At 38.5% G+C, this 72,089-nt stretch overlaps 3 protein-coding genes across 8 annotated transcripts; 2 read left to right on the top strand and 1 right to left on the bottom strand.

The window, feature by feature from the left end:
• The first annotated feature begins 44,661 nt into the window (after positions 1–44,661).
• LOC133729026 (zinc finger A20 and AN1 domain-containing stress-associated protein 8) lies at positions 44,662–46,753 on the top strand. 2 transcript variants are annotated; one of them, XM_062156501.1, is made up of 4 exons: positions 44,662–44,744; positions 44,911–44,989; positions 45,676–45,709; positions 45,806–46,753. In XM_062156501.1, exon 4 carries the CDS (start codon positions 45,819–45,821, stop codon positions 46,398–46,400), a length of 582 nt encoding a protein of 193 aa, XP_062012485.1. In that variant the 5' UTR covers positions 44,662–44,744; positions 44,911–44,989; positions 45,676–45,709; positions 45,806–45,818; the 3' UTR covers positions 46,401–46,753. The 2 variants fall into 2 exon arrangements, with proteins under 2 accessions (XP_062012485.1, XP_062012486.1); XM_062156502.1 differs by lacking the exon at positions 45,676–45,709 and having other exon boundaries at positions 44,683–44,744.
• Positions 46,457–55,139, bottom strand: LOC133729025 (AP2-like ethylene-responsive transcription factor PLT2). Of its 5 annotated transcripts, XM_062156496.1 has the most exons (10): positions 55,003–55,139; positions 54,702–54,906; positions 54,101–54,485; positions 53,858–53,940; positions 53,701–53,709; positions 53,474–53,562; positions 53,294–53,367; positions 53,149–53,199; positions 52,981–53,057; positions 51,562–52,625 (listed from the first exon to the last, which is right to left on the bottom strand). In XM_062156496.1, the coding sequence occupies exons 2-10, from the start codon at positions 54,847–54,849 to the stop codon at positions 51,871–51,873; spliced, it is 1,671 nt and encodes a 556-aa protein (XP_062012480.1). In that variant the 5' UTR covers positions 54,850–54,906; positions 55,003–55,139; the 3' UTR covers positions 51,562–51,870. The 5 variants fall into 5 exon arrangements, with proteins under 5 accessions (XP_062012483.1, XP_062012482.1, XP_062012481.1 ...); XM_062156499.1 differs by lacking the exons at positions 51,562–52,625; positions 52,981–53,057; positions 53,149–53,199; ... (5 more) ...; positions 54,702–54,906; positions 55,003–55,139 and adding exons at positions 46,457–48,134; positions 48,874–48,937; positions 49,796–49,939; XM_062156498.1 differs by lacking the exons at positions 51,562–52,625; positions 52,981–53,057; positions 53,149–53,199; ... (5 more) ...; positions 54,702–54,906; positions 55,003–55,139 and adding exons at positions 46,457–48,140; positions 48,874–48,937; positions 49,796–49,938.
• An 8,749-nt stretch (positions 55,140–63,888) lies between these two features.
• Positions 63,889–64,680, top strand: LOC133730213 (autophagy-related protein 18c-like). The gene is made up of 3 exons (XM_062157845.1): positions 63,889–64,262; positions 64,495–64,542; positions 64,629–64,680. Exons 1-3 carry the CDS (start codon positions 63,889–63,891, stop codon positions 64,678–64,680), a joined length of 474 nt encoding a protein of 157 aa, XP_062013829.1.
• The last annotated feature ends 7,409 nt before the right edge of the window (positions 64,681–72,089 follow it).

Below are 72,089 nucleotides of genomic sequence, written 5' to 3'. Positions count from 1 at the left end.
AGAAAACCAAATACCAAACCCACCAGTAATTAATCATGATGGAAAAAGTAAAATAAGCAAAACAAAATTGCTGAGACACACCAGACATGATTTACCAGGAAAGAAGCAACACGCCATACCATCCATACCAAAATAAACCCTGCAGCTCCAATAACTGAACCACCTTTTATTACAAATGATTTCGTATGTTCAAATTTCTTATCCTAGTATAAATTCACTTATTAAGCTTCGGAGACTAAAACTCAATCTATAACATGAATCTGTAACTAAAATATATATGCAATGCTGTATTTGCATTCTTAGGCCACGGATTTTGATCAAGGTCAGACAATATGGGCATGTAGCTAGCTTAACAGAAAGGAGTACCATGGATGTGGACCATATATTTATTTACCTGGGACGGTGATGTTCGCATTGTTTGAGTAAGAGGATGTCCACCGAATCTTTCAGAGCAACATTTACCGGCTACTTGCTGATTGTTCAGATACAGATTGCACAAACAGCTTCCAAGGCCCATTTACCAATGAACATCTATTCAACAATTGCTTCAGCCAAAGACAAGAAAACCCATGCTAAGGAAATTACATATCAAAACTAGATTATATTTGACAATTAGAAAGTACATATTTCATAATAACCTTTACCTGGTTGCTTGCTTATTGTTAAGATGGAGATTGCACAAATAGCTTCCAAGTTCTTTTCTAGCTATTGGCATCCATTCAACAAAAAGTTTCAGCCTAAGACAACAAAACCCATGCCAAGAAAATCAGATACTAAACCCGAGCTTACCATTATATTTGGATTACTTAAGAAGCTGTTAACATGTACCTAGATTTAGGTAAGAGACACTTCAACGAGTCAAATGGGTACCAAGTTTTTTGCGGTGTGTACGACCGCTTGACAATCCATGCTACCTAGAATTAGTTCAGCAAAATGTCAAGGAGTTACTGAACATTTAGTTGATCAGCAAATAAGCAACCAACAACAGTCAGTGGCGCATTACGGTACAACACCCAATATCCTTGTATCATTAGTAAAAATATAAGAAATGACTAGTAAGAGATAGACATTAATATAACATACAAAAGCTTTAAGATATGATCTGATGAAGAGAGAAAGCATATATAATCATATATCATCAATACCAGTTTTAAACACATATTAACAAAGAACTTAAAGTTCTTTGTGATACTGAACTATCCAGCATACCTATGTAGCACTTAATCATCTTGATGAAGAGAGAAAGCATATATAATCATATATCATCAATACCAGTTTTAAACACATATTAACAAAGAACTTAAAGTTCTTTGTGATACTGAACTATCCAGCATACCTATGTAGCACTTAATCATCTTGATAACTCCAATGCCATTCTTGGTCCTTGAAGCTTCAAAGTGGTTTATAAATGTAGCCTGGATACATTTTGTTCCTACAGAAAATACATAATTAGAGCATTTCTTTGTAAAGTGAATTGAAAGTAATAAATTCCATACTACGTATTCAAAATTTGTATTTGAATAAAAATTTTAAACCTACCTATGGTTTTAAGCCTCCAAGTTTTAGAAGCATAAAGCCTACTGGGGGATCATCATCAGGTCTTGGAGGTCTAAATTTCCAAAATATTGCCTCTGAAATTTCCTTTATGGTGTAATCCACCGCTTGACAATCCTCATCCTGTAATGCAATTAGGAGGGATTGGCAATGGAAGGCCACAACTAACTGATCTCAGAATTTTGGATGATTGAGTGATTGGCAATTTAAAATAGAGGGGTTGATCGAGGAGAAAGTGCGGGACTGCATTGTGATGTGCAGAACTTTCTGTTACTTAAGTACCACAAAAGAATATCAAAGTACGTATCAAACAGACTTGACAGCAACAACGTACTACAAGGAATTAAACAACTTACCACTCAACAGCATCCCGTAGCTCCTATTACTGAACCACCATTTAACTTCAATACACAATGATATAGCATATAGCAACTATACAATTACATAACTGGAAAGCTTTTCTTCTCTCAAGCAAATACATTTGTTTTGGTTGCTTTATCTAAACCAGTAGAATTAATCTTCCGGAAAAGCTTGTCACTTTTGGTAGCAAAAGTAGCAAGGGAAATTGGTACATTTGATTAAAAAATGTTGCTCTTTGGTTTATGCAAGTTTCCTAGATCTCCCCAGCACATTACTGATGCTGGTCCTCTGGCATCACAATAAGTCTATACAACTTTAACAACCTACTTTTAAAATATATGCCCCAGAATCGAACCTTGTGTGTATGAGAGTGTATATAATCATATATATACCTAATCAATTAATTGGTAAATAGAATTGCTCAAGAATTGGTAAACATACCAACTTGCCTCAGACCAAAACCCAATAAGACATGCAGTTTCTCTTTGTAAAATTAAAAAAAAAAAAATTAAAAAAATATATAAATCAAAATAAGAACAAAACACTTCAATTACATTGGGTTGCCCCATACACCTTATCCCCGAAGCATGACATAACCTAATCTTTTATTTATTTATTTTAATTTTTTTTTTCTTGAGCATGGATTACCCTCTGACTTATACATGGCATATGCAGAATCATAAGACTATGATTGAATCATTATCCTCAGCAAACTTATTAAAACTCACACCACAATTGAACCTCAAAACACTATCTTCAACTAAATATCCATAAAATGAAGCCATTCACCGTGGATGATTGTTTGGAGGGGTATTATGATTAGGTATATGAATATATCATCATCACAAAATTGGGAATCATATTAAAATAGCAGAGAAGCTTACCTAAGCTTTGACCAAGTTAAGATCAGAAATTTCGAATGAAAGAAATGGGCTAAAGCCTTGGCAAGTATTTGATGATAAAATTCTGTGGGAATTAAACACACAGTTAGATTTGCTTTAAGGAAAAACTGAGGCATAAGAACGTCATTACAAAATAGGATTACAAATCAAACGCAATAGCAAATCAAAGAAGCAATTAAGAGCAGTTGACTGAAAAGGAAATCCGACAATGATAGGGTAGATGTACACACATGTAGAATGTTCAACATGGTCCACCCAGTATGTGCTTAAGTATTGGAACTACCAGGCCATTATTTGCTTACATTCCAGTGTCAAAAGAAACCCAAATTCAAGTATAGTGAGGAACCCTTTTCTTCTATAATGGATATGCATACTCAAAAATGAAATCCAGTAATCAAGTAGTTCAACACATATATACCATTCTTTACAAGCAACCAAAAGTCACTAGAAGAAAGAAATTTTCCAACTTTCATAAGCAAAACAATGTCTTGACTGAACCCAAAACACCATTTCAATCCAAACCAAAAACAAAAGGAATTGACATGCAGAGAAAAGAGGGAAATTGGTCATCAAGTTTGCAACTTTTATACTTATTTCTACATTCTAAATTTCTAATAAGTGTAAGAGAGTAAGAACGGTACCAGAAACAATAGAGCGCAAATTAACCAAGGCATACGATAAATTAGTGTCATAAAACACTTCCCTGCTGTTGATTTTGTACGATCCAAATGTATAGGATTCCAAAGCCATCTGGGTCCATTTTGCACCAAAAAACCCAAATCAAAATAGATCAAATTCATAAACATGAGAACAAGGAAAAGTTGGACTAGAGACTACCTTTGTGGAGACCTGGAGATAAGGCATAGATTCGATAGGGACTAGACTGGCAGAAAACTTGGCATATGGGAATGAAATTTTAGGGTTTGACGAAGAGAGAGATCGAAGGGCTCAAGCTTGGGTTTTTAATTTGACCAAAATCCGAGCAACTTCTAACCTCAATTAACGATTGGTCGAGGCCTGGAGATTAATCGGCTACAAATCAGATCCAGAGAAAATAGAAACAAAGCTGAAGGCTTCAAATGGAGGAAGAGAGAGAGACTGTTTTTCTAATCTATGAATTGTATTGGGTATCTTCATCCTATCCTAGAGGTGAATTCTTTTTGAGCGAGAGAGAGAGGAAAAGAACGAACCAGCACGGAAGATATAAACTACAAATAACCTTAACTGAAGAAGGCGAAAACCAACATACCAAATCGATTGCTTCGAGAAAGCACTAAATCGAGTTGCTCAGAAATCCCCAAAATGAAGAACCCTAATCAAAACCCCTTTCTCCTCCACCTTCTTCCCAATACAAACTGAGGAGAATCGAACCCAAACCGATGAGTAGAATCGAACCGACATCGATGGGTAGAATCTAACCATCCATACGCAAACTGAGGAGAGGTTGCAGGATGTCGGTGATGGTATTTTGATGAGAGATTACGGTGGTGAGTTGAAAATGGTGACAGTTTACGGTGAGAGGTTGCGGGGCTGGTGAGAGTGTGAGTTTTTAGTTTTGGTAGAAGTTATTTCTCTTTGTGTCAGAAAAGGGTGTGTTATTAATTTGTCCAAGTCAAAACCGAACACTCTTTTTATTTTTTATTAATGCATCACACAACAAACACATCTCAATATGTTGTCTGATCGTCTATAACTTAAATTTCAGCTTAGGTTCTAAGGAGGGAAAATTCCCGCGCAGCCGTGCTATGTACAATGGTTTTGGTGCTACGATAAACAAGTTTCATTCAGACAACAGAAATAAGGTTTTTACGTTGTAGGATCCTCAAACCATGACCTATATTAGTTCTCCAAAATTGTACGTTTTGGGGTAGAAGGAGTAGCATTTGGGGGCACATCCAGATCGAATTGCCAATAATCTCTAATTTAATCATACAACACAAGTCCAAAACTGTTGTATGATAAATTGCAACCTAGTGTCACACAACAGGTATAACCATGATGTTGTATAATGTGGTACATATTTGGACCCAAATTTGTGTCAAGCCAGGCGAGAAATCTGCCACTCTTTTTTTAATCATTCACACAACAAAATATTCTTGCCAGTGTTGTGGAATCACCTTCTCCATGAAAACATCAAAATTTTTATGGCTTTATACAACGTATGGTTCTTAGTCATGTTGTGTGATTGACTTTCCATCATCACACAACAATTTTTTTTTTTTTCGTTGTGTAAAAAGTGTTGTATATTGAGGTTATTGGCCTAGTGATCTATGAGTCCTAACAGTTGACACCTCACTTAATCATCAATTTTTGTTAACTTGTCATTAACTTGATCCATAGAAGGAAAAAAAAAATTAGGGATTTGACCAATCTTGTGCATCAAAATTCTTTTTCTATGCTGCAGCTGCGTTTGCTACTTCTCTGTGCTTCCATGGAAACTTATCTATGGCTAGAGAAAAGAAAAGCTTTTACTCATGTTACATCTGTTTCAAATTCCAATAAGAAAGCTTTAAACCCTCAAATTTAATTTTTCAAAGGTGTGGACAAACTACATGCATGTATCAATAACAAGGTTTATGAAACCCCATCGATCGAATATAGACTACTGAAATCCCTGGTTTGCAGTGACCTACACCTTCCATTGACTACATCAATCTTGTCCATAGTTATACTTTAGAGGAGCTGGATTCTTTTTTGTGACGTGCATTTTGTTCTTGGACATGTCCAGACTTTATTTGCTTTGGATGGCTCTCTTGGTCGGTCGGTTAGCTAAGGTCTTTTGGGTTGACCTTCAAATAAAGTTTCATTGTCTTTCAATAAAGTGTCGATTTATCTAGTTTAACTATGCAATTTTGATGAATGATGATAAGTAAAGTGAGGTTGATTATAGTGGAATCACTGGAATGCCCACTGTTTTAATGTTTGTGATCAAAACAAAAAGTTAGCTGTTGCATTTCGATATTGTTACTAAAACTAAAAGACATAAGGAAGTGAGAGATTCGAATACAAAAATCTAATATGTAAGAACGCTTTAACGACACAAATATTAGCTGGAATGAAGAGAATAGAAATACTCAAAATGTACATCCCTTGACAGTGTCGGATGTTGCTTTTTTAGTCTAATAAACGTTGTTGGCTGATAGGAAGTTGTTTAAGTGATGTGCTCATATTTTCCTATATTTCTATGCCTCTTAATATTGATATTTATGTTTAGTTCTTTTTATTTATGATTCATTTCTGTTATTTTAGTGCTTTTGTAGATTTGTTTCGTAGAAAGAAGAAAATAAGCTAATTAGGATTGAAAGGCAATTCCAATCCCAAGTCCCAGAATCTGCCTGTGCTGAGCATCGAACTTTGCCAAATTACTGGAAAATTACCAAATCGATTCAGACAATGAGCCTTATATCATTGGAAATCTACAGATGTCTATTTTCTGTAGAATTATAGGATCTCAATTTTGATACTTCTGGAGTCAGCTGTGATCATTTGATTAAAGATGGGTCAAATCAGAAAATTTGCTCAGGGTTTTACAATCATTTGGAGAACTCAAGTTTCGTGGCACAAGATTGTCAATCCTAATGCTTCAAAAAAGTTAATTCATATGAGGATTCAATGAGGAACTTATTCCTACTTCTACTGAAGATATTTCAAGGTTTTCCCATTCCAAATGAAGAAGGCAATCTAAATCCAAGCCTTACAAGGAAACTTAAAGCCGAAGATGAATGAGAATCTTCCCTATATAAGGGAGCACGAATTTCACATGAGATTAGAGAACGTCTCAGGAGCATATTAAAGACGCCTAAGGAGCAGAGACGACTCATCCATCTTCCCATTCTTTTCCCTTTCCATTCTTTTTATGCTTTTACTTTGTTTTATTTAGTTATATTTTTCTAAACCTTTTTCTAGAGTCAGGATGATGCCTTTGTGATATACTCATAATTTCATATATTTTTATACCCTTAAATGTAGGATTCTAAACTTAGTTCTTGTCATTTTTGAGTCACTTACTTTGAGTTTGTGTTTTGTAGGTTAAATTGGAGAAAATAAAGATTTGGAGCTTAAAGTCATACGCGAGATTGAAAAGGTGCTTGCTATCTTGAGCTTCCAGAATTGTCTCTGCTGAGCATTAACTTTGAAGATTAAACTGTACCTAGTTCAGGAAGGCAGATTCTGACGAGTTTTGCATATCTTTTCGGAATCTAGCTTGTGAGACCCAAGTCCGCTGTTCTTAGCACTCGAATGGAACAAGATTGAAAGTGTCTGACATATTTGGAGTAATTTCTTTCATTGACTATAATAACCTTGCATTTAGTTGGAGAGAAGAAATCTATTCCAAGTTGTACTAGAAGACTTAAGAAGCCCAAGTCAAGTAGGAACTAAAAAGAGACATACAAGGCAGAAACCTAGCACATCTAGAGACACAAGAAGCATCATATTTCTAAGAGAACAAGGAAAAGAGAAGCTCTCACCATCGCTGGACCGGAGTTCCTCAATTCTTCCATTGTTTGTTTCATGTTTTCTTTGATTCTAGTCATACTTTTCATAGTTATATATTGCTAAACTTCTAAGCTAGGGTTGAGATGAAGCCCCTAGTATTACTGTTCTATTTGTTTAGTTGGTTTGTTATGGAATTTCTAGGTTTCTATGTTAAACTCTTAATCATCGTTTCAATAGAACTTTTATTCAAAATCTTTGCTCGGGATCAATAAGACCTAGATTTTGCTTATGAGTTATTTAGTTGGAGAACATGAGGCTTGATCAAATAGTAGATGTTTTCTAGGGTGCCAAAGATAATCTAATTAAAGAGTTGTAAAGTAAGAATACAAGTGCTTGATCATAGTCGATATTCTTGTTTGCATGATTTCCTAGTCCTTTTGTGCTTAATGGAGTTGAACAATTTTACTTGAACCTGATCATTAAGTGAAGTAAATTATAGTTTGACTACTTGGGTTCCATACGGGATCAATAAGTTCGAATTCATAGGTTACAAGAACTTTGGCACATGTCCGGGATCAATAAAGCTTATGTACGGAAATCTTTAGCATGAAATCTAGGAGAATTCAATTGTTATCAACTAAAAAATAGGATAGAAGTATTAGGTGGTGGATTCAACGCATTAGCATCTTCATAATCTGTTCTTAAACTCTAAGGAATCTCTCTGCTCATTCTTGTCTTTAATTTTAGTTCTTCTTTCTTTAATTTTCTGTTTAAAACTCACCCCCATCATAAAAGTCAGTTTGTTTATTTCACTTAAGTATAGCACATTTGTCATAACAAAATTGTTTCAATCAGTCCTTGAGGGAATGGCCTCGTACTTGCACATCTATTCTACAATTGATTCGTGCACTTGCGAGTACTATATTAAAATTGACAACACTTTGCATGATTGTTTATGTATTTTGATTTTTAGTGATTGAATTAATTATAGTTTCCTTATGATGAATGCTTAATTACTATTTGAATTTATGTTTTATGTTTAAGTTCTTTGATTGATCACCTTAGCGCTTTGCATTTAGTAATTAGAAGACAAATTTCAAGCAAAGATGCAATATAATTTGATTAGCTTATTGTGATTAAGTGTGTTAAATTACATTATACTTGAGAAAAAATAACGGTTTACTTGATTCCCTTGTTTTCTAAAGCGTAATGAGTCCTGCATGTTAAATTTATACCTGAGAATGATAAACTGCATAGTTAGGATCATTCTGCATAGTTAGGATATACGACCTTTACCCGAGAGGGAGAGAATCATATACTTAAGGAAAACTATGGTCTAGAGTACATGAGAAGGACTTAGATACGGGAATTGTCATCAAAAGAAATAAAAGAATCTGTTAATTGCATCGAAACATAAAAAAAATTGTTAGTGGTTGATTCTGATACCCTAGGTTCTATCATCTTTGTTTTTGAACGTAAATTTTGTTTGTTTGTTTCTTTCTTTAATTTTCACATTATTTGTTAATTCAAAAATCCAAAAACATATCTTTTTTAGCTTCATTGTGTTTTTGTGATTTTGTGTTTGGATTGATTAAAATTTAAATTAATTATCAATCATCAGTTGAAACGACCTTGTACTTGCACACTATACTAGTGATAATTAGTGCGCTTGCGAGTTATAATTAAAATTTCACAACATTAAGCACTTGGGGGGTGAGGTGCTCATGTGGTAATGTGGTGGTCGGCCTTATGGGATCAACAACAATTTGTTGGGCAAGGTCGAACCATGTTTTAGCTATAGTATTCTAGGGGGGAGGATCCCTAAATTTTTTTGTCAACTTAATATATACTTATTGATTTAATGTATTTTAGAGCGCTATTGGCCAATATATACTTATTGACTTTGTCTATAATGAATACAATTGGCGATTTTTCTAGAAATATAATAAGACACTTACACCATATATAGATATATATCTTGCTTTTCTAATCCACATTTTTGTGAAAATTCTTATCATATTTTAGTAAGGCACTTCCCCTGTTTCTAAGTATTAGTTGTGTTCCTTTTCCTCTTTTCGGTATAAGTTACTTTCACACCTTTGAATTTGGCATCCTAGGTGAATATTTTTATACACCTAATTAAGGACAATTCTTAGGTTCACCCCTAGGGTGAACGAGCATATTCACCCCATTGTCAATTAACATACTTTTACTTAACAAATTTATAATCCAACGGTTCATATCTTAAATTAGCCTTTAAAAATCATCTCAGTAAAAAATCAACCGAATCACAAATCGTTTAGTTATCCAATTGAATCAAACAAATGGATGGTCGTTCTAACAACACTTACTACTATTATAATGAACCGTCCATGTATTTCATAGAAATGAATAACTAAAAGGTCTTCACCTATGTATTTCATAGGACGCGCGATGTGGTGTTAGCTCAGTGGTTAGAGTACCCACTACCTATGTACGAAGTCATGGGTTCGAGTCACCATGGGGGTAGGAGTAAAATCCTTTGGTCCTCTTTAGAATTAAGAAAAGAAAGAAAGAAAAGAAAAAAAAAAAACTAAAAGGTCTTCACTCTCTATTGCGATTAACGCATAATAACTTTATAATTTTCGAATCCAACCATTCATGTTGTATAACTTAATACAAAGATTAGCTCTGTAAAAAATCAATCAAATTGAAGACCTTTTAGATATTAATTTCTATGAAATAGATGGACACATTAAGCATATTAGTGATATTACTTACTGCAGGGTAGATAAATGGACAAGGTTGAATCCATCAATTTTCATTTTTGATTTCTCATGTCAACTAAATTTCGATATTTCTACTAGGATTATCTGACTTCTTCATTGGTTAAATATAAATATATATGCCTTTCAAAATGAACATGGTCGACGAAAATTGGATAACTAAACGATTTGCGATTCGGTTGATTTTTTACTAAGATGATCTTTAAAGGCTAATTTAAGATATGAACCGTTGAATTATAAATTTATTAAGTAAAAGTATGTTAATCGACAATGGGGTAATGATAGGAGCATAATTATGTGATATTAATAGCGTTAATCTCTATACTTTCTTTGTTAGTTTAGTATATTTTCTAGTTATTTACGTTGTTTATTTGTTTTATAGGTATCTTGGAGTAAAGAAGGAGAAAAGAAGTAAAAGAGGGATTGAAAGGCAAAATCGGGAAATCTGCCTGTGCAGATCAGTTAACTTCGACAGAGCACTGAGACCAGCTCAGAACGATCCAGAGAATGATCTTTATATTGATGGAAAGCTCCAGATGTCTAGTTTCCAGATCTTTTTACGGCTTGTCAATATCATTTTTCTAGAAGAAGTTATGGCTGATTTAGTACAAGAAGGTCAGGCTGCGCGTGAATCTGAGGTTGGACGGGAATTTATGTTTCGAAGCCCAAATCACACCGAAAAGCCCGAGGACGAGTTTGTGCTTCATATATCAGCTCAATATAGACAAATGGCATGATTTGAATGGTTGGAATGAGTCATCAAGTTCAAGAGCCAATAGGAAAACTCCACCTAAGCACGTGAACCCTAATTCTTTTAAGTTTTGGATTTCCTACACAACAAGAAAGATGGAGGCAACCTCTAACCATATAAAAGGAGATGATTCTGCAGCAGCTCTCTCTCTCTCTTCCTCCCCCTTCTTTAGTTTGTTTTATTTCTTCCATGTTTAATTAGTTTTTATTAGTTAGGGGGCTGCTTGAAGCCCCTAGACATGAACTACAAGATGATTTGACTTTTGATTTTATTTTCTTTTAATTCAAGATGAGACTTTAGTTTACTGCTTTTCCATTGATGAATTCTTGCTTGTATGCTTTGAGTGCACGCTTAGTATGCATGTTAGGATTCTACCGCTTTGATTGTTTGATGCCTGTGTCAATAGTTGGACTCCTCAAACCTTCTAGAGAAGCAATTGTTAGTTTTCACTATCAAGTAAACTAAGTCCTAGGTTAAGCAAGGCGCTAAGTTTATTGCGATGCCTAGTGATGTCTCAAACTCTTTTAGACCTTAATGATCTCTGCATGTTTAATCTAATAACCGTACCTTTAGGTTGCATTGCTTGGGAATAGTCTAGGTGTAGAGCACTTCCTGCCTAGCGTACGAAGTAAGAAAGGGTAATAGGTTGTGTTCAAGCGTACCGAGCCAACCTGAGCATCTTCATCTAGATTAATTGAATTAGGATTGAACAAATTGTCTTGTGTGTGATTGTCCGGGGTGGATGCATCTTCCCTAACTATCTTTATCATATTGTTTTCAAACCATCTTAAAATCTGTTTTCGTTACTTTCTGTCCTCTATATTTTTATAATTATTTTATATAGTAAACGATATCCGAATAATACCAAATTTTGTGTGCTAGACGCCCTGTGTGTCTAGTATATCTCTGTAAATTTTCGTAATTTTCTGAGTAGTTTAGATTAGGTTTTTAATTAGGTTTTCGACTGCTGTTCGCTAGGAACAGTGGTCACTTTTGTGACATTGTTTTGAGTAGTTATAACCTTAGTCCTCTGCGGGAAAGACCCTTGTTTACCCTTGCTACAATTGACAATCTTAAGTGTGAATAAGGAAAATCAATAGCTTATAAATTTAGCTATCAGGTAAATATGCTCGTTCACCCTAGGGGTGAACCTAAGAATTGTCCTAATTAAAGTTGTAATTATGGAAAGAAAACCAAATTCTGTGACCCATAAATTACATATATACATCATCATTGGTCCTAAACCCTCTTATCGATCACCTTGTAATGTGATTGAAATTTGTTGCACCCTTCTAGCTTGGCAAAGCGTTGTTCATGCAAACTCACACACGAGGACAACCCCTCCTCATTTCACTACAACTGGAACAAACCAAAACCACAGAAATCTTCAAACCTTGAAACCAAACCCAACAGAATCATTCCAATGATAGCCAAAACCCTACATAGCTATAGCTATATATACCTCTCACCCCCACCCCATTTTCCTCAGGACGCATTTGCATAATAACACACAAGGCACAAAAAATCCAACACCTCTGAACGCGTGTGATCGGTTGACACATTCTCTCTTAAGAGTTTTCCCGTCGATCGATCACATACCCATATCCATCATCATGGACATGAAGAAGATTGCCTTTGTCGTCCTTGTCGTCGCCGTCTGCATGACCGCAGTCATGGCCGCGGAAGTTGAAAAGCCAAAGCCCAAAGCCACGAAAGCTGGTGCCCCTGCCCCGGCTCCCACAGGTTCCGTCGCAGCCGCTCCTACTCCCACCGATGGCACTCCCACCGGGGCTCCTGCACCTGCACATTCCTCTGCCAACACCATAGTTGGGTCCTTGGCTGGAGCTTCACTCGTGTCCTTCTTGGCCCTTTACCTGCAGTAAATGACAACCAAGTAGAGGAACGATGGGGAGGAGATGAATTACATTTATCCGTTTGGGGTTAATCATATGTAGTCCTCCATTTTTTGCATTAATTAAATTTTACCCCATGAATTATGAGGTTCAATTTCATAAACAAGCATCAAATTTTATTATTTATATACCCGAACTTAGCTTTGTTAATTAATCAGTTTCATAACTGTTGTTAAATAATTTGTTACAAAAAACTGTCAGTAGCTGATGTGTTAGTTAACTACTGAGGTGGTAATTAACCGTTGACGTTGCCACTATCACATAGATAAAAAATTAAAGAAAAGATAATTAATTAATTCAAACTAAACAAACTTAAACCCATTAATCTACTATTTTCATTTCCAGCTAGAGCCAATGAATCAAAGCGGAGAAGTATTAATTACTTATGGATCTGCCGATCTGGAAACCAAATGAAGAAAAATATCAGATACCAATGAAGAGGGTGAATAAGGATTCGATTGAGGGATTGCATTTCCAGATTACACATAAACCCAAAAAATAAATCCAAAGTGTATCTAAATTGCAAATCCCATTGTTGAACAATCGAGCCCAATTCCTCCTTCACCTAAACAGCCCAATCTGAGATTTTGTTTTTGTTTTTTGTTTTTTAACCTCTGATTTAAGATTATTTGGTCTTTCAATTACATGCATGTCAACAATTTACAGCTACCCCTCAGCAATTAACTAACACATCAGCCAGTAAAACTTTTTTATAACATATTTTTTAACTACAGGTATGAGAATGATTAACAGAACTAATTTTCATTACACAAATGACAAAATTTGATATTTGGGTATGAAACTAAAATTGCCCCTATAGTTCGGGGGGTAAATTGTAATTAATACTCTATTTTTTATGTTTTTTATCACAAAAAAAGTTAGCTTTCAGTTTGGGTTACGCAAAAGTCTCTTCTCTCTAGTGTGCGAGAGTTAGAGTTTGCCTGAGTAGCCATACGGTGGTCTCAGGGGTGTCCTTCGTGACATGTACGTGGTTCGTATGTCTTGGTGTCCTCCATTCATAATTCAAGGGTGGATTGGGATCGCCTCAGTGCTATCTAGGATGGAGGAGGCGTTGGGTGGTCTAGTACAGAGGTTGGCTATCGCGGAGGCGAATGCGGTGGAGGTTGTGCTTCCTCCAGCGGTGGCGGAGAGGAAGCAGATTCATTTCTATTTGGTTGGAGAATTGTTGATGAAGAAACCATATCGGATGGAGGCGTTGATCAGCCTACTTAGATCACTGTGGATCCCGGCATCGGCCCAGGGAGATCGATCATCACTTATTGCTTGTCCTTTGGAGAACAATAATCGCATTCTCTTCTCGTTTCGACGTTAGTCTGATCTGTGGTGGGTGCTTGGGGGGCTCCCTAGTTTTTTGAAAGGGCTCTGTTTGCAGTGGTGGTGACTGACGGAACGGAGGACCCTTTGAAGGTCTCACTTCGGCACCAGTTCTTCTGGGTAAGGGTTAGGGGTTTGCCACCAATACTCTTGGATGATGAAAGAGGGGAGGAGACGGGTCAGAGTATTGGGAAGGCTGTCGGAATCTATGTCAGAAATGGTAGGAATAGAGGTGGTGGCTTTCTGGGGAGTTTTCTCAGAATTAGGGTCGGTATTGATGTTCAGGAGCCTTTGAAGTCTGGATTGTTGTTTAGGGCAGCAGGGGAGGCTGCGAGCAAACTCTATGATCTAGAGTACGAGCATCTACCGTTCTTCTGTCTCTTTTGTGCAATGCTTAATCACACGGGAAAATGTTGTCCTAAGCGGGAGTCTAGAGAGATCAAAGAGGAGCATTTCTCTGTACTACTGAATGCGGAAAGGAAGGAGGAATGGCTCTGCTTGCAGAAGGCGCAGGAGGAAGAATTCACAGCGTCGGGGTCGGGCAGCTGTCATTTTGGCCTGAGATCTAGGAAGCTGTTAGGTTGGGTGATGCAGGCTCCGAAGTTCCCGGTCGCAGGTCTGATGAGAAGTCGGGAAGAGAAGGAAGCGGGTGACACCGAGGCAGTTCTATCTGACTTAAATGCTATGGAGCTAGATGGAGATGGGGTTACTGATGAATTTCAGGTGGGTTCAGCAGCCAAAAGACTGCATTTGGAGCAGAGGAGTGGTAGACGGGACCTCTCTCCGGTGAAGGATTCGAGTAACATGACAGAGCTTACGGAGGTACCCGTTTTGGTATGTCCATCTGTTAAGGAAGCATTTATGTCTCCAGCGATGATGGAGGACAGAGTTTTGGGGGTGTTATTGAAGGAGGGATCTGCGGGTTCAGTCAGGTCAACCCCGTCACATCAGCTGACAGATGGGGTTCAGAAAGGGAACAATTTTTCAAAAGGAAAATCTGTAGACAAAATTACCGCTGACAATAAGGTGGTTTTGGAGGATTTGAGTTTGAAAAGGAGCGGGGTGGGCTTCGTTGACATGGAGCCTAGCAACAAGGTGGGTAGAGGGCCACGGAGCAGGGATCGGGCCACCCGGGCTCCTAAGAATGGCTGGCCCATTTCGGCATCCCCTATCAAGAAAAAGAAGGGTTTCCCGGTTCGTAATGTCAGGCATGCTGGATGTTCAGTTAAATCACCAAAAAAGATCTTAGAACGTGCTTCTAAACGTTTCTCCGTGATGGGTCCAGTTTCGACCCATCACGAGCCATGAATATCCTATGCTAGAACTGCCAAGGGATTGGGAACCCTTGGACAGTTGATGGGCTCAAAGAGTTGATTGCCCTAAACATTCCCAAACTAGTGTTCTTGAGTGAGACAATGTGTATAGTGAGTGAGTTGATTAAGGTAAGAAGGCAGTTGGGTTGGCAACATTCTTTTACAGTTGCTTGCAAGGTGGTAACAACAAGGAAGGGCAAAAGACGGAGTCGGGCAAGTGGTCTGTGTTTACTATGGACAGATGATATCAATAAGGTGTCTCTCCAAACTTATTCAGATAGCCAAATTGATGTGCTTATGAGGGAGGACTCGGGTTCTCCTCAATGGAGCTTTACAGGTGTTTATGGGCAACCAAAAGATGAGTTCCGGTACCTAACTTGACAGCTATTGTCCAATTTGAAAGACAAGTTCGATGGTCCTTGAGTTTTGGGAGGGGATTTTAACGAGATAGTGGCACAGCATGAGAACGAAGGTGGTCAGCGAAGGAAGGCTAGGCAAATATCAGATTTTAAACAGGCTCTTAGTCACTGTGCGCTCCATGACTTGTACTATACCGGACCTTGCTTTACTTGGAGGGGGGTCCGGCATGGGGTTGATGTGAAGGCTAGGCTGGATAGATTCGTAGCCACTGACTCTTGGCGTCACATGTTCCCTCTGTGTAGGGTTATCCACTTAAACCCAAATGAATCTGACCACCTTCCCATTTTGTTGGAAGTGAGGAAAGTGAGGAGGAAAAAAAGGTTTTGTTTTGAGGAGTTCTGGCTGCATGAGGATGACTGTAGGGAGGTGGTTGAGGCGGGTTAGGAGTATGCTACGGGTAGCAATCCTTTCTCTAAGGTTAATAATAAAATCTCCTCAACACGTGTTGCTCTATTATCCTGGAGTTGTGCTAGGTTTGGGAGTTTGAAAAAAGAAATTGCGGAGGTACGGGCCCAGCTTGGTGTATTCTATGATAAGACCTTTTCTGCGCAACCATCTCCTTGTAGACTGGAGTTAGAATCTCGCCTTCAAGAACTCATACAGAAGGAACAAATCTTCTAGAGGCAGAGATCAAGAGTGCTTTGGTTGTCAGATGGGGACATGAACACAAAGTTCTTTCACCAAAGTGCTAGCAATAGAATGAAGAAGAATACAATTAAGGGTTTGCGTGATGTTAACGGTGTTTGGAGGTCCGAGGAGGATGATATTGAAAACGTGGTGCTTTCATATTTCAAGGACCTGTTTCAATCTTCATGCCCAACTAATAATATTGATCAGGTCACCTCTGTGTTACCTAGATTAGTGTCAGAGGAGGTCAATGAGGCCATTACACAAGAAGTTACGAAGGAGGAAGTGTGGCGTTCCCTCAAACAGATGAACCCTTCTAAAGCGCCTGGTCCCGACGGCTTTGCACCATGTTTTTACCAGCAGTTATGGGCCATTGTAGGAGACGATATGGTTGAGGCAGTCAAAGCTTTCATGGAGTCCAAAGATTACTTGCGGCAGATTAATTGCACACATGTTACGCTCATACCCAAAGTGAAATCTCCTGAACTTGTAAGTTAGCTTCGCGCAATTAGTTTGTGTAATGTTCTATACAAAATTGGGTCGAAAGTGTTAGCAAACAGATTGAAGCCACTACTTGAAAGTTTAATTTCACCTTTTCAAAGTGCTTTCATTCCGGGAGATCAATATCGGACAACTCTCTTATGGCTTTTGAAGTATCTCATTATCTAAAGAGATTAAGGGGTGGGGGCAGTGGGTTTTGTGCTTTAAAGCATGATATGAGCAAAGCATACGATAAAGTTGAGTGGACATTTCTTGCAGCGGTAATGAGGCAGTTTGGTTTCTGCCAGAAGTGGATAGGGTGGATAATTAATGAACTGTGTGGAAACTATCTCTTACTCGTTTCTGTTGAATAGAGAGGCCAGAGGTCTGCTGCAACCGGGTTGGGGTTTAAGGCAAGGGGACTCAATCTCCCCCTACCTTTTCCTCCTCTGCACTGAAGCCCTTTCTAGATTGATCTTGGTCGCTGAGGAACAAAACAGATTGCATGGAGTTACTATTTGTCAGGGGGCACCAACAATTAGTCATCTTTTCTTTGCCGATGACTCTTTCATTTTCTTTAGGGCTGAAGAGGAGGAATGCCTTGAGTTGATCTAGAACAACGCATTTAAAGATTTTGAAGCCATTTTACTAAAAGACAAACCAAATCAAAGAATTAGAAGTAAAAAGTTTGGAAAATGACTTCATAAACTCAAACTAGAAACAAAGTGATCAAATTGTTTGAAATGAATGGAAAGTAGCTAGGGCTTTGAATCTTACAAGGGCCTAGGGTTCAAACTAGAAAAGAAGTGATCAAATTGTTTGAAATAAATGGAAACGATGTAGGGCTTATGTTGGAATAATATTTTGATATCAGTTCTTCATATGTTTGTGTAGATTGTCGATATGAAGAATTGTTAGAACCTTAGCTCAGATTTTAATTATTGCAAGGTTGTCTAGTTTGATGTAAAGGTTGAGCACCAAAGTGCTTAGGTAGTAGTTAAAGTGAGGCAAAGCTCATATAGTAAACAAAGGCAAAAGGGAATTATGTTGAGCTTCGGTAATGTTTGTTTGTATGGGAGCATTGTAAAATGATACTTGAGTATTGTGTTACCAATTGAGATGGAGTTAAAAATTTAAGTGATAGTAAGGATGAGGAAGAGAAATTAAAATGTTGGATGCCATGCATTGAGTAATTTTGGGGGTGTACATGATATGAAAACGAGTTTATATTGATTTTGAAAATTGTCTTGATGTGGTCATGATCAGTCAGTGTTTTTAGGAAAGTGGTGAGATGATCGGTATTTATGATCTATGATTTAGTTCCGACGGAAATAAAATATTAGTTTAATAAATTTGATAGTGGCAGCTTTAGTAATTCTTAACAACATTGGGTTTTATTATTTATTCTATTTAATAGGTTTTTTTATTTTGCATAAACCTAATTAATTGGTTTGGGTGTATATTGAAACACTCTTATGGATGGGTTTATTCTAAAAGAGGTGTGTCAATTTGGGTGTATAATCAAATTCCCCTTAAATTTAGACTCGGGTGATGTTGTTTGAGAGTACAAGGACCAGTCTGATTAAAAAAAAGTTTAAGGACCAGTCTGATTTTAGGCCCAAAGTTCAGGGGGGTAAACTGAATTTAATCCAAAAATCAATAATTGCTACTCTAATTCGGAATACAAATAAGGAATCAAATCTTTCAATTGTTTTCCTATTGAAACTCATCTATTGTTAAGAAAAGAAAAAGAAATTGATCAGATGATGTCTTTGACAAAGCACGATGAATATTGATTGAGTTTCAATCTCTTCTCTACCTCTTTCTCACCTCTTTTCTCATCAAGATGACAGAGCACAACCAAGACTCATCATATTCTCAGTGCATAACTCCAATTCATTACCCTTAATTCTTTTCTTTTTCTTTGTGCTTGCTCTAAATATTGTATAGTTTACGCCCTTTGTTGATGATAAACATCAAGCCTCATGATATCTAGTTGACGTTGTGTAAAATTCTTTCATGTTCATTTAATTGTTAAAATTTTCATTTGTTTTCATAATCACTATATATCATAACTTTTTTTTATTCTAGATACGTGGGTTCTACATGAGCATGATTATTATGCCATACAAGTAACAAGCACACTTCAAGTAGAGAACGGTGCAACGAATACTCCAATTAGAAAACTTCTCTTGAATCTAGGAAATTAGGGTTATATTGGATAATCGGAATATCACTCTTTATTTTTAATTAAAGGAACTTGAACACAACATAGAGATAGCTCTGGAAGTGAATGGTGTTGAAGGAGGATGTTCTTGTGTTCAATTGGATTACAACGTTGAAGAAGAGGAAAGAATTCCTCTGAAGATTGTCTTTCTTTAACCACGTGGTGTGGTGTGTTGGTCGAATGGCCTAGTCTGGAACCCCCAGATCTAGCGTTCGAATCCCAGCTCCATCCCGTGGCCAGCAGATTTGAGGGACCCTTTGGGTTCGTGCGTCTGCGGTGCAGTGGATTAGTCTGGCTTTGCCAAGCTTTCGCCGCAATGTCGGTGCAGGTGTCCTGGCGCTGGGATACCACTGCATGGGTGTGTGAGTTACTAACAACTAACCCGATCAAAAAAAAAAAGATTGTCTTTCTTTATTTTTCTTTCATTAATGAGTTTTAGTTGTGATTAAATTGATTCATTAAGAGAGAAAAAAATGAAAAATTCAAATTTGTGATGCCACGGACCTGCCCCCTAAAATTTAATGCTTTCTCAAATTTGTTTTCGTATCAAAACCAAACATGCAGTACGAGTTTTTGTGAAAATACCCTTAACCAGCCTCTGGTACTGATATCATAAAACATACTGTAAATCAACTCATAACATACTCGATGATTTAAAATCATTCCAAATTCGCATGTGATCAAATATCTAAAAATTATTTAAAAGCATATTGATTCTCACATGACAAAATATGTCATGATTAGAGGGTACTGTCGTCTAGTCATCCCATGCAACCTAGAGGGTACTGCTGACCAAGTGATACATCGGAGGGTACTACCGATCGGAATACAAGGATACAATAGCTAAAGGGTACTGCTGACTTACCATCTCATGTTATCTGGAGGGTATTGCCGACTAGATGACTCATGGGATGGTACTGCCGACCGAATACTATAAGACGATGGATAGAGGGTACTACCGACTAACCATCTCATGCCATCGGTAAGGTACTATCAACTAGACTATTATATGGAGGGTACTGCCAACCAGATAATGCATGCAAGCACTAACATCATCATCTTTCATCATTTACCTTCTCAACACATAATCTGAACTCAAACTCATTATCTTTCATAAGATTTAAAACAAACCATCATCCTTTCGAAAGCAAATCTCAATAGTTAGAAATTCAAATATCTCAATGAATAATATAGGTTTTCAATTTCACCAGCTTCGTAAATCATCATCATGTCATCAAAAACATACTCATCAAATCTCGCTAATACAACTGTACTCAAATACTCGAATATCATACTTCAACTAAACTCGAAAATTTATCACTGTGCTATCAAACGCGTAACTTTATGAAATCAATAAATCAATAATATTTATTCGAAAGCATAATTCATGAAATCTCGATCATTAAACCATAAATTAATACTCGGAGATATAGTTCTGCATGCAAATTTAATTAAAAAAGAAAATGTCCACTCACTGAATTACGGCTATGACTGTTGTCCAATGAATTCCTCTTCAAGCTCGATCTGTACGTCATCTTGAACAACCTTTTGACGCTAATAAAATCAAAGCCGTAGAAATAATAATTTGTTGAAAGCTCAAAATTACGTTGGAACGAGTTCAAACTTCATAGGTCACGTTAACTCAATATATAATTCAAACAACCTATTGAAAAATAGGGTTGATACAACGATCGGATCATTACTAATAATACGTTGAAATCTCGAAGCTTCGAAAATCCCATCATTTTTCAAATGTCTACCAATTGTAACAAAATTCATATATACAGATTCGTAATGCTACACTCTACCTAATTGATCAAAGTAGAAGGCTTGAAGTGGCCAGATGCGCCCCTAGGCGTCGCCGATTCGACCCCAAATTAGGTCACCATACCAATGTATGTTCCTTACAACAAGCCCAACACTCTCTTCTACTACAACATCGATCATAAATAAGTGGATAAGTAGGAATTTACCTTTCAAGTTTTGGAACCTGAAATCTTCAATGGTTCGATTCTCTCAACTCCGATTGATTCGTGCTATAAGGCTTATATTGGGATAACAGTAAGGCGAGAGCTTCAAAACTCAAGTGGTGGCATTGCCGGAGGTGGCCAGAAAATGGTGATCCGATCAGGTTTCTCTGTTCTACACCGCGACTGGTATTCTCATTGATTCTCATTCATCACGGCCGGATAGTTCAAACCACGTCCAAGCTATAGAGGAGAATGTGGTTCGAACGGAACCGGCGTTGTGGCCTCAGGTGCTTGGACGGCGAAGAAATTGCCAAGTTGAGCTTCCGGGTCAGATCCTGAACCGGGTCGTGCTGTGAGAAAAAAGGAATAGAGTTTCGATGACTGAATGGAAAGTTTTGCAAATTGGAAGGGTCTAACTACTATTTATAGTAGGTTTTCCGAAATAGTAACTTTCACTCTTCTGATCGTAACTCTAGTTCTTGCATACCACGTGTCCAACTGAGTTGATTTAACGTGCTCTACAACTTTCTTGAAGGAAGTTTCTCCAAAAACTGAGACGAAGAAAAAGTCAACTTTTAGTGCTTCTAAGAGTATCTAAATGAAGGTAAAAAGTAAAATTAGTTGTCATTAATAGCCCAAATGATTAGTAAACTGGTGAATTAGGTATAGGATGTAACAGCTGCCGACCAGATAATAAATCGTAGGGTACTGCCGACTAACCATCTGATGTCATCTGGAGAGTGTGGAGCAGTTAAATAACACGACCCCAAGTCGAACGACTTAGGGCTCCGAACCTCAAAGGAATGGACCACATCCACACCAAACCTGGAACCAAACCCTGCCCGGTAAATCTGGAAATCATTATAGATAGTCTCCGCGAGACTTGGGCTCAGGCCTGTGGCCAATTCTCAAAGGTATGGACCAAGTCCAATAGCTAAACACATTGTCGGCTGAAGAATGACCTAAACTCAGTCTAAGGCCTAAAAGCCCATGCGAAACACGTCATTCCCATTGGGTCCGTCCAATCCGGACTGAAGACCCGTAAACAGATCTGAGCATGTGGTGACTTACCCGTTAAGTCTGCTCAACCACGTAGGAAGCTTAATTCATTCAGACTTCTATTACAGCTAAATACCAAATGACTTCGGGAAACTCTCTTGGACCTCAAGACAAGCCCATCAGAGCAAAGGCCTCTTTGGGTTTTCTCCGAAACATGGTCAGTATAAATTTATGTCATTCTCCACCATTTAGAGTAAGCAATTTCAAGTTACATACCACAAGTTAACCTAAATACTTATCGTTTTCATACAAACTAAAACACAAACACTTACTTGACTTTCAGAGCCCTTTTGGTTGGTACCACACCGGTCCTAACTCACAAAGGGTTTCAATTGTCTTCTTCTGATTGTGCAGGTGATCAAGTCCACAACCAAGATGAAATCGCTACAACAGTGGGTTTTACTGACCAGATGACGTACTCAGAGAGTACTGCCTGCAGAATTATTAGGAGGTAATGGCTAGAGTGTTCTGCCGACTAACCATCTCATACCATCTGTATTACCGACCAGATGACGCATATGAGGATACTGCAGGCCGGATTACAAGGAGGTGATGGTTAGAGGGTTTTGCCGACTAACCATCTCATGCCATCAGAACTGCCGACCCAGATGACTCATAGGAGAGTACTACCGATTGAAAAATTACCTGAAGGGTATTGTCTACTAAGTCACTCATGCATGCACTGATAATATGATAGACCTCCTTATTAATATTCACTCATAAGCCTGAATTATTAACTCAAACTCATCAAAACTAAAGCTCTGTTGCCTTAACGAAAGGAATGTAATCTTATTTCACATCACGTATTTAATATTTCTCAAAACTCAAATTCTGAATATTCATAGAAAATCATAACTGATCATAACTAAACTCAAATCCGAAGCTTATGTCGGAAATAAAATGACATTCAACCATAATTCGTAAGTCATAATATTAAGGGGAATTTGATTATACACCCAAATTGACACACCTCTTTTAGAATAAACCCATCCATAAGAGTGTTTCAATATACACCCAAACCAATTAATTAGGTTTATGCAAAATAAAAAAACCTATTAAATAGAATAAATAATAAAACCCAATGTTGTTAAGAATTACTAAAGCTGCCACTATCAAATTTCCCATTCACCTATTAAATAGTATTGATAATAAAATCCAGTAATGTTGCCGATGGAAGTCGATCATGAAACGGCTGCCCATAGACGTCGCCCCAGAATTACTTAACCCTTGATTTCAGCAATTGAAAATTCTCCTCTGGGTTGGAGGTTACGTAATCTTCACATTAAAAAGTCTAATCCGTACATTCAAAGCTGGTGTCAATATCTCTACAAACTTGTGATATAAATGGATTGCACAATCAGATGTTGGTGGGTTGCCTGTGTTCAACAGCATATCTGATTGGTACGGTTCATGAGTATTGTGGTTGCTACCTATTCAAAAGGTGTGTGTGCTCCTGACGAAGAGGTATTTGTTTTGTGATGGTTCTAGGTTTTTGATATTGAGTAGGTATGATAGACTATACAAGTTTTTGATTGCAGGTATGATTAATATGCTCCGAGTAACTGTGATGCCCCGGAAATTCGTAATTATTTTCCGAGGAATTTCCGGAATTTATTTTATGTTTATTGGACGGTTTCGTGGCTCGTGGATGGAGCGGATGTGTTTCGAACGAATTTCTATTCAGAAAATGGGACTTTAGGAGTGGCGTAAAGGTTGACTTTTTATTCGTTGGGATTCTCCGGAAACTTCCTTCACAAAAGTTGTAGAGCGCGTCGATACGAGTTCGTGGATATGTGGAACGCGGAAATCGGAGTTAGTATGAGAAAGTTATGGCCATTGGAAGGAATTTCCATTTTGGTATAAATAGAAGTTTCCCGAATGAGAAACTTACTATTTTCATAAGTTTCCTTTTCCGGAAAAAACCATTTCCTTTCTCTCTCTTTTCTCTCGGCTGCTACCTTCAGAATCGAAGATATCCGGCTGACCCGACCCGGACCCGGTCGATCCGACCCGACTTTTCCGGCGAGCTCCGGCCATCTCCGGCGACGAAACTTTCCAGATGGGATCGCCTCCTCCGTCTGGTCGTCCCTGTGGTACTCTCTAACGTCGATTCTTACTGTGTGCGACGGAGAAAGGTGGTGCAGCCTAGTGTTTTCGGACCCGACCGGAAAACACAGTTCCGGCGACGTCAAGGCTTCAAGCTTCCATCTTTGGGTTCGTGGGAGGCTCCTTGATCGATCTATGGTGTTTGTTTCGATCGGTTTACGTGGAAATCGGTTCAACTCAGTTGGGATTACTGTTCACGGCTTGTGAGGTAGTTTTCGATCCCTTAAGCTTGTTTTCTGACTTCGAGCTAGTTATGAGAATCCACAAGCATGCTTAGATGAAGCTTTTTGATGTTGGGAGTTTTGTGAAATAATGAGTTTTGGCCGGTGGCGGTGCTCCACCGTCTGTGGTGGCGTTCTGGCGGTGTTCCGGCCACTTAAGGAACTGTTTGTGGTATTATATATGTTCTACTCGTTGATACGAGCGTTTCGATATATAATATGCAAATTTTGGAGTTCGTATGGAATTGTTATGATTTTTGCAGTTTCATACCGATCGATTTATTCGATCCGTGAGGATTTGAGCGTCCGGTCGACATGTGGTTTGGTCACATCGATCATGGACGTATTCCGGAGACTTTGGGAGGTCTCGGATGTGGTTTTGCCTCAATTGGCACCACTTTGGGGATTTTAGTTCAAAACAGGGGTTTCGGACTTAAATCGTTTGTGAATCGTTACTGATTTGAGGTCATTGGTGATTAGGTGCTTCTAAAGGTGAATTGGACGAGTTGTTGGTGATAGTTTTGGTTCGGTTCTGTATAGAAGACGCAGCGGGAGTTTTGAGGTGAGTAATCTCACAAGGTTCATTTTGGAACGGAACACCTTATCGTTTTGTGAGTTATTGATTTAACTGCAAATTATATGTTTTAGTGGGTTGTGGATTTATGAAAACAATAGGCATGAATGATGCGTTTTATTGTTTTGGGTTGTGGCTTTTGGAAAACAAATGACTTGGAATTGTTGATTCGATTTGTTTTGAAAAGCGTTGAGATTTGTGTATGAAAACAATATGCATGAAATGATGCTTTTTATTGTTTTGTGGCTTTTTGGAAAACAATGATTATGGAAATGTCGATTTCGATTGTTTTGAAAAAGCGTGAGATTTGTGTAATGTTTTTGAGTCCTGTGCGACTGTTTTAATGATTTGCTCCAAGGGACTGTGCGGCCCGAGGAACGAAGGTCTATGACCTTGGGCAGAATATCAGGTAATCACGTCTTTGGCCGGACGAGTGGTTACGTTCAGTTAGAGCTCTAGTCTGTCTGCCATCTAGGTAATTCATGGGGTAACGGGAATTGGTTATTGATAACTCATGACATTACGTGTTTTTAGGGAATAAAGTGTGAGTTGCTTCCTTATTAACGGTTTTTAAGGGGACAAGGTGTAAGTTGTTTTCCTTATTAACGACTTGGTACGAATTGGTACATTTTGGTACGTTTTGGTACGATTGATAGAAATCAAGGTGTGAGTTGCTTTCTATGTTATTTTGATAGAATTCAAGTGTGAGTTGTTTTCTATGGTACGTTATGGTACGATTGATAGAAATCAAGGTGTGAGTTGCTTTCTATGTTATTTTGATAGAAATCAAGGTGTGAGTTGCTTTCTATGTTATTTTGATGGAATTCAAGTGTGAGTTGTTTTGAGAATAATGTTTAAACTGAGATTGTTTGTTTTAATGTAATCTCCTGAACTAAATTTCTATGCAGGGATTACTATGATTTTATCGATTGTTTTAATGTAATCTCCTGAACTAAGTTATATGCAGGGATTATTGCTTTTTGAATCGATTGCTTTAATGTAATCTCCTGAACTAAGTGATATGCAGGGATTACTGCTTTTTGGATTGTTGTTTTGATGTGATCTCCTGAACTAAGTTTCAATGCAGGGATTATTGATTTTACTTAATTTGATTTTTTTAAGTGTGGTTGTGGTTGTGATTTGGTGTGAGTTGTTTCGAGTTACTCATACGGGCTTGCAAAAGCTTACCGGGTTTGTTGTGTGACGACCCGGTGCACCATTCCAACGGTGTAGGGGTTAATCCTGCAGGGTAGGATAATCGGGGCTGAAGCCGAGGTAGCTTGTTGGCAACAGAACAGGTAGGAAGCAAAATTGATTGGCCTTGCCAATGTTATGACTTCAGCTATGTAGTATACTCTGAGGAGCTTTTGCGTTTTATCTTGTTGTGGACAATTTAATTCGTAAGCTTATGTAATATATGACTCTGTGGGCGGGTCAATATTGACATAGTGGGTTCAGGGCATCAATATGTATGTTGTATAAAGGGAAAAAGTTTTCCAGGTATTTGGTATTGATGGCTGAACGTTCACGCATGTATAATTATGGGGTTATATATCGATTTTTAATTGTGTTAAAAATCAGGGGCGTGACAGATTGGTATCAGAGCGTAAGGTGCATATTTGGTGACAATCAATACTTCTCGAGTGATGGCCCGTCTGCAGCGGATCCCCATCCGATGCTCTTCGGTATTGATATAGTCATTGGGTATGCAGTTGGCGTTGGAATGTGAGTCTTCAGGGTAGTGTTGGCTCAGTGAACAAAGTGTAGGAGTTTAAGGTAGCTTCTAGGAGTTATAATCTTTTGAGGAATGAGGACCTTTAGATTTGACTCTTGTTTACGTTGGGGATAGAATTGTATCTTCTGACGTAGTGTGTGGTTGATTTAGTCATAACGTTGACTTATACTTGTAGTTGGAAGTTGTACAAGTATTAATCACAGGTTGTTATGCTCCTTAGGTGATGGATTCACGAGGAGGCCGAGCTAGGGGTCGAGGTAGACCCAGAGGTAGGGGTGGAGCTCGAGGTAGGGGCAGGATTCCTCCACCTGTTGAGGAGATATTCGAGAATGAGGTCGAGGCATCGAATGTTGAGCTGCCTGTTCCACCTGTTGTGGAGGCGGAAAATGTTGTAGATCCCACTCGCATGTGATCAAATATCTAAAAATTATTTAAAAGCATATTGATTCTCACATGACAAAATATGTCATGATTAGAGGGTACTGTCGTCTAGTCATCCCATGCAACCTAGAGGGTACTGCTGACCAAGTGATACATCGGAGGGTACTACCGATCGGAATACAAGGATACAATAGCTAAAGGGTACTGCTGACTTACCATCTCATGTTATCTGGAGGGTATTGCCGACTAGATGACTCATGGGATGGTACTGCCGACCGAATACTATAAGACGATGGATAGAGGGTACTACCGACTAACCATCTCATGCCATCGGTAAGGTACTATCAACTAGACTATTATATGGAGGGTACTGCCAACCAGATAATGCATGCAAGCACTAACATCATCATCTTTCATCATTTACCTTCTCAACACATAATCTGAACTCAAACTCATTATCTTTCATAAGATTTAAAACAAACCATCATCCTTTCGAAAGCAAATCTCAATAGTTAGAAATTCAAATATCTCAATGAATAATATAGGTTTTCAATTTCACCAGCTTCGTAAATCATCATCATGTCATCAAAAACATACTCATCAAATCTCGCTAATACAACTGTACTCAAATACTCGAATATCATACTTCAACTAAACTCGAAAATTTATCACTGTGCTATCAAACGCGTAACTTTATGAAATCAATAAATCAATAATATTTATTCGAAAGCATAATTCATGAAATCTCGATCATTAAACCATAAATTAATACTCGGAGATATAGTTCTGCATGCAAATTTAATTAAAAAAGAAAATGTCCACTCACTGAATTACGGCTATGACTGTTGTCCAATGAATTCCTCTTCAAGCTCGATCTGTACGTCATCTTGAACAACCTTTTGACGCTAATAAAATCAAAGCCGTAGAAATAATAATTTGTTGAAAGCTCAAAATTACGTTGGAACGAGTTCAAACTTCATAGGTCACGTTAACTCAATATATAATTCAAACAACCTATTGAAAAATAGGGTTGATACAACGATCGGATCATTACTAATAATACGTTGAAATCTCGAAGCTTCGAAAATCCCATCATTTTTCAAATGTCTACCAATTGTAACAAAATTCATATATACAGATTCGTAATGCTACACTCTACCTAATTGATCAAAGTAGAAGGCTTGAAGTGGCCAGATGCGCCCCTAGGCGTCGCCGATTCGACCCCAAATTAGGTCACCATACCAATGTATGTTCCTTACAACAAGCCCAACACTCTCTTCTACTACAACATCGATCATAAATAAGTGGATAAGTAGGAATTTACCTTTCAAGTTTTGGAACCTGAAATCTTCAATGGTTCGATTCTCTCAACTCCGATTGATTCGTGCTATAAGGCTTATATTGGGATAACAGTAAGGCGAGAGCTTCAAAACTCAAGTGGTGGCATTGCCGGAGGTGGCCAGAAAATGGTGATCCGATCAGGTTTCTCTGTTCTACACCGCGACTGGTATTCTCATTGATTCTCATTCATCACGGCCGGATAGTTCAAACCACGTCCAAGCTATAGAGGAGAATGTGGTTCGAACGGAACCGGCGTTGTGGCCTCAGGTGCTTGGACGGCGAAGAAATTGCCAAGTTGAGCTTCCGGGTCAGATCCTGAACCGGGTCGTGCTGTGAGAAAAAAGGAATAGAGTTTCGATGACTGAATGGAAAGTTTTGCAAATTGGAAGGGTCTAACTACTATTTATAGTAGGTTTTCCGAAATAGTAACTTTCACTCTTCTGATCGTAACTCTAGTTCTTGCATACCACGTGTCCAACTGAGTTGATTTAACGTGCTCTACAACTTTCTTGAAGGAAGTTTCTCCAAAAACTGAGACGAAGAAAAAGTCAACTTTTAGTGCTTCTAAGAGTATCTAAATGAAGGTAAAAAGTAAAATTAGTTGTCATTAATAGCCCAAATGATTAGTAAACTGGTGAATTAGGTATAGGATGTAACAGCTGCCGACCAGATAATAAATCGTAGGGTACTGCCGACTAACCATCTGATGTCATCTGGAGAGTGTGGAGCAGTTAAATAACACGACCCCAAGTCGAACGACTTAGGGCTCCGAACCTCAAAGGAATGGACCACATCCACACCAAACCTGGAACCAAACCCTGCCCGGTAAATCTGGAAATCATTATAGATAGTCTCCGCGAGACTTGGGCTCAGGCCTGTGGCCAATTCTCAAAGGTATGGACCAAGTCCAATAGCTAAACACATTGTCGGCTGAAGAATGACCTAAACTCAGTCTAAGGCCTAAAAGCCCATGCGAAACACGTCATTCCCATTGGGTCCGTCCAATCCGGACTGAAGACCCGTAAACAGATCTGAGCATGTGGTGACTTACCCGTTAAGTCTGCTCAACCACGTAGGAAGCTTAATTCATTCAGACTTCTATTACAGCTAAATACCAAATGACTTCGGGAAACTCTCTTGGACCTCAAGACAAGCCCATCAGAGCAAAGGCCTCTTTGGGTTTTCTCCGAAACATGGTCAGTATAAATTTATGTCATTTTCCACCATTTAGAGTAAGCAATTTCAAGTTACATACCACAAGTTAACCTAAATACTTATCGTTTTCATACAAACTAAAACACAAACACTTACTTGACTTTCAGAGCCCTTTTGGTTGGTACCACACCGGTCCTAACTCACAAAGGGTTTCAATTGTCTTCTTCTGATTGTGCAGGTGATCAAGTCCACAACCAAGATGAAATCGCTACAACAGTGGGTTTTACTGACCAGATGACGTACTCAGAGAGTACTGCCTGCAGAATTATTAGGAGGTAATGGCTAGAGTGTTCTGCCGACTAACCATCTCATACCATCTGTATTACCGACCAGATGACGCATATGAGGATACTGCAGGCCGGATTACAAGGAGGTGATGGTTAGAGGGTTTTGCCGACTAACCATCTCATGCCATCAGAACTGCCGACCCAGATGACTCATAGGAGAGTACTACCGATTGAAAAATTACCTGAAGGGTATTGTCTACTAAGTCACTCATGCATGCACTGATAATATGATAGACCTCCTTATTAATATTCACTCATAAGCCTGAATTATTAACTCAAACTCATCAAAACTAAAGCTCTGTTGCCTTAACGAAAGGAATGTAATCTTATTTCACATCACGTATTTAATATTTCTCAAAACTCAAATTCTGAATATTCATAGAAAATCATAACTGATCATAACTAAACTCAAATCCGAAGCTTATGTCGGAAATAAAATGACATTCAACCATAATTCGTAAGTCATAATATTAAGGGGAATTTGATTATACACCCAAATTGACACACCTCTTTTAGAATAAACCCATCCATAAGAGTGTTTCAATATACACCCAAACCAATTAATTAGGTTTATGCAAAATAAAAAAACCTATTAAATAGAATAAATAATAAAACCCAATGTTGTTAAGAATTACTAAAGCTGCCACTATCAAATTTCCCATTCACCTATTAAATAGTATTGATAATAAAATCCAGTAATGTTGCCGATGGAAGTCGATCATGAAACGGCTGCCCATAGACGTCGCCCCAGAATTACTTAACCCTTGATTTCAGCAATTGAAAATTCTCCTCTGGGTTGGAGGTTACGTAATCTTCACATTAAAAAGTCTAATCCGTACATTCAAAGCTGGTGTCAATATCTCTACAAACTTGTGATATAAATGGATTGCACAATCAGATGTTGGTGGGTTGCCTGTGTTCAACAGCATATCTGATTGGTACGGTTCATGAGTATTGTGGTTGCTACCTATTCAAAAGGTGTGTGTGCTCCTGACGAAGAGGTATTTGTTTTGTGATGGTTCTAGGTTTTTGATATTGAGTAGGTATGATAGACTATACAAGTTTTTGATTGCAGGTATGATTAATATGCTCCGAGTAACTGTGATGCCCCGGAAATTCGTAATTATTTTCCGAGGAATTTCCGGAATTTATTTTATGTTTATTGGACGGTTTCGTGGCTCGTGGATGGAGCGGATGTGTTTCGAACGAATTTCTATTCAGAAAATGGGACTTTAGGAGTGGCGTAAAGGTTGACTTTTTATTCGTTGGGATTCTCCGGAAACTTCCTTCACAAAAGTTGTAGAGCGCGTCGATACGAGTTCGTGGATATGTGGAACGCGGAAATCGGAGTTAGTATGAGAAAGTTATGGCCATTGGAAGGAATTTCCATTTTGGTATAAATAGAAGTTTCCCGAATGAGAAACTTACTATTTTCATAAGTTTCCTTTTCCGGAAAAAACCATTTCCTTTCTCTCTCTTTTCTCTCGGCTGCTACCTTCAGAATCGAAGATATCCGGCTGACCCGACCCGGACCCGGTCGATCCGACCCGACTTTTCCGGCGAGCTCCGGCCATCTCCGGCGACGAAACTTTCCAGATGGGATCGCCTCCTCCGTCTGGTCGTCCCTGTGGTACTCTCTAACGTCGATTCTTACTGTGTGCGACGGAGAAAGGTGGTGCAGCCTAGTGTTTTCGGACCCGACCGGAAAACACAGTTCCGGCGACGTCAAGGCTTCAAGCTTCCATCTTTGGGTTCGTGGGAGGCTCCTTGATCGATCTATGGTGTTTGTTTCGATCGGTTTACGTGGAAATCGGTTCAACTCAGTTGGGATTACTGTTCACGGCTTGTGAGGTAGTTTTCGATCCCTTAAGCTTGTTTTCTGACTTCGAGCTAGTTATGAGAATCCACAAGCATGCTTAGATGAAGCTTTTTGATGTTGGGAGTTTTGTGAAATAATGAGTTTTGGCCGGTGGCGGTGCTCCACCGTCTGTGGTGGCGTTCTGGCGGTGTTCCGGCCACTTAAGGAACTGTTTGTGGTATTATATATGTTCTACTCGTTGATACGAGCGTTTCGATATATAATATGCAAATTTTGGAGTTCGTATGGAATTGTTATGATTTTTGCAGTTTCATACCGATCGATTTATTCGATCCGTGAGGATTTGAGCGTCCGGTCGACATGTGGTTTGGTCACATCGATCATGGACGTATTCCGGAGACTTTGGGAGGTCTCGGATGTGGTTTTGCCTCAATTGGCACCACTTTGGGGATTTTAGTTCAAAACAGGGGTTTCGGACTTAAATCGTTTGTGAATCGTTACTGATTTGAGGTCATTGGTGATTAGGTGCTTCTAAAGGTGAATTGGACGAGTTGTTGGTGATAGTTTTGGTTCGGTTCTGTATAGAAGACGCAGCGGGAGTTTTGAGGTGAGTAATCTCACAAGGTTCATTTTGGAACGGAACACCTTATCGTTTTGTGAGTTATTGATTTAACTGCAAATTATATGTTTTAGTGGGTTGTGGATTTATGAAAACAATAGGCATGAATGATGCGTTTTATTGTTTTGGGTTGTGGCTTTTGGAAAACAAATGACTTGGAATTGTTGATTCGATTTGTTTTGAAAAGCGTTGAGATTTGTGTATGAAAACAATATGCATGAAATGATGCTTTTTATTGTTTTGTGGCTTTTCGGAAAACAATGATTATGGAAATGTCGATTTCGATTGTTTTGAAAAAGCGTGAGATTTGTGTAATGTTTTTGAGTCCTGTGCGACTGTTTTAATGATTTGCTCCAAGGGACTGTGCGGCCCGAGGAACGAAGGTCTATGACCTTGGGCAGAATATCAGGTAATCACGTCTTTGGCCGGACGAGTGGTTACGTTCAGTTAGAGCTCTAGTCTGTCTGCCATCTAGGTAATTCATGGGGTAACGGGAATTGGTTATTGATAACTCATGACATTACGTGTTTTTAGGGAATAAAGTGTGAGTTGCTTCCTTATTAACGGTTTTTAAGGGGACAAGGTGTAAGTTGTTTTCCTTATTAACGACTTGGTACGAATTGGTACATTTTGGTACGTTTTGGTACGATTGATAGAAATCAAGGTGTGAGTTGCTTTCTATGTTATTTTGATAGAATTCAAGTGTGAGTTGTTTTCTATGGTACGTTATGGTACGATTGATAGAAATCAAGGTGTGAGTTGCTTTCTATGTTATTTTGATAGAAATCAAGGTGTGAGTTGCTTTCTATGTTATTTTGATGGAATTCAAGTGTGAGTTGTTTTGAGAATAATGTTTAAACTGAGATTGTTTGTTTTAATGTAATCTCCTGAACTAAATTTCTATGCAGGGATTACTATGATTTTATCGATTGTTTTAATGTAATCTCCTGAACTAAGTTATATGCAGGGATTATTGCTTTTTGAATCGATTGCTTTAATGTAATCTCCTGAACTAAGTGATATGCAGGGATTACTGCTTTTTGGATTGTTGTTTTGATGTGATCTCCTGAACTAAGTTTCAATGCAGGGATTATTGATTTTACTTAATTTGATTTTTTTAAGTGTGGTTGTGGTTGTGATTTGGTGTGAGTTGTTTCGAGTTACTCATACGGGCTTGCAAAAGCTTACCGGGTTTGTTGTGTGACGACCCGGTGCACCATTCCAACGGTGTAGGGGTTAATCCTGCAGGGTAGGATAATCGGGGCTGAAGCCGAGGTAGCTTGTTGGCAACAGAACAGGTAGGAAGCAAAATTGATTGGCCTTGCCAATGTTATGACTTCAGCTATGTAGTATACTCTGAGGAGCTTTTGCGTTTTATCTTGTTGTGGACAATTTAATTCGTAAGCTTATGTAATATATGACTCTGTGGGCGGGTCAATATTGACATAGTGGGTTCAGGGCATCAATATGTATGTTGTATAAAGGGAAAAAGTTTTCCAGGTATTTGGTATTGATGGCTGAACGTTCACGCATGTATAATTATGGGGTTATATATCGATTTTTAATTGTGTTAAAAATCAGGGGCGTGACAGATTGGTATCAGAGCGTAAGGTGCATATTTGGTGACAATCAATACTTCTCGAGTGATGGCCCGTCTGCAGCGGATCCCCATCCGATGCTCTTCGGTATTGATATAGTCATTGGGTATGCAGTTGGCGTTGGAATGTGAGTCTTCAGGGTAGTGTTGGCTCAGTGAACAAAGTGTAGGAGTTTAAGGTAGCTTCTAGGAGTTATAATCTTTTGAGGAATGAGGACCTTTAGATTTGACTCTTGTTTACGTTGGGGATAGAATTGTATCTTCTGACGTAGTGTGTGGTTGATTTAGTCATAACGTTGACTTATACTTGTAGTTGGAAGTTGTACAAGTATTAATCATAGGTTGTTATGCTCCTTAGGTGATGGATTCACGAGGAGGCCGAGCTAGGGGTCGAGGTAGACCCAGAGGTAGGGGTGGAGCTCGAGGTAGGGGCAGGATTCCTCCACCTGTTGAGGAGATATTCGAGAATGAGGTCGAGGCATCGAATGTTGAGCTGCCTGTTCCACCTGTTGTGGAGGCGGAAAATGTTGTAGATCCCACTCGTTTGTCGAAGTTGGCAAAGGAGATTTCGAGGCTGGGAGGAGTTCCATTCCAGGGAGGAACGGATCACATGTTGGCAGATCAATGGATCGAGAACATGAAGACCTATTTCGAGATGGTCGTCTGTGACGACGTTGAGAAGAGGAAGATTGCCACATTTATGCTCCAAGGCGATGCACGGGTATGGTGGAGCGGCACACAGAGGGTGATGGATGTGTCCACCATGACCTGGAATGAGTTTGTGGAACTGTTCAGGAAGAAGTACTTTCCGCCTTCAGTGAGGGAGCAGTTGGAAAGGGAATTTGTCTCGTTAGTCCAAGGGACTAAGAGTGTGAGGGATTATGAGGCTGAGTTCTCAAAGTTGTATCGCTTTGTGAGGCAAATGGATGCTGAGAGCTTAGCCATGAAGTTTCAGTGGGGACTGAATGCTTCGATCCGGCGTGATGTCGCTGTTTTGGAACTGAAGACGATGGAGCTCATTTTCGCTAAGGCTATGGCCATTGAGCAGGAAAACCTGATTTTCCAGGAGCAGGAGTCAGCTGAGAGGGACTCCCGAAGGAAGGGAAAGGCAACTGCTGAGGGCAGTGAAGGGACAGATGCTCAGGGTGGGTTCTGGAAGAGACGCAGGACTCATCAGCAGGCGCCAGCTAGGGAAGCGGCTGCACCTGCTAGGGCTGCACCTGTTAGGGAAGCGGCTGCACCTGTTGGGCAAGAAGCACCTCTGAGATGTTACAACTGTAAGGAGGTTGGCCATACTGCTAGGGTTTGTACGAAACCGAAGAACTTGGCATGTTTTACTTGTGGCCAGACAGGGCATTTCTCAAGGGATTGTACCCAGCAGCAGGGTAGGAGACAGGGAAATTAGCGGGGACAGTAGCCTTTGGATGCTAATTTTAGCAAAGTGTAGGGAATGTAGGTGTCTTATCGGCCTTAAGACTTTTCTTGCTAAAGCGAAGTGTGATAGTGGAGAACCTAATTCCTTTGTGTGCTGTGACAGGCTTTGCCTGATGTCTATAGTTAGACTTTTGTGTGTGGCTTCCTTTTGTAAAGTACTGTTTTATGTGGTAGGTTGCATGATGCATTTTTCATTGTTGTAATAGAGAAGTCTTTTACAACTTTGTTTGTATGTGCAATACTATGTGACAACTGATGAGTAGTTCGGCTGAGGCTGAATCTCATTTTGTTGTGTTTGGAGATGGTTGGAATGCTTATTGTGATTTCGCAAATAGTTGACTATGTCAAGACCTAGAGTTTATCGATTGATTTGAAATGAAATGTCATTTTAAATTTAGCAATGAGAGTGTTGCAATAGATGATATATCGATGCAGATACTGTGAGGACAGGACTTTGGACTCTTAGGTGGTTGTGCATAGTGCTGTAGTTGTGCAGAATTGTTGTTGCATTGGGTTGTGATTGAAACAGGTGAGATGTTTGGATTATCTCCAAGTGGGATGGTATGGTGCATTTGAATTGCGATATTAGGTAAGGTACCTATATCGATTGTTGAGTGAGATGCATGTTGTACCTTGGGGTGTGGAGAGTCGATGTTTAGGTCAGCTTTATCTCCAAGATGTTATGTGGTGCGGCATATTTTATTTTGTTTATGCCGATGATGAAGTTTACGATGAGTCCAGTGTGGTTGATCGTAGTGTTGTTGAAACAGAAGATGTGGAGATCATGGTTAGTGTTTGGATTGTTTTTGTATGGAGTACAGGGAAACTTTGATCGGGGATAATTGACTAGTTCAATACCCTATGGAGGCTTGGAATGAGTTATTCGTACTTGTTGGTTTTGTACGTTTAAATTTCGGGACGAAATTTCTTTAAGGGGGGTGGAATGTGATGCCCCGGAAATTCGTAATTATTTTCCGAGGAATTTCCGGAATTTATTTTATGTTTATTGGACGGTTTCGTGGCTCGTGGATGGAGCGGATGTGTTTCGAACGAATTTCTATTCAGAAAATGGGACTTTAGGAGTGGCGTAAAGGTTGACTTTTTATTCGTTGGGATTCTCCGGAAACTTCCTTCACAAAAGTTGTAGAGCGCGTCGATACGAGTTCGTGGATATGTGGAACGCGGAAATCGGAGTTAGTATGAGAAAGTTATGGCCATTGGAAGGAATTTCCATTTTGGTATAAATAGAAGTTTCCCGAATGAGAAACTTACTATTTTCATAAGTTTCCTTTTCCGGAAAAAACCATTTCCTTTCTCTCTCTTTTCTCTCGGCTGCTACCTTCAGAATCGAAGATATCCGGCTGACCCGACCCGGACCCGGTCGATCCGACCCGACTTTTCCGGCGAGCTCCGGCCATCTCCGGCGACGAAACTTTCCAGATGGGATCGCCTCCTCCGTCTGGTCGTCCCTGTGGTACTCTCTAACGTCGATTCTTACTGTGTGCGACGGAGAAAGGTGGTGCAGCCTAGTGTTTTCGGACCCGACCGGAAAACACAGTTCCGGCGACGTCAAGGCTTCAAGCTTCCATCTTTGGGTTCGTGGGAGGCTCCTTGATCGATCTATGGTGTTTGTTTCGATCGGTTTACGTGGAAATCGGTTCAACTCAGTTGGGATTACTGTTCACGGCTTGTGAGGTAGTTTTCGATCCCTTAAGCTTGTTTTCTGACTTCGAGCTAGTTATGAGAATCCACAAGCATGCTTAGATGAAGCTTTTTGATGTTGGGAGTTTTGTGAAATAATGAGTTTTGGCCGGTGGCGGTGCTCCACCGTCTGTGGTGGCGTTCTGGCGGTGTTCCGGCCACTTAAGGAACTGTTTGTGGTATTATATATGTTCTACTCGTTGATACGAGCGTTTCGATATATAATATGCAAATTTTGGAGTTCGTATGGAATTGTTATGATTTTTGCAGTTTCATACCGATCGATTTATTCGATCCGTGAGGATTTGAGCGTCCGGTCGACATGTGGTTTGGTCACATCGATCATGGACGTATTCCGGAGACTTTGGGAGGTCTCGGATGTGGTTTTGCCTCAATTGGCACCACTTTGGGGATTTTAGTTCAAAACAGGGGTTTCGGACTTAAATCGTTTGTGAATCGTTACTGATTTGAGGTCATTGGTGATTAGGTGCTTCTAAAGGTGAATTGGACGAGTTGTTGGTGATAGTTTTGGTTCGGTTCTGTATAGAAGACGCAGCGGGAGTTTTGAGGTGAGTAATCTCACAAGGTTCATTTTGGAACGGAACACCTTATCGTTTTGTGAGTTATTGATTTAACTGCAAATTATATGTTTTAGTGGGTTGTGGATTTATGAAAACAATAGGCATGAATGATGCGTTTTATTGTTTTGGGTTGTGGCTTTTGGAAAACAAATGACTTGGAATTGTTGATTCGATTTGTTTTGAAAAGCGTTGAGATTTGTGTATGAAAACAATATGCATGAAATGATGCTTTTTATTGTTTTGTGGCTTTTCGGAAAACAATGATTATGGAAATGTCGATTTCGATTGTTTTGAAAAAGCGTGAGATTTGTGTAATGTTTTTGAGTCCTGTGCGACTGTTTTAATGATTTGCTCCAAGGGACTGTGCGGCCCGAGGAACGAAGGTCTATGACCTTGGGCAGAATATCAGGTAATCACGTCTTTGGCCGGACGAGTGGTTACGTTCAGTTAGAGCTCTAGTCTGTCTGCCATCTAGGTAATTCATGGGGTAACGGGAATTGGTTATTGATAACTCATGACATTACGTGTTTTTAGGGAATAAAGTGTGAGTTGCTTCCTTATTAACGGTTTTTAAGGGGACAAGGTGTAAGTTGTTTTCCTTATTAACGACTTGGTACGAATTGGTACATTTTGGTACGTTTTGGTACGATTGATAGAAATCAAGGTGTGAGTTGCTTTCTATGTTATTTTGATAGAATTCAAGTGTGAGTTGTTTTCTATGGTACGTTATGGTACGATTGATAGAAATCAAGGTGTGAGTTGCTTTCTATGTTATTTTGATAGAAATCAAGGTGTGAGTTGCTTTCTATGTTATTTTGATGGAATTCAAGTGTGAGTTGTTTTGAGAATAATGTTTAAACTGAGATTGTTTGTTTTAATGTAATCTCCTGAACTAAATTTCTATGCAGGGATTACTATGATTTTATCGATTGTTTTAATGTAATCTCCTGAACTAAGTTATATGCAGGGATTATTGCTTTTTGAATCGATTGCTTTAATGTAATCTCCTGAACTAAGTGATATGCAGGGATTACTGCTTTTTGGATTGTTGTTTTGATGTGATCTCCTGAACTAAGTTTCAATGCAGGGATTATTGATTTTACTTAATTTGATTTTTTTAAGTGTGGTTGTGGTTGTGATTTGGTGTGAGTTGTTTCGAGTTACTCATACGGGCTTGCAAAAGCTTACCGGGTTTGTTGTGTGACGACCCGGTGCACCATTCCAACGGTGTAGGGGTTAATCCTGCAGGGTAGGATAATCGGGGCTGAAGCCGAGGTAGCTTGTTGGCAACAGAACAGGTAGGAAGCAAAATTGATTGGCCTTGCCAATGTTATGACTTCAGCTATGTAGTATACTCTGAGGAGCTTTTGCGTTTTATCTTGTTGTGGACAATTTAATTCGTAAGCTTATGTAATATATGACTCTGTGGGCGGGTCAATATTGACATAGTGGGTTCAGGGCATCAATATGTATGTTGTATAAAGGGAAAAAGTTTTCCAGGTATTTGGTATTGATGGCTGAACGTTCACGCATGTATAATTATGGGGTTATATATCGATTTTTAATTGTGTTAAAAATCAGGGGCGTGACAGTAACAAAGTGGTTGAGAATGAGAATCAAATTTCAATGAACCTGAGGTCGAGGTCTAAATGCAAAAAACCCCTTATTTTAGCCGACTTCATCACTGAGAGGACCAAGAAAGGAAAAGCAAAAGCTGAAATTGTTAAGAAGGACGATGATGATTTTGTCGTACAATCGCCTTCCAAGAAAAAGAAGACCCAACAGTAGATCAAAACATAGGTGTTTGGAGACTACGGGTTGGTAAGTGCATGACGATTCCTGATGCAAAGAGGCTTAAGGTTTATTTGGCGAAAAGAGAGAACAAGTAAGTGGTACAATTATGGATAAAAATGGGATACCCTTTTTATGAGTTCCTATTCAAGTTGGTGTCTCCGTATCACATAGGGTTCGTACCTCTTCATGAGAAGGTTGCTGTATATGTTTGCATTATGTTGTGCTGTAACCGGTGAAAGTTGGTATGTATGCATGTAGGTCGCCCCTGTGGCATGGAGTGAAGTCAGGAGTATTTGTTAAGGATGCACTAGCCATCTTGAATGAGGAAGTTGTCGGTGTGCAGGTTGTTGTGTGCATAGTTATCTACTGAAGCTGCGATTGATTTATTTGCCTGTGTTATAGAAGCATGTTACCATATTTATTTTCCTGTGTTATAGAAGCATGTAACCATATTTCCTCACATATATCCTTTTTTTTTTTTTTTGAAAGGCTCACATATATCCTTATATGTAGTGTGACTATAAATTGGAAATGCTAATGTTTTTGAATCAAAGCTGGTCCTTGCAATGATTGCACCCTCTAGATGAATAACATGGACCCTATTATGGAAAATTAATGAACATGGAATATTGATTCTATACCTACGCCTATTGGAATGGGGAATCAAATTTCATTCAAAAAAAGGGAAAAAAAAGAAAAGCAAAATGACATACCTTGATGAGAGGATGTTTAATCACTACATGATAAGAATACCTCCACAAAAGGATGTTTAATCAGATTGAGAAATTATCTACGAAATCTAATAGGAATATCTACACAACCACATCTACTTAAAAATGGCAAATATAAAGATCAAATATGAAAGGAAGAGATATACAATAATTAAGGCAATTAATCTTTTTAAATAAGGAATATCTACACAAACATATCTCCTAAAATATGACATTAGTTACATACAATAATTAAGGCAATTAATCACGTTGACATATTTAATAATAGGATTATCTACACAAACATATCTACTAAAAAATGGAAAATATATAGGTCAAATCAGAAAGGAAGAGATATACAATAATTAAGGCAATTAATCGTTTTTAAATCAGGAAAAATAAATTGATGGTATTAAATTCTAATTTGTGTTTATAACTGATGCCATATTTAAATTTAAAAAAACACCTATATTTGAGGAATATTTTCCTTTTTCGACGAGAAGGGTAAAATAGTCAAACTAAAAAAATGAGAGAAAAACTTAATTATAGACTTAAAACCTATACGGTAGGTTTAATTATATGAATGGGTGTAGATTAAAAGAAAACATATGATTGGGTTTCTCTTAAAATGAGCCTCATTTTTTGGGTTTTTTTTCTAATTTTCTCTAAAAAAAAGTTATGATATATAGTGATTATGAAAACAAATGAAAATTTTAACAATTAAATGAACATGAAAGAATTTTACACAACGTCAACTAGATATCATGAGGCTTGATGTTTATCATCAACAAAGGGCGTAAACTATACAATATTTAGAGCAAGCACAAAGAAAAAGAAAAGAATTAAGGGTAATGAATTGGAGTTATGCACTGAGAATATGATGAGTCTTGGTTGTGCTCTGTCATCTTGATGAGAAAAGAGGTGAGAAAGAGGTAGAGAAGAGATTGAAACTCAATCAATATTCATCGTGCTTTGTCAAAGACATCATCTGATCAATTTCTTTTTCTTTTCTTAACAATAGATGAGTTTCAATAGGAAAACAATTGAAAGATTTGATTCCTTATTTGTATTCCGAATTAGAGTAGCAATTATTGATTTTTGGATTAAATTCAGTTTACCCCCCTGAACTTTGGGCCTAAAATCAGACTGGTCCTTAAACTTTTTTTTAATCAGACTGGTCCTTGTACTCTCAAACAACATCACCCGAGTCTAAATTTTGAATTCGGGTCCAAAAATGGCGTCATTTGCTGAGTTGGAGCCGACATGGGGACCCACACTTCAGTTTTTTAAAACCTGAAGGAGGGCAGAATGGACATTTCTAATTTAATAAAATTTCTAATTTTTTTTTCTCCATATTCTCTCTCTCTCTCTCTCTCTCTCTCTCTCTCTCTCTCTCTCTCTCTCTCTCTCTCTCTCTCTCTCTCTCTCTCTCTCTCTCTCTCTCTCTCTCTCTCTCTCTCTCTCTCTCTATCTCTCATCTTCTCTATATCGGAGACTCGCGAATTGGAATTGAGGTGGGACGACTGAGGCTGCGTCGCCTCTGCGCCGTTGGAGGACGAATCGACGGCGTTGGGCTCGTCCTTCCTCATCTGACGACATTGGTTTTCCTCTCTCAATTTCTCTCTCTCCCTCTCTCTCTCTCTCCGTTTGAAATCAAAGCCCCCACTCCGCCTTTGAGAATCGATCACGAAATCAAGAAGGTGAGGTTGAATTTGAGGGATGCGGAGGCGGTGGTGATCAGTGGTGGTGGTCATCTCTCATGTCTGGGCTTCAGAGCCCAGAAACACAAATCATCATAACCTAATCGATGGGGTGGGGAAGCTCGATCAGAAACGGGTTGTGGGGTCGGGCCGGCCTGGTCATCGAGGCGCTTATCCGGGAGCGTTGAGGTGCTGGGCTCTGAGCGGGTTCAGGCTTTACAGGAGCAGATCCAGAGTTTTGTCATGACGAACTGGGTTTCTGGGAAATCCAATTGGGTTTTGTCATGATGAAATTCAATTTCAGTGAAAGCTTTTTCTCGATCTGGGTTTGTGATTCAATTTCAGAGCCCGATTTTGGTGTTTCAGGTCCGGTTTCGAGTAGCAGCAGTGGGGTTTCGAGCTCTACAAGAAGTCCTCCGATGAGAATTGCTTATAGGTGCACAGTTGCAGCACAAGATTTTCTATGAAGGTTTTGTTATCAAGGCTTTCTACGAGGCTGAGAAAGCACACAAAAGGCAGGTAATTTTGATTTGATTGCTCTGAGTGGCTTTTATTTCAGTTTGAGAATTTCGTCAATTGGATGGAGAAGTTGTGTTTCATCTTATTTGCAGCATTGTGTCGAAACGGCGGTGTGCTCGCATTGATTGGCTCTAATTAGAAATTTGAGAGGGTGTGGAGTTTGGTTGAGAATTTCAGTGTAGTGGGTGGTGGGAGCTTGTGAGGTGTGAAAGAGAGAGTTGGGTGGGGAGGAGAGGATCAAAATTCAGAGCTGAGTCGGAGAAAGAAATCGGAAATTAAAAATGAACCAGTGTTTCTGGCGGCGGTGAAGGGTGAAGCCAAATTGGGTTTGAGTTTGGGTGTTGATGGGTTCAGAATGGCGTGGAAGAAGAAGGAAAGGGAATTGGATGGGTTCAGAAGAACAAGAAGAAGAAGAAGAATGAAATCCTCTGATTTTTTTTTTTAAATCTTTTTATTGTGAGAATGTCCAATCTACCCTCTCTCAGGGTTTAAAAATCTGAAGTGTGGGCCCACATGTCTGCTCCAACTCAGCAAGTGACGTCATTTTTGGACCCGGATTCAAATTTTGGACTTGTGTGATGTTAATTGAGAGTACAATGACCAGTCTGATTAAAAAAAAAGTTTAAGGACCAGTCTGATTTTAGGCCTAAAGTTCAGGGGGGGGTGAACTGAATTTAATCCTTGATTTTTATTAAGTCATAATAAATAGATTTGATTAATTAATTAAAAAAAATAGATAATGATTTATTCTTTATAACTCATCTCAACCATTAATTGTTATTAAGTTTAATGGACAAGATTTAGAGTATAATTTTAACTACAATTTGTGATGCCATGGATCCGACCCTAAATTTTATTTTTATTTCCTTGAAATTATTTGTTTTTCGTCCACTACACTAACAGTTTTCTACATGCTTTTCATTGGGCTTTTCGGTTTTTCATGCTCAGTCTGTAGATTAGTTGAAGTTGAGCGTGTGTAAACATCGAGGCATAGTGTCCACTACCTTCATCTATGTTGAAGGTTACATGTTTAACCTACTTGTATCTTATTAAAGTTCCTGGTCTAAACTGCTCTGAATGCCAAATGTCTGTTGTATTGATAAATTGAAAATCAAGATTTGTTTTTAAGATTCTCTTTATATTACATTATGGGAGTTGAGTGCTGAGGAGAGCATGGAGGCTCGTTGGAGTTGGAATAGTGGTTGGAAATTTTAGAAGTGTTTAAATGTTTTCACAGGTTTGGGTAGTCCACTTTTAGGGTAAATTATACCAAATTTCCGGTAGGGTTTGCCTTAAGGTGGACCCAGCATGCCCACTTCGGATTTCAGGGTGAAATCCGGGGCGAGTTTTGTTAGTAGCACCGTCCAAATGACATGAGGTTAGTCGACAATACCCTTTAGTCATAAACTCATTTCATATAGGTTAGTCAGCTGTAGAATATGGGTATCCCAGCTAGTATCCGCTTGGTGAGAGCTATGAATGAAGTGCTAGACATTTGGTTTCATCACTTCGATTCTCGGTATTAAATAGATTGCTCTGAATATCATTGTTTCTCTTATATTGAACTTTGGTGATCGAGAGTTAAAGGTTGTGACCCTTAAGTATATTAGTTGGAGTTGGGTTATTATTATTGGGAGCAGGTAGGCTCAAACAGATTTAAGGATGAATTGTGTTACTAGAACTGTGGAGTTTGTTATGTAGGTTTAGGTAGTTCACATTTAGAAAAAGTTCTGCCAAATTTTCAGTTGGATTTCACCTAAAGTGGATCCAGCAAGGTCAGTTTAGATTTCAAAGTGAAATCCAGGGTGAGTCATGCCAATGCTTACTCAAGATATAGATTCGTTTTCATATCATGCCAAAAATGAAAAAGTTTTTTATCTTGCAGGATCCTACAAATTTTATCTTATAAACAACAGTCATAATTTCCAAGGTACCTTCACCTCTTTTCACTCTTCGTAGAAAATCTTCCAAGTGTTTAGATTCGTGCCGTTAAGTAGTTAGTTAACCAAAGACTAATCTCTAGATTAGCATTGTGATTAGCCCACCACCACACCAACCTTCACCAAAGCCCTCTCCCCAAAAACTTCGTAAAACCGTTATTAACACCTCAAAGAAGGGACAAAACAGGAAATTGGCGGTAAGACTAACAGCCAATCCCCAACCGCCACGTCAACCCCAATTGGGAAATGGTCCTTATTAAATTTCCAAGAGAGGAGCGTCGCGCAGATAGAAAAACAGAGAAGCACGTCTCTCCTCTTCTCTCTCCTCTCGACGATCTCAAAAAATCTGCTGCTAGGGTTAGGGTTTTTCAATTTTTTTCCCCCAATTTTTTTTTTTTTTTTTTTTTGATTTGTTCAAATTTCGCGTCTTTTGGTTTCGGATTTTGTTGGGTCTGTTCTTAATTGCTCGATTACTGAATATTTGGTTTCTGTTTTGGGCTGATTGGTTGCTTTTGGTGAACAGGGGGCCCTCTTGTCCGATGCGATTCTGAGCTCGGGGGATCGGTTTCGGAGGTTTCATTTCAAGAATCTTGATTTACAGGGTGAGGTTTATGTTCATCTGGTTTTACTTTTATAGCTGATTAAAGTTTGCGTTTTTGTTAATTGGAGCTGGTTGAGGGTTCTTGGGTGTGGAAATTCATAATTTTGGGGGTTTAATATGGATGAGCTGTTTGTCTTTTTTCGCTTTTCGTTAACGTTTGAAAGTCAATGTCAGTATACAGTAGTCTGTGAAATTGTATTAATCTCAATTTGGCTAGAAATTTCAGGTTCTGTATTCGAATTTGGGCACTGATAACAGATTTTACAATGAAGTTTTCCGAGTGTTCTTGTATTTGATTGTTGTTAGTTGGTAGGTGTTTATGTAGCTTAAGTATAACAGTCGACACCCTTTAGTTTGAAGGTCCTCTATAGCACCCTTAGTTTACAAATAGCATTGTTCTGTTTACATAGCATATTGGATGTGTACATGTCGGGATGGATTACTGTAATTATCCATATTTAAGTACTTGAACACCTTTGAATGTTATCATGACGACTTACAGATAGCAATTTTTTTTTTTTCTATAGCTTATTGGATTACTGTATTCTCTGCATATTTGAACACCTTTGAACATTGTTGGCGGTGGTCTATGTTATGATATTTTGTGTAAAGAAGAGCATGTGCATATGTCCTTATGCGTTACTGGAACTAACCATGGTTGAATATGTGAACCCCTTGGAATGTCAGCATATAAGAACTTAGCTACTTCTTTATCTGGGTGGTAAGTTGCTGGGCATAATTAGATATATGGCGCTACTTTTCTTTGGTTTTTGGAGGATTTATAAGAAATTTAACAACTATTACCTTTTATTTACAGGAGAGTTGAAAAAATGGACCACGAGGACACTGGATGTCAAGCTGCCCCTGAAGGTCCTATATTGTGTGTAAACAATTGTGGGTTCTTTGGAAGCGCAGCTACTATGAATATGTGTTCCAAGTGCCATAAGGACTTGATGATGAAACAGGAGCAGGCTAAGCTTGCTGCATCATCAATAGGAAGTATTGTCAACGGAACCTCAAGCAGCCACGGGAAGGAACCTGTTGCTGCTAATCCAGTGGACCCAAAAACTATCTCTATGAACTCGACCATTACATTTAGGTCAGAGTACGACTCTCCTTCCCCCTTTGCTTTTGGGTCATCGGAGACTGCTGTGGCAAAGCCTGGCCCAGAATCATTTACTTTTGGGTCTGGGCAAAATGGTGAGCCGAAGCCAGAGGGCCCAAAGCGCTGCACTACCTGCAACAAGCGGGTGGGTTTAACAGGATTCAATTGTCGCTGTGGTGACCTTTTCTGTGCAGTACATCGTTATTCAGACAAACATGACTGTCCCTATGATTATCGTACTGCTGGTCGCGATGCCATTGCTAAAGCCAATCCTGTTGTCAAAGCTGAGAAGCTTGATAAAATATAAAATTGATCTAGTGGAGAAGTTTCATTCTGAAATTGATGCTTGTTTTCATCCAGGAGATGGCTTCGCAGTCTGCTGCGATACCTTATCATGTGCTCTTATTATGTTATATCTATTGGGAGGCATGGCAGTTAGGACTTTGAAGAACTCTGTATTTGTTATGATTGGGAGAACTTAATATGTTGCTCCAGTGTTTCAAGTTGTAGTCTGTGTTGGTTTGGTGGTCATGGTTAATGGGTCATAATGTATGTCTGTGATGTTAATATGGCATTTCTTTCTTTCTTGTATTACTTTTCGGTTGCAATTCCGAGATGTGGACAACAATGGCTGGTATTGTATATTATCTGTTTTCATCATATTCTATATTCTTAGGAGCTCTCAGTACGATTGTAGTTCTATTTGGAGTTATTTAAACTTTGATTTCAACAAAAATAAAAGGTTCAGTCGGTTTGTTCTGGAACCATTGAAATTGAAGCATGGTTTATTTCATTACTATGATGCCAGACTGCCAGTGTCTGCCACGGGATATGATCTTTTGTGGTCTCTTTGAAAGAACAAGAATCAGAAATTGGTGTCTATGGATTGCTAAGCCTCGTAGACCCAAGTGGTCAATACCGATCCCCAGTGTTTTGAAACTTGATGCTTTGCCAGGGCATTTGATTCTCCCTCAAGTGGTGAGTTGCGAGATGATGAGGGAATGTTCTAGCTGGTTTTTGCGAAGCCTGCCTCATAAGTTTCTTCCTCTATGCATGCGGAGAATACTGGCTATCTGGGAGAGCTTGGAATGTAATTGCCCTTCTATTCTCAGAACGTACAAGAAGTCGACCATTGTTAGTGATTCTAAACATTACAATCGTTGTTCTCATAAGTTGAGCGAAAAACAAACCAGAATTCTAGTTAGTTTTTGCAGTTTTTCTTTTGTTTGTGTTTTGTCTGGCAGAGAAATGGCCAAAATTGCAAACCCAGTCAATCCAATTTAACCGACCAAAAGCAAAATAAAAAATAAAGGCAGTGGAAAGCTACATTTTGTTGTATCAAACTTCAACCAAGTGATTCAAGGTTAATAATCGTCCACGGTTCTACTACATAATGAACTTCATTTATTGTTTCTACTTTGAAACAACTCACAACTCCTACAATCTAGTACTACAAAAGTCCAGTCTGATCAGGCAGATATCCCCCTCGATTCTGCTTCAAGATACTTGCATATTCTCTCCATAACCTCCCTACCCTTGGCACTGTTCTGCACAAACTTCTCAGCACACTTCTGCTCAACCTTTTCTGCCATTGATGCCAATGCTGATAATGGCTTGATCCGAATACTAGTCTCTTGTCGGCAGATTGTCCACCCTTTAGGATTGTCTGGGTGAGGATCATATCTGATCTTCTCCTCCACCTCAATGAACTTTTCAAGACTGATATTGTGGGTGCTGAGTTGCATTGATCGTGCTTTTGCATCCACAACTGTTGATTCAACACAATGACAGACATCCTGTCGAATAATTCTGCGAATAAACCATGGTCCTGGGGCATTGACGGTGATAGCACGCGTGGTGTAAAGCTTTCCAGAACTAGGATCCAGCTTGTGGTTGAGAGTGTCGACTTCAAGGATATGAGACAATGTGCGTTTATTTTCAGGGTCAGCAAATTTTTTCCAAGATGCAGAAGTCACCCGCTCCCATGGGTGCTTGTATGTGTACTCCTGGGCATATGCTTTCACCATCACTTTGTTTGTTACTGTAGCTGACAAGAGAATTTTACATCAGTTCACAGAGAAAGATGAATTTCTTGGGCATAATAACACAGTTAAAAAGGTTCAGTCAGGAAAGAAACACGACAAACCCGAAGCATAAGGTAACCAATTCCTATACTTTTCAAACTTCTTGAAAGGAAAACAGAAAAGTATGTTAACATAACTAATAGCCACAAGTCAGCTTATCATATTGCGCACAAGACTGCAGTGAGTTTGACTGTTCACAAATCCAGAACAGCTTAGGAGGAGAACTAATACCCAACATCGCTACTCTAAACTCAACCAAAACAGAGAATCTATCATTTCATATGGATATCTAAATAACACGCCAAGCATCCATTATACACCACCGATTGAAAGTAGGTAGGAACTCTGTGACGATCATGTAGTGATCCAGTTTCCTTATATATTATCTGTGGGGTGGGGGTTGTTTTTTTCACTGTTCCACTTATTCACCAAATTGGTTCATAGTAAGTGTATGGAATACCCAATAAATAGTAGCTACCAACTAAAATAACTGCAACTAATAGGTAGTTCATGTTCAGTCATTAATACAATAATATGACTTCAGAAGACTTCTGTATATGTCCAAATGTCAAATGTTACACCATTTGGGATCTACAATACAGGAATCTTAAATTTTACATATACACCAAACAGGTCATAATCTGTGTACAAAGTGTAAATTAAAATGGCAAACAGCAACTAAAATAAGAACAGTACCAATTGGTAGTTCGCTCAATCATATTCGGTGACAGAAGAACAACAATCTGACTTCAGGAAACTTCTGTAGATATCAAAAAGATCATAGATAGGATTCAGATCACCAAAAAGTTCTATTTAGTGTTTCAGTGCTGGATACACTATTAAAATTAGTAATCCAGACAATAGTAGAAACCGTAAAACGAGAATAAGAGGAGCTTCGACATCTAGAGGGACACGAGATGATAAGAGGAGCTTTGATTTCCATAGGAGCTCCTGTCTTCTCGCTTAAGGTAATAGAGTGATGTTACATTATTAGCACAGATGCTGACCAATGCAGCCAACTATAAAAACGTAAGAACGGCAAGAAGATTTTCTGCATTGCTCTTCTCCTCTTGACCTTAAACTAGTTTTACAGCTACTAATTTAGATTTAGAGACAACTATTACAATACATAATTCTCCATATATTAAGCACATCTTCAGCTGTTAAATGGCGATTGATTTAACAGGTTTTTCGATATGTGAAACACTTCTTCACAGCAGAAACCATATCTAGCCATTTATCCTAACAAACTCTTAATCAACAGTGAAATATGCAAACTTCAAAACCCAAAATGGGTCCTAGAAAATCCTAATCTCAGATGAAACAACATTCAGCTCAATCACATTTGAAACCCTACAGGCTTCTTCTTTATCTAAACAACAATTCAGTCTCATAAGCTCACACTACTCCAAACCCAATCAATCTTTCAATTACAGATATACTTGCAAACCCAGAAACAAAGAAAAAAGCCCACCAATTCTAGAAAAAGTTACAATCTTGCATCCAAATCAATTCAATCAAAATCACAGAGATAAAAAAAAAAAAAAAAGCAAAGGTAAAGAGAACCCAGATGGAAAAAGGAGCTAAAAACATGGATTGAAAGGTATCAGAGCTTTACCTCAATAGAGAATTAATGAAAGCCTACAGATCTGGGGAGACGGAGAGAAAGAGGGCAGTGAGTTTATGGAGCAAATAGAGCGCTTTTCTTGTGCTTCAATGGTTTTTTGGACTGTACCAAAATTGACCGCTCTTATATATTTCTTGGGGAAGAGGTGATTGTATTGGGTACAATCCTAGTACTGTGACATCTGGCATCTGATAGGGATTTTTAAGTCATTAGACAAGTCAATAAGGCCTTCTTATCCAATGGAAGTATGGAACCTGTTCAGAGTGTTGCTTGAGGCCCAAATCTACTATAGCATTTGAAATCATCATAGATTTTTTTTAGTTTTATCACCACAAAGATCAAAATAAGTTTTTCTTTGAAGACAAAAAAACAACTAAATTGATGATATACTGGTCATGTGCCGAATAAATGGACGGATTGTTACCCGCATGGTCCTTATAGCGTACCCAAAACTGCATTCATACTTGAAATGGAGCGCAACATCAATTGTTGACAACAGAGAAACAACGTAAAGACCAGATCATGGAAGAGATGTCGTGCATGATGTACGTGAACTTGTGCCTCACATGCTCCATGGCTTATCTTTGGCTTGATTTATGCAAGCGGCTACCCACCACTTCAACAGCTGAAGTGTACATCAAGATGAGTGGAATGTCACTAATTTGAACTGAAAGCTGATCGAGTTCCCGCATCACAATATATCACTAAGTTTTTATCATTTCAAGGACCACCCTAAAAAAGACCTATCTCTCTTTCGAATCGAGAGATAACCTCACAAGTCTCAACACTTCATATCTATGAAGGGTTGCGAGGAACCTTCTTGTGAATGCATATCACAACATGTACGTTCTGCAGCAAGAGCGGCACAATTAGAGTAATGAAAATCGACAATTTCGTAGTCAAAATGATCGAGCAAGACACGAAACAAGGTGTACAAACATCTTTTCATCAGCTCATTCTCTTTAGAATAACCCCTGTAAGAGGTATACGATACAACTTGTTGGCATTAGAAGACGTTAATAGTATATAGCACTGCATAAAAATTGATATAATTTGTGAACTGTGACATGTTAGTTTCTAACCGTGGATGTTATATAAGATGGGTGGAGTGGGTTGAGTGAGATCGTGAGGGACACTTTTTTTTTTTTTTTAATGAATTTCTGGTTTAGAAGCTAAGAATTAATTTTGCAACCTGATTTTACACGATTATTTGACCGAATTAAGTTGTGTTATTTAATTTTCCAAAAAATAAATAAAAAAATTGTATTATTTAATTGAACTTTATTATACTTCATGGCACTGTGTGATTTTAAAGACCTCGTTTTCCTGAAAGATGAGTATGACTTAAAAGATGCATAAGAGTTTGCTTAGTTTTAGATCAAGAAATCTGTACTCCCAAATATGGGATTAACTAATTAAGTATTAAGTACTGATAATATTTAACTGAACCTTTCTTTCTTTAATGCATTGATATAAACAATACAAATATTGGTACAAATATAAACGATCGATACTGGCACTGTCAAAGTGTCAATTGAGGCATCTATGGGAGCGGTTTGGGTTGATCATGCTCGATCCCTCTTGTATCATCGATGTATTGCAGCACGACTGTGCTCAACTCAATTGAGTTCATCTATAAAAGTTCTTTCTTTGATTAAAAAAAATATATAAACGATACTGGCACTGTCAATTTGCTAGAAGAGTAATAATTAGTTCATACGGTAAAATAAGACGAATTACATTAGCCGCTGTGCAATTGGGTCTTCTGCACACAAAATTTGGGGTGCCACTTTCACCCACAACTGGATTTATGGTCAGTTTTTCACCGAAAATTAAGATCAACAAAAGAACAACAGAATATTAATTGTAGCAAAATTAAAGGGATTCTGGCTCCATAGAGTAGGCTTCTAAAGTGATTAGCTCATGTTACTTAGAAAGCATAAAAAGAAAAAAAGAAAAAATTGAAAAAAAGGGATAGTAAATTGCTCCTAAACCATACTTGATACTCCACGAGTCCCCCATCACCAAATTACTAAATCGCCCGAGCAATCTCTCTATGTCAGTCTTCAGTCATTCCACATTGTGAAAACACCGGGATTTGATCCCTGAACGGAGCCGCCGGACCAGCTGCCATACCCTCCAGACGGCATGTCGTAATCAACCTTAACAAGGGCAAGTTCTTCTGCCGATCCGACCCCATTTGTGGTCGTTGAATTCGAAGCCATCCCGAGTCCATTATGCCCTAAATACCCTCCAGCACTGTTATCCATGACAGTGGTAGATGCAGTGCCCATGTCCATCAGGCCTTGAAGCAAAGCAGGATGAGTACTCTGCAAGTAGGTGTTGTAATACTGATGAGGGCTTTGGCTTTGCTGGTGAATGTTATAAGAATTACTAGATTGCTGTTGCAACTGAAGCTGGGTTTGGATGTAGTTTTGGTAAGCAGAGGGGTCATGGTGGGTGTACTGAGATATGTCATGGTTTTGTAGAGAAAGTAGAGTCTGATCATATGCTGACTGTGGTTGCTGCTGCATCAAAGAGTATGCCTGTAAATTACGAGCAGCTGAGCTCGCTGATGAGCTGCTCCCGGCTGCATATTGGAAGGTGGAGCCCAGAGCTATCATTTCTTCACGTTTTCTAGATGTTTCCAAAGCTTGAGCCTCTTTCAGCCGCTTTGCAGCGCCGCCCCCGATGGGGAGAGTGTTGCTCTCAAGAATGCTCTTCACGTCGTATCGACTCATGTCAAAGTTGGTGACGGCGTTCAGGCCTCGGAACTTTATCGCTGCTATGTCATAAGCTTCAGCTGCCTCTTCCTCAGTACCTATTAAATATACATAATATATGAATGATGCTAAATGTACTACAGTACCATATCCAACTTATTATACTCCCATGAAGTAGTTTTTCCTCAAAACAAATATCTGAGACATTAATATTGCTAGAATGCTAGTCATCGAATTTGTTTACTAATTATGTGTCATAATAATCTCATTTTTCCTTTTGGATTAAAGTATGGTAATCTTTTTTCAAAAAAAAAGTATGGTAATCTTGTTTTTGCTGTACAGGCTGTCATTGACTAAATTTTATGTGATACATTAAGTGGATATATAGGATCATTGTGCATGCATTGCATTATATGGTGCATTTTAAGTAATCAATGTTTAATCACTACTTACTGAAAGTTCCCAGGTAAAGGTCTTTGTTTCCGGCAACTCTGCCTATCCTTGCCTGCCATCGGCCGTGCTGGTGATGCCTGGAGAACAAAGATTTTGATCTTTACACTGAGACAGAAATAAAAATGAAATAGACAGACAAGCAGACAAAACAAGCCTAATTTAGGACACCTTGTAACTCCACGATACATGGATGCTCCTCTTGAAAAGCCACTACTTTTCCTGGAAAATTGACACGTAGTAAAAAGAAGAGTTAAAAACATTGTTAACTGCCAATAACGTTTACTTGATGGGAACTATCCTATCTCTTACATACCTTCTAATGGAGGCCACAAATTCCTGTCTTGTACAGTTCTTCATCTCCTCCACCTCCTTCTCGTAATTACTAATCTGCAACAAGTACAAGACTAAATCAAAATCCATGATTTTCGATCTATTTGTTCTTTTTGTTCACATTTGCATTTGTTTATTGGTTTTGCAACATATATGAACCTACTGGAAAATTCGTAGTGGTGGAGGTTCCCCAGTACTTTAGTGCAGCCAAGTCATATGCCCTTGCAGCTTTCTCTTCCTTGTCATACCCACCTTTACAAAACAAAAGATTGAAAATACCAATAAGGGGAAGAAGAATTGCTTTAGAACCAAAAAAACATTCATAGGTACTAAACTATTTTTAGCATGAAAAAGAAAAATGTAACTGGCTAGCTAGAGATTGGTACTCACCCAAGTAGACTGCAAGAGTCCAGGTATGGAATGAAGATCATGGCATTCCAATGATGGTGAAAAAAAAATTAATAGTCAGTGACATTCCGATGGTATTAATTATAACGGGAAGAAAGTAGGTATAAACAAGAAATCCTAGCCAGTAGAAGAGGCGTACCTTGCCGGCCCTTCCTTGATTGGCCCTCCCTTCTACAACTATTATCCCATAGATGAGCTTCATATCTTCCGGTCCATCTATGCCTGCAATATTTGAAACAGCGCCAGAAACATAAGTAGAAGATCCGGATTCTCAATATATGAAAATTAAAGATTACACTTGCACACTAAATATGAAATTAACCAGTCAAAAGTTCAAAGCAAAGTGAAACTAGCTAGCTAGTACGTGTAAACACTAGCTCACCTTGTTACACCACGATAAATAGAGGTCCTTTGTCCAAATGTGTCCAGAGCCCTTCTTGGGGGAGCTTCAACAGTAGTAGTACTAGTATTATCGGCACTGGTTTCACATGTCGAAGAACCTTTGCCACTGCCCATGGAAAGAGTCAAAGATTGCAGGCTATTGGAGTTTTCCTGGAAATCGTAGTTGCTGGATGTACCAACTACAGCGTTTTGCACTGGGACTATAGCATTATTGATGTTCGGAAAAATGTAATCGGTGACGGACTCATTAGCATTAATCTCATTGTAGGCCACAAGATCTGACTGGTTGTCAGATTTGCCCACACCGAGAAAATCAGCTACCTTCGGAACGTCGCTGCTCCCTTGGGTATTAATCATATTCCACTCTGTAAATTAACAAAGTGAATGCGAATCATGAGTCACCGACCAAGATAGAGACCAAAAAATTATTGCATACAACTGTTGTATGTATATAATTACTCTTTCAGTAACCTGGTGACCAATTTAATGAAAGAGATAGAGTTGTTTACAGCAGTTGTAAATACAAGATCAGATAAAAGAAAAGAGATGAAAATCAAAAAAGAAAATGAATAAGTACTTACCGTGGTTTTGGAAAGGATTATCCATACTGTCACTGACTAACCCTAGCGAGAATTGATGAGAGTGAGATGGGTGAAGTTGTGATGGTAAAGAAGAATTAGCAGGAGAAAGAGGAAATGAGAGCCAGTTGTTTGAATTCATGGAGCCCATTTTCTTTGATTTTTATCTCTTGAATGCTATACTCTTCTCCAAAGAATCAAAAGCCTCCTGCTCATATATAGAAACTAGAAATTAGTGCTCATGGACAAAACAAAAGCACATCTCACAAGGGAAGAGGAGTAACAGTTATATATATGTTCTTACCCAGGTGAGTAGCTATCTAGGGTTTGAAGCAGTGAGAGCCAACTCTATCTCTATTCTCTCTAGAATTTCATTTCTGCTGATAAGAGAATGTTGAGTTTGGGAACATGTATGAGAGAAAAAGAGGGGAAGAAGAAGAGGAGGAGAGGCAGCTGGAAAGAGAAAATCTAGAGAAAGATAGAGGGTACTTGTATATAAATCTGAGTAGTAATAGGGTTTAGTATAAAAGCAGTAGCTAGCTTAGCTAGTAGTAAGTCTTTAGTCCAACCCTATATACATGTGTGTCAAACATAGGCAGCAAACAAATAAATTAATGAGCTAGCTGTCGTTCGTCACCCCTTTTGCAGAGGTCATTTAACATTTTAGGATGGTCCGACTCTGACCCTCCACCACATTCCAACACTTCTGAAGCAAGTAATACCACAACAAATATATAAAAACAAAGAAAATTATAAGGACACGAGTGTCATACTAAACTACAAGATGAGTTGCTCTCAGTCTTTGCATAGATTGAGACAAACCCACAATTCCAACTGGGAAAAGTCCAAGCTACCCAACCCTCGCTCTCTAAGACTCTTTTCTCTCTCTACCCACTAGGGTTTATTGGAACTCTCTCTACCTCGTTAAGTGCAGCAAATGACTCCCGAAAGCCCAGCATTCCCACACTCTGCAAATCATCTCCCACTCTCAAAATCGACACTTCACGTAAAGTTAAACTATGCCAACCGACCTCTCTCTCTCTCTCTCTCTCTCTCTCTCTCTCTCTCATATATATATCTATATATCTACAAGTAGCTAGGAACTGAGATTTGATCAGATATTGATGAAGAGCAGACGATCAAACCCATTAAATCAGAGAAGATCTCTCTCTCCCTCCCAAAAAATGGTTACTCACAAATCACTAGCTATCACCAAAAAGAAAAAACCCCCGATAAAATTGTGGATCCCCGAGTCTCTGCATGTGTTAAAGATGTGAGTGTACGGACATGCAATATTCAAGTGAAAAAATCCGACATATTAAATATTAAAAGGACTGGAGATTGGGCAAGAAAGAGTGAGGATTACTCGTCTGTTCAAAATACATATATTTAACACTAGATTATAACACTGCCAGTGCCAGATTAATTGAAGATAAAATAATTGGTAAATTCAATAGGGAAATTAAGAAAGATTGAAGGATTTAGTTTAGGGTTTCCCCAAAGAATTCTGTTGACCACCAGATTGGTTTGCGTACCCGTCAAAAGGTGGAAACAGATTACATTATTTAATTAGATAAAATAATGTTTGATCTGCTCATGTCTGGCCTGTGTTCAGAGTTAGAAGCTTGTATTGTGCCATCCAGTTAGGCTCCCAGGCTAAAAAAATGTTCAAGATATTTCTGATTTGAATATAATTAACCACAAAATTATCAATTCCACTATGATCTTTTGTAGAGTAACACTACGTACACTGCACTGCACATTAGTTCTGTCTGTCAATCACACCTGACCAAAACATTCTAGTAAGTGATAGATACATATCTGAGAGCTAGCATATCTATTGTGAGTTATGATTCCTTACCAAAACTAAAAAGACAGACAAAACGGTACTACTAGGTTTTGTTGTGAGATACCGAGATTCTAGCTTGAGAGTAAATGCCAAGTCCGATAAATGAATAAATCATCCACGCAGTGGTGTTTTTCATAGAATGTTTATCAACAACTAATATTTGAGCATGATTAATTCTCAAAAGCAAATTCAGAGGGAATATACATATATTACACTGGGCGAACAAGCAAAACCTATGCTATGAGATTACCTGAATTATAACTTGACAACGAATGCTATCCACACTCATAAGTGGTTTCATAGAGAAATTTGATGTACATCAACATCTAGTAGTTGTTATAACAACTCTCGAATGCGAATTTTGAGACATGAGCATCATCTATACACTACACTAAATGGATCACCAAGCGACCTTGGTGTGTTCTAGTAAGTGATACATATAAGAGCTAGCTACCTAGTTAGCAAATACTTCTATTCATTCACTATTAAAATGATTTGTTAACAAATAAAAAATTGTATCATAGCGTTTCTTCTAAATTCGATCCACGTTATACGGAAATGCTGATGCTTAGTCCAAATAAGAACCCATGAGTATATGTAATTATTAATGTTTATGTACATCAACCATAGGGTTTCCTCTAAATTCGACCTACTTTATAAGGCAATGCTAATGCTAAGTCCAAATAAAAATCCACGAGTATATGTGATTATAGAAAGTTTATGTATCAACGATAAAAGTAGCACCATGAACAACTTCGCAAAAGGAAATTGAGAGACATTAACATATGCCTTTTTGTAAACAAGAAACATAAAAAACAAAAAGTATTAGTTAGTTATCTGAATATATTTTAGTCTTTCCAATTGAAGTATAAGGGAAGCACCTGATCATTGCATATCCAATTAGGTAGTATGCATGCATGTAAACATATATCCTATATACAGATACGTGAATATGAATTTAACACCGCATCCTAAGGCATTCATTATAGAGAGACATAATTAACAAATGTTATTATCTAATATCTTTCATCACTCGGCAAGGAGAGAGATCTAGAGAGAGAGTGTAGCAAATCTGACGCGAAGAATTTATACCTTTTTCCAAATTTGGATTATTCAGATTTTAATATGACTGGAGACCGTGGGTTAAATTTTCTAATCTGTCGAAGAAAATTGGTCTTCTTTTTCCAGCTGATCAAACTGTTCAGAGAGTTTTCAGAGTTCAGACTAGCTACTCATTTCCTGGTACCAAAAGTAAGAATCTTTTACTTTGCTCCGACATTATAATAATACTACCAAAAAGAAGAAGAAAGGGTTACAAAATTGTTAATTAGTCTACAAAAAACAAAAATTAAGAAAATCACCTGCCATTGTTGATGACACAGTTCCCGCCATATTCTTGTACATAAAAATATTTGGCTATTTGACTGAAGTGCACCACAATAGGAGGGCATCAACCCACGTCTATCGCTTTCTTCAACCTCTCTTTGAACTTATAAAAAGGAAAATCCAAAATATGACAAAACCCTATAACCAAAATCTGCGAAAGCCAACCTTAATTAGCTCTAGCCTGTTGTTCATAATAGGAAGGTTGAGGAAGCTGAAACAAAATCCAAAAAGGAACATAAAACTTACTGCACTAGACTGTAGGTTCAAGAATTTTACAGGCCGCTATCTCTCTCTCTCTCTCTCTGGATCTCTATTTGATTTGATCTCCTTGAGAAATGTGGAGAGGAGAGATAGCTAGTGTGTGTCTGGTATGGAGAAAACTCGATCAGCCTCCTCACGGCGTTTTAAGTTCAGCGGCCAAATAGAATGGAATGAGGGTGCCACGTGTCACCTGTGTTTGTGGTTTTAGGGTTTCAGCTTTGAAAGTTGGAGCCAGGCTAGAGAGCCAATTATACCGTTTGCATGCTTTGCACAAAGAAACACAAAAAACAACAGAAAGGAACTTTGACCACACTGTACAGAGTATGACCCCTTTAATAAATGTACTAAATTACCCTCCTTGGTTTCATGATTTAATGCATGATTTTTTTTTTTTTTTTTTTTTTTGAAAGGGATGCATGATTTTATTCAATGTCATATTTATTTCTCTGAAGAAGCTAAGGAAAGTAGTTGAAGTTAAATACGAGAGGTTTTCCCATAAATTTAAATTTGAAGATTTATTTTCAAATTTCGTTAATGGTTAGTTATGCAAGGTGCATGAACGTGATTCGATGTATATATCCTATTTATCTTTAACCACTTCCCTTTCTAGACTCGCCGCATCTTAGGCCAGGTTTGGGATTCAAGTGGATATTAAACTGGTTGTGGGATCTGCAGGGAGGAGGGACTGGTTATTAAAGGCTGGCTTTTACCTTTATTCTAATCGAGAGAGCCATAAGTGTATCCAACACATTCCAGTAATTTGTTATACGCGTACATACGAGATAATAACTCTTAAATTCCACTATGATATTTGAACTAATAAAGTTTTCATTTGGTAATTATATTTTAGAGTAAAAGAGTGTGTACGTAGTGTGTTCTTAATCTGCTACCTTATTGTTTTTAAGTTTCTAAAAATTTCTTACGTCGTTTGCTTGAGAAGCTAATGTCACATAATCATTGATTAGATTAAGAAAAAAAATTTCCAAAAGTTTAGACGTACAAAATGTGCTTCTACTCTTTATGGAGTTTTATTTGGCAATGTCATTCAAGCTAGAGTTGTGATCACGTCATTAAAATTTGAACAATTTTTAAGTTCACCATTTGAATGAATGAACATATTCACCTCTATTGTCGATTAGCATACTTCTACTTAATAAATTTATCATCCAACAGTTCATATCTTAAATTAGCCTTTAAATATCATTCATGTAAAAAATCAATTGAATCAGAATTCGTTTAATTATCTAATTGAATCAAACAAATGGATGGTTCTAATAACACTTACTACTATTATGATGAACCGTCCATGTATTTCATAGAAATGAATAACTAAAAGGTCTTCAATTTGATTTATTTTTTACAGAGCTAATCTTTGTATGATGTTATGCAACATGAATGGTTGTTTTAGAAAATTATAAAGTTAAAATGTATTAATCGTAATAAAGGTGAATATACTCATTCACCCCTGGAGTGAACCTAAGAATTATCCTTAAAATTTAGGGACCGATACATCTGATGTATTTCTCCGAATTAATTTGAATCATTTTCTTGTGTCAATTCACACTAGCTTTCTCTTAACAATAAAAAGGTAAGGAAAAAAGAAAAAGAGAGGAACGTGTCTCACGCGTTGAAAACCTAAAAGGTTTGCTCGTGTTTTCTTTCGTTCTAGTTCGGCTGCGCCGCGGCGCTGGTGCCGGCCTTTGGCCGCACCAATGCAAGTTGTGTGCGGCCGGACGGGTTGCCTGCTTTATGAGCGTAGCCATTGCTCGGAGGCTGGAGTCGAAGGGTGCGTTTCTTCATCATTATCGGTGTAAGGAGGCCATTGTAGCTGGAGCTGTGTTAGGGCTGAGGATTGAGATCAGGCCTACTTTGGATCTTAGCTGGATTGGAGCGGCGTCTTGCGGCGATCGGAGGGTGTCCCGAGATCGACGGTTTGCTTCTTGGGATCGTTGACTTGACGGAGATTCTCTGTTGTTCGAATTAGGTACTGATCCAGATCCATGGGTTTTGGGTGGTTGGGTCTACGAAGGTGTGCCGGGACTAAAAAGCGGAGTGGCGCTGGTGGTGGGGCGGCAGGTATTGAGGTGGGGAGACGGTTCTGGTGCAGTGGTTGACTTGGGCCGAGAAGGGGATGCACCTTGCTGGCCTAGCTAATCGGGCCTGAGTATTGCTAGTAGGCCCAGTTTGGGTTGACTGGGCCTGGAAGTTGTCTTTGGGCCTCTTTTGGCCTGGTTTTGTTTTATTGCTTTATGTTGCTATTATTTTTTAGTTAGTAGTGGCTATATGTTGATAATAAGTCCATCTTGAGTTGGGGTAGGACATAGCGGGCTATGTCCCGAGCTGCACACCTTGTGTGCCTTGTCTGCTCTGGGTAGGCGGTGAGTTCCTTGCTTCGTCAAATGGTCGTAAGCTCCTAGTGCAGGGTGAAACTAAGTGTCGTCGGATTTATCTTCCGGCGGTAACATAGTGGGAAAGCTATGGTTATGGTAATTATGTTACGTTGTAATCATGTTACATATCGAGTTATCTTTCCATTATGTCACCGTTATGTCAAAACAAATAGAGTAGCTAGTAAAGCACTCTTTGCTAGTTGGTGCCTGGTTGAATACATTTTTTTGATAGAGACTCTTGATATTATTTCTAGTCATTCTCTAGATGCTTATTATAATCAGGTTTAGGGATTTAGGCTCAATGTCTCCCCCCCCCCCCTTGTATTCGACTGTTTCATTAATTAAGACTTGAAGGCAGCTGCACGAGCCCTTTATTGAAAAAAAAAAAAAAAAAAAAGTAAGGAAATTAGTGACCTCAAGACTTTGAGTTTAAGTAAAGTCTAATCAGGGATTTAGGCTCAATGTCTCCCCCCATGTATTCGACTGTTTCATTAATTAAGATTTGAAGGCAGTCGCATCAGCCCTTTATTGAAAAAAAAAAGATAAAAAAGTAAGGAAATTAGTGACCTCAAGACTTTGAGTTTAAGCATGCTGGTGTATGGCAAATAAATGCTTGAAAAGTAGTTCAAACTTTCAAACCATTTATTGTTTCCCTAAATGAGTCAAAACTAAGATTAAGCTTTCAGTTGGATTTGAAAATCACTGGTGAGGAGCTTCAAACTTTGTTTCCTAGATTATATCCCGATGTCCCGCAAATAATGGAAATATGAAGTCTCACACTCATAGATAAATTTTGTTTGAGACATAAATAACGGCTGTGAATTATAACATACTACAACAGATGAATCCAATTGATTTGGTCTTATCCCATGTTTTAAGAAAATTGTAACTTTACAAAGCAGGTGCATGCATTACAATATTACATCTACATGCATAGGGCAATATAGAAGAGTCTAGCTATATGGATGAACATTGGAAAACCCAATTGGGATCCATCAATCCATTCTTTGGATTAATGTTGGACATGGCAGTGATCGATGATGAAATCCATGCTCGATTTTGTGAAAAATGTTAAAGACAATAGAGAGGGAGTTGTGGGTTGTGGAAGGCTGGGGGACTTAGTCGTGAAGATAGACAAGCAAACGAGGTCATTTTGGGGATAAAGGCTCACGAGAATCCATGGACAGAAGATTGTGAGTTTCCAGAAAATCTTGGGGAGGAAACGCCGGGAAAGTGCTCGTGTCGCCTCGAAACGAAGCACTTAAGAAAAGGCAAAAAGTAAATATTTGGGCCTCCCTTGTTTTCTTGTAATAAACCCTACTTAGTATGCTAGGATATAGACTAGGGTTAGAATTGTTTTGACAACAACTGCTGGAAAAACATTACATAAATAATAAGGGTGCACATAGGACGCTGAGATTATAAATCCCATGTCATGGTCAAATTGATGTTTAGTTGAAAACTCTAGTTTTAGAGTATTATTACACGAGAGATTATTCAGAGCACCGCCGTGCACTTGCACCAACATAAATGAATGGTTAGATTACATTAAATACACTTTTTGTTTATTAAAAATAAAGTTGATAATAAATATCAAGGGTTGAGATTATTTTATAAGGGTTGGGTCACTTGCACCGTCGGTGCATAGAATAATTTCTATTATTACACTCTTTTTAATTAAATAAAACGGTTCATTGGATAAAAGAAAACAATCACAAAGTTGGAATAATACATACACCGCTACATGTTATAGGCTTAGAGCAACTCCAACAGCTTCCCCATATTTTGATTTTTCTCTACTTTAGGGAAAAATGAGCCTCTTTTGCTCCAACAGATTCCCTATAACTATCCCTATTTTAGGGAAAGTGAGGAAAGAAAAAACCAAATTCCCTATATTTACAGCAATCTCTAAAAATTTAAGGAAGAATATGGAGATTTTAGAGATTGTTGTAAAATAGGGAATCTGTTGGAGTTGGAGAAGAAAAAGATGTTAAAGCTTTGACTTTTGTTTCCCTATTATACAAAAATTATAGGGAAGCTGTTGGAGTTGCTCTTACAACTATATTAACACACAGACCTACTCCAGTAAACATTAGAGCACAAAAGTCTAAAACTAACAAAAAAAACTTTACCTTCAAAGGAAAATTTTAGACTACTATGTACCTTAACCTATTCCAAAGACGTAATTGTGGTATGCAGATTAAGCAACACTTTTAAGAATACTCTTAGAAGATCTTCAATTAGGCTAGACCAGACCACTTGACCAAACCCTAAGTAAGAACAATCTCCTCACTTTAAGGTTGGAGCTACCATCACCACTAGGAAAGCCAAAAGTAAGCTAGCTCTCTGACCTTTTTCTTCTTTAGGATCGCTGCCTTCTTCTTCTTAGGAGACCTTGTTTCTTCATAGAGTCGGTTTGTGTTGCAGCAACCTTGTTCTTGTTCTTACTGTCTCAGGGATGACCTCTCTTCTTGGTCACAAGCTGAGGAGCAACCACCATCTCCATCTCATACTCACAACATCCATATTGGACTTCCCAACCGCCAAACTTAAACGTGAATTCTTATTTGAAGACTCAAATACTTACTTACGTTGTCGACATTGACCACTCAGGCGCATTGGAGAAGCAATGGCACCACTATCTCATCCATAGACGCTATTAGAAAGCAAACATAAGGTTTTGGGAAAGCTACGGTTTGGAGGCTACAGAGTAGTTTCTCGCAGCTAGGATTAATTTTTGAGTTAATTACTGTTTACTCCCTATACTTATAGGGTTTCTTCGTTTCAGTCCTTGACCTTCGAATTTCACCTAAAAAATCCCTGAACTCTCAATTTCCTCCTAATTGGTCCCTGCTGTCAACTTTCCGTCAAAGACCCCGTTATTTTGCTGACGTGGCATTAATTTCACTCTAAAATGTCTATTATACCCTTATTTACTCTTTTTTTTAATTTATTATTTTCTTTTCTCTCCTTTTTTTTTGTTTTTTTCTTTTTCTTTTTCTTTTTCTTTTTCTTTTTCTTTTTCTTTTTCTTTTTCTTTTTCTTTTTTCCTCTTCTTCTTCCAGCTCTCTCCCCTCCTCTTTTTATCTCCACCATCACCCCAATCTGCATGGCTAAGCCAGCCACCCAAGTCCTCTGCCTCTAACGAGCACACCTCGTGCTTGTCGCCGCCAATAGAGAATCCGGTATGTTTGTCCGATCGGGGTCGATCAATCTGACCCGATCTTAATCAACCCATATCCAAGAATCCTCTCCTCCACCACCATGGCCCCAGAGCCCCCGTCAGTGCTACGATCAAAAACAAATGGCGGCTTCCTCGTTCTGCCCACCCAACAAGGTCATGATCTATGAAGATCGCCAGTCCCGCTGCGTCAGTGAGCGCTGGTTCCGGTCTGAGGTCAAGTCGGTCAGGCTCCACCAAGATCGAATCGTAGTTGTTCTTCTCCACAAGATCGTCGTCTTCAATTTCTATGATTACAAGCAGTTTGATACGATTGTGACCGTGGAAAACCCTAAGGGTCTGTGTGAGGTAGAGCAAAAGTCCAGGCCGGCGGTGCTGGCGTATCCGGGGCTCCACCAGGATCAAATTCGGGTCGAGCATTACGGGTTGAGCATTCGGGTGAGGATTCTTGGATTGGAGATCATCTTGGGTTTGGTTTTGGGAGATCATTTAGTGGTGTATGTGTTAAAGATTTGGGAGGTCTGTGAGCTGTGGTGTTGGTGTTAAAGATTTGGGAGGTCTGTGAGCTGCTCCGGCCAAACATGTAGTACATAATCACAGCAGCTCCGGCGGCGGTCGTCATTGTCCCCGCCGCCATCAGATCGAAGCGCCGGTCAGGTATCTATATATCTTCGTTTTTGTTTCCGATTGCCGTTTGATCTGAGCTTTATTTGCTTCTATCTGGTGCAGCGAGAATGAGAACAACGGATTCATCAACCTCATATGTCCCTATCTCAGGTAATTCAATTACGCTTCCTCTCTCCTCATTTCAATTTCTCTGCTTTTCTCTGTCTTTATGTGATTCTGGGATCTGGTTTGTGTAGATGTGAATTTGAAATGGTTAATTTGTATTGTATGAATCTGAATTTGTTATAGGTTTTTTCTTTATAGCGCCGGACTGGTTTTGGTTTGTGAATTTGTGATCTGAAGCATTTGTTTGGCTTTGTTCTTCTTGTGTGGTATTGATTTGCGATTGGGATATTGTATTACATTTTATAGATTTGAGATGATTGTTGCTTCATTTACTGGTTTGGTTGCGATTAAATTATAGACGTGAGTTCAACTTGTTTTTACTTTTCTCTTGCAGATGGTGGAGGTGGTGGGTGGCGTTGGTGTTTGTGAAGGAGGAGAGGAGGAGAGAGAGCTGGAAGAAGAAGAGGAGCTAAAGAGAAAAAAAAAAAAAAAAAAAAAGAGAATATTTTTTTTAAGTGAGGGTAAAATAGACATTTTGGCATAAAATGGCTGCCACGTCAGCAATTTAAAGGAGAATTTGGACGGAGCTTGACGACAGGGACGAATTGGGAGGGAATTGAGAGTTCAGGGACTTTTTAGGTGAAATTCGAAGGTTAGAGACTGAAATGATGAAACCCTATAAGTATAGGGAGTAACTAGTATTTAATCCTTAATTTTTTATTTCTATATCAACAATACATCATAGATGGTAATTGAGAACAAACAAAATAGAGGTGAAAGTTACATTCTTTTTTATTGTAGTGAGAGTTTTATTTTTTTAGTTTTGAATTCACTAATTCTAGAACTTAGTCATGTTAATAATTGTAATCAAAGTGTATAAGTCTCCAAAGTTGATCGAGGATAATTATTTGTGTGTCAGAATAAACATGTTTGTTTGTTTGTTTGTTTTTTTTTTTTTTATGAACCTCCGCATAAGAATTTATTCAACAAAAGTAAGTAATGATACAAAAAGGGGGCCAAACAAAACCTCTTCGAGAAACAACATCTAACGAATACGAAAATTGGGAAGACCCAAGTAATCTCTATTACAAGAATAAAAAATAAAAGGTGCTGTCAAGTCCCACCAAACTAGAACATTAGAAGAACAACCAAAATTAGCAAGAGCATCTGCAACTTGATTACCTTTTCTGAAAATATGTGAGGAGCGAAATTCCATTTGAGCTATATGATGTAAACAATTAACCCAGGCAACTCGAAGACACTAAGGCACCAAATGAGGAGAACGAAGAAAACTAAGATGAATCAGCCTCCAACCAAATATGCTTCTAGTCTCTAACCCAAGCCAAGTCAATGGCTTTGATAACTTCCATTACCTTTGCATCTATCGAACTTGGAATGTCAATATTTGAACAGAGTGCGCCAATGACAACTCCTCTAATATCTAAACACACCATCGTAACCAGCTTCATTGGATGTACTCTTCCATGCTTCATTTTAATCCAACCATTTAGTGGGGAATGCCAGTGAATCTCATCAATAATGTGAGGAACACGCCTTGGCCTACATGAAGCTCCAAAATCTTTGACCACCCTAAGATCTTGAATCATGTTATTGATAAACCCAAATGCCAGACAACTAGAGGCATTTACACACCCAGAGATCAACCTTTGAACCCATAAGGCATTAGGCTCAATACCATCATATCTAGCTTTATCACGTGAGTACCGAATAAACATGCTTAATTTTTTTTGAAGAACTTTATTTGTTGTATTCTCTACAAGAGCCATTTTCGATTTAGAATCTCTAGTTAAGTGGTTCTTTAGTAGTTAATTGCAATTGAGTTAATTGACTCCATAATTCTTAGGGATTATGGATCGATTTGGTTGATTTTTTCTAGACACAATTCTTGCATGGGAATGAAAAGAATCAACAGTCACTACAACAAAAAGTAGGGCTGGGTTAGGTACAGTACCGGGCCTTCAAGTCTAAAACCACATACCGTACCAGAGCTTATTGGTACACAAAATGAAGTACCATTACCGGTACCAAGACTTCGGTTACCAACTTCTCGGTATCGGTTGGTATCGGTTGGTATCGGTTGGTTGGGCCTCCAACCGAGTTTAAGATTGGGCCACGATCTGGCCAGAGCCCAAGAATTGAGCCTGCTAAGCAAGGCAAGCCCAGATCTTGCAGAGTCAACCCCAACCACCCGACACCACCACCACCACTGCCATCCCTCCACCACCACCCAGATCGCGCCGACTCCACTGCCATCCCTCCACCACCGCCTAGATCGCGCCGACTCCCCCAAACTGAAGGTCGAGATCCGTTTCAATCTCCTCCGACCCCAAACCAGCAACCAAGTTCCAAATCCCAACCCCTCTAGGTCTGCAAGATCTGAAACCCCACCCCTCAGCGCCCCTGAACTCTCCTTCCTCCTCCCATCTACCATTGTCGCCTACGGCCACAGCCCGTCCGACAACAGCGGGAGTGACAGCAACAAAGTTTGAGGGCTGATGAGCTTGGATTCAAGAGAGAGACTGAGGTGAAAGAAGAAAGAGAAGAAATGACCTTGAAAGAAGAAAAAGATAAGAATCAGAAGGGATGGGAAAGAAGAAGAAGAAGAAGAAGAAGAGACAGAAGATCGAGATGGGAAAAGAAGGAAAAAGAAGAAAGAAGAAAGAGAAGAGAGAAGAGAAAAGAGAAAAGAATAAAAAACTAAAAAGAAAAAGATAAGAAGAGAGACAAAAGAGACAGGGAAAAGAAAGAAGAAAGAAGAAAGAAGAAAGAGAAGAGAGAAGACTCAGAAGAGAGAAGAAGAGTCCAAAAGAAGAAGACCAAAGAATAAAAAATTAAAAAAATATGAGTATAATACATGTATTCGGTACGGTACGGTATACCATGTATATGTGAAAATTGAAACCATTACTGTACCGTGTATGTAGAGTCGGTACGGTTGTACCGTACCAAGACTTCGGTTACCAAGTTTTCGGCTACCAATTCACTTGGCTCGGCTCGGATGCGGTTGGTACGGTTTGGTTCGGGAGAATTTGCCAGCCCTAACAAAAAGTCTCTTTAGCGACCAAGTTTTTCGCGAGGAATTTATTTTCCTCACTAAATGTTACATTTCACGAGGAATAATTAAGTTCCTCACTAAATGCCATTAGGTTTTTTTACGAGAAACATATTTTCCTCCCTATATATCACTTTCTACGACGAATATTTCAGTTCATCACTATAGGTGACCACAATTTGGTCTCTCAAATCGTCATGTTATTAGCGAGGAAATATGAGACTTCAGTGACAAATTTTTTCATCGCAAAAACAACATTCAACGAGAAAATAATGATTTCGTCGTTATTTGTTTGGCGGCAAATTGTTTAGGACCCGCCAAATTTGATGGCGACAAAACTATGGTTTCCTTGCTGAAAATCTATTTTCTATGAGAAACCATTTCCTCGTTAAAAGAAACAATTAGCGAGGAAATAACACTTTCCTCATTATTAGTTTGGCGGATAATTGAGTAAGGCCCGCCAAATTCATTGGCGACAAAACTATGGTTTTCTCGCTAAAAGTCTATGTTCTACGAGGAACCATTTCCTCGTTAAAAGAAACAATTAGCGAGGAAATAACACTTTCCTCATTATTAGATTGGCGGATAATTGAGTAAAACACACCAAATTCATTAGTGACAAAACTATGGTTTCCTCGCTAAAAGTCTATGTTCTACGAGGAATCATTTCCTCACCAAAAGAAGCAATTAATGAGGAAATAACGCTTTCCTCGTTATTAGTTTGGTAGAAAATTGTGTTAACTTAGCTTAAGGAACGGATTTTCATATTTTGACCACTTTTCGATCGCATATTCACATCTTAACATTTCAATTTTTAGGTATATATGAGTAGATCACTTATGCAAATTTTTAGCAAAATTGATGATCATTAGGGAATCTAAAACTACAATTTACACGAACGGTTCAGGTTGGACAGATTCGGTTCGTTCGTGTAAATTGCAGTTTTGGATGCCTTAATGATCATCAATTTGACTGAAAATTTGCAGAGATGATCTATTCATATATACCTAAAAACTGAATGGTTAAGATGTGAATATGTGATAAAAAAAGTAGTCAAAATATGGAAATCCGTTTCTTAAGCTAAGTTAAGAACCTCCTTAGCAGAGCAAGATTCTATATGTGATATATATATATATATATAGTAAGCGGAAGATCAGAGGGAAGGAATTGAGTAGTGAGAATAATTATATATATATATATATATATATATATATATATATATATATGTATACCATATACACAGTCCTTCTTGGCTAAGGACATCCTTACCTAAGCTTAGGTACGGATTTCCAATTTTTTGCCACTTTTCGATCATATATTCACATCTTAACCGTTCAGTTTTTAGGTCCTAATGTATAGATCATCTCTGCCAAATTTCAACCAAATTGATGATCATTAAGGCATTCAAAACGGCAAATTACAACAATATACACGAACGGTTCGGTTCGACAGATTCGGTTCGTTCGTGTAAATTGCAGTTTTGGATGCCTTAACGATCATCAATTTGGCTGAAATTTTGCAGAGATGATCTATACATTAGGAACTAAGAACTGAACGGTTAAGATGTGAATATGTGATCGAAAAGTGGGCAAAAATTGGAAATCCGTTCCTAAGGCTAAAGTAAGGACATCCTTAGCCAAAAAAATTTGACCATATATATATATATATATATATATATATATATATATATATATAAATAACTTATTCTCACTCCTCAATTCCTTCCCCCTGAGCTTCTGCTCACTTTGCATACTTGACGTTTCCACTAAGAGACTCCTCTTTATGCATATTACTATATTCATGTGACTTACTATGTAATTCCAATTGAAATGCTCTAGTTTTATAACACTCTTTTAAGATGTAGAACTTAGAAGAAAAGTAGACGACCACACTATGTTCAATATGATCATCATGATAATTAATAACTAAATGGTACTCAATTTAACTTAAAGTTTTACAAAAATGATCTAGGAGTGATGTCCTAAGGAACTATTTAGATCATTGAAATAAAATTCGATAGAAGATCTCGCACCAGACACTAGATTATTGACACTATGCAAAGTTGCAAATTAATTTATTTTGACATGGTCAAGATTTGGGTCTCTCTATTGTATAATACAAGACCTTTTTCAAATTGAAAATCATTTAGTTAGCCATTATCATGACTTAAGCCATGAACCCCTAAACCCTATACCCTAAACCACAAACCCTGAAGTAAAGCGGGCTTTCAAAACACAAACGAAATTAAAAGCAAAACATTTAAAATTCTAAGCGGCAATAAAAACAGAAACGCGCCTGTTTGCCAAAATGAAAAATCAAATAAAAAGAGAGACACTACCAAAAAACCCCAATTCTCTCGACCCTTGCTCTCTCTCTCTCTCGCTCCGCTCTCACTGTCGCCTCCGTCTTTGGAAGCTTTGGGAATTGGACCCCCTAATCGAAAAGATGATATGCCTACTTCCTATTGTGAATAGAGGCTCTGCACTGCCGGAAGGTCGACCTGCCTTTAATTTTGGTGAGATCCAAGCACGGTAATTGAACGAGAGGCTCCAACTAGGTGGAGGCCCCGGGCTCTGGTGCGTATCCTTCGATTCCCACTTCTTCAAAAGTACGTGCTTTGGACCCTTTAGAAAATTAGGTTGTGCAATCAAGGGCTTGAATTCTATACTCTGCTTGCTGTGAATTTCATACTTTAGGGTCTTGGGACAAGGTAAATTCTATAATTCACCTTCCTCTCGTCAATTTCTTCTGGGTAAATTAGGGTTTTGCTTTGACGAAGACTCCGTAGAAATTAACCCACAAATGGATTACTTTGAATTTTAGATCATTCAAGATCTGACGAGTTTTGTTTCATATGTTTTATTTTCCCCCAATTGGAATAATTGAATTGTTAATTGATGATGGTTCTATTTTGATGTTGTTCCAGTGGGTGCGAGTCCAAGACCAGGAGCTGTTGAGAGCAGTCAATTCAAGGAGCTGATAGACAAGGATGGAGATCATCTAGAGCGAGTCATGCAAGATCTTTCTTCAATTGGTCTAATGTTGGAGGATTGCGGTGGTGATGTCCCAATAGTCCAGGTTGCTACTAACCGGATGCAAGAAAAATGTTTACTTTCTTTTCTTCTGAGAAACTAAGAATCAATGGGCACGTGATGATCCTGCTTTTGTTGTAATCTGCAGTCTTGTACTTGCAGTTGCAACCCTGGATTATTGTGCTGCGTAAGTTCACTGTTTCTGTACCTACTGGCTAGATAGGATAAAGAAATGAAAATGGTAACAGTTATGTTGGTTTATAATTATTTTCAAAATTGATTCAAAATATCCAATACGAAGCCTATGGTTTGTCATCTTCTAGGTGATAAAGATCCTTTAGAGCATTTAACTTGTCACCGGAGTTCAGATATTTAAAGTTGTCAATATTAATTGATACCAATTCTTTACAAGTAAAAAAGTTGCATTTGGATATACTAGTGGCATCCAAATTTTATAATGTCTTGGCTCAAAAGTTCTAGCCTAGTTAGACTGTGGAGAGGATTGTATGCACCACACTCCCGTTAGACTGTTCAAGATTTTTTTTCGAGGAATCTTTTGTTGAATTATCTTATTTGCTTATTTTAGATATGATCATAGTGCTGCATGCACATGCCATTTGTGTAGTTATTTCAGTTTTGCTTTTCCATTTTTTGTTCATTGGGATGCTTCTAGCTACGTTTTGCTGGTAAGTACCAGTTCTGGCTGAAACTATTATGATACTGTGGTTTTTGATTCTTGAAATACTGCAGCAACTTATTATCAAGGCTGTGTTTGCTTCACGAAAAAGCTGCATGAAAAATAATTTTTAGGGAAACTCAGTTCTGTGTGCCTTCTTGTTTCTTTTCTTTCAATATATAAAGGTCCCTGAAGTAGGAAAGCATGTGTGTAGGTTTTGTCTATTGATGAGACATGAGATCAAGGTAGTGTGGTGAATCGCTTCCTTAACTAGTTGAAATCACCTAATATACTAGTGCAATGGGGCATGATTCCCGTTTTCTTGGAGATTTGTAACTGCCGTTCTGGCCTGCGATTATCAATGAAATCTTCATTTACTCAAAAAAAAAGAAAGAGTAAAGAGTAAAAATTTGAAAGAGGTCCTCTCTTGATATATATATATATTTTATTTTTTATATATAAGTTACAAAAATTATTTTAATCAACGTCCGTCTTAAATGCACTAAGAACTGTTTGACGAGAAGTTAATCAAAATAGAAACCAATCAAAACTAAATAGGGTCGTGCCGTTTATAACCCAAACTAGCTAAAAATTTAATTAACACATGATCCAAAAAACGCCCCTAGCGCTCTGTGTTAGCTCTATGGTCCTATTCAGCTCAACACCAGTAACTAATTGGTTAGTCTGCTCACTCTGCTGCGTGCTTATATGGATGGTTAATTAGCCTGTGGCCTACAGCTATAGTCCACGTGTAAGCAATCTGCAGCATAAGTAGTTAGTATATAAAGCTAGTAGCTACCTCAGTTTTCAT

Source organism: Rosa rugosa, chromosome 2 (assembly GCF_958449725.1).
Source record: "Rosa rugosa chromosome 2, drRosRugo1.1, whole genome shotgun sequence".
In the NCBI taxonomy this organism is placed as follows: Eukaryota; Viridiplantae; Streptophyta; class Magnoliopsida; order Rosales; family Rosaceae; genus Rosa; species Rosa rugosa.
Note: the sequence above shows the minus strand (reverse complement) of the source record. Positions and strands in the feature narration are given on the sequence as shown.

Excerpts from the sequence above, each read along its gene's own strand:
- LOC133729025 (XM_062156496.1), bottom strand. The coding sequence starts at position 54,849 with ATGGGCTCCATGAATTCAAACAACTGGCTCTCATTTCCTCTTTCTCCT. Across the intron at positions 54,486-54,701 it reads TAATCCTTTCCAAAACCACG|AGTGGAATATGATTAATACC; the intron begins GTAAGTACTTAT and ends GTTAATTTACAG. Across the intron at positions 52,626-52,980 it reads CCTTTACCTGGGAACTTTCA|GTACTGAGGAAGAGGCAGCT; the intron begins GTAAGTAGTGAT and ends TATATTTAATAG.
- LOC133730213 (XM_062157845.1), top strand. The coding sequence starts at position 63,889 with ATGGCGGCTTCCTCGTTCTGCCCACCCAACAAGGTCATGATCTATGAA. Across the intron at positions 64,263-64,494 it reads TTGGGAGATCATTTAGTGGT|CGAGAATGAGAACAACGGAT; the intron begins GTATGTGTTAAA and ends TATCTGGTGCAG. Across the intron at positions 64,543-64,628 it reads CTCATATGTCCCTATCTCAG|ATGTGAATTTGAAATGGTTA; the intron begins GTAATTCAATTA and ends TGGTTTGTGTAG.
- LOC133729026 (XM_062156501.1), top strand. The coding sequence starts at position 45,819 with ATGGACCACGAGGACACTGGATGTCAAGCTGCCCCTGAAGGTCCTATA.